Here is a 72,089-nt window from a genome sequence, read left to right as displayed (position 1 = left end):
TTCAGACGCTAGTCCAACCCACCAAGAGGAATGGCATTATCTGATTGGACAATATCGACTGCCATCATGTGCATCCCAATTAATGCATGGATATAAATTCGGATTAATTCGTTATCTGAATCTGTATTATCATATTATGAAAAATGTCATTTATTTATTGGGTCCAAAATACTATCGCATCATGCAATGTCATCTGAATCAAATGAATTAAACAAATACATTAGTTAATTTTGTTATAACTTTTTCAGATTCATTGACATTTGTTACTATGTTCATTAAGAGATTCATAAACATCTGAATCTCCGAAAATTAAATTTTCCTCCAAAAAACGTATTGAAATTAAAAACACATGTTTGTGTCTTTCCATTACAATGGTCCACCACCATAAAACAACCCAAAATAAATACTCCTACCCTGACATGCGTGACGATACCACATATTTTTATTTAGAGTTGAACTCAGAACGGCACAGTGCCATCTAGCAGAGGAGACCTGACATTTATCTCCTGAAGTTTCACTTTCACTTACAGGTCCCCACAAGGTGACTGGGCAGTGAAAAGAGAAGCAGCATACAGATGAGCTCATCTTCCTATCACTCTGCTCTCTTCTCCTATCACCTTTCTGCTTGCAATGTGGTACAACTGATTGGCTACTTGTGTTGCTCCTCCTTCCTCATCTCTGAAGTTCTGCACAAAGTTTAGAAGAGGCTGATAGAATGTTACATTTCATTATTTACATTATTTGCATTTAAAAATACATTTAATAATATATAATTGATTACAAAGCTGCATTCATTTATGTCTTTTGTATTTTATTGCAGTCTAGCTTGAAGAAACGTAAATAACTACAAGTAGGTTTTTAAAGAACAATGACGCTCTAACCTATTTCACCACTCCTTCCTGCTGTCTTATCACCTAATATAATTGTTAAAGCTATGTAATTCTTATCTGTTAGGAGGACGTAAGCAGACTCGCTCCAACTAGAACACAGACAGTAAACATGTGTAATCTTTTTAATGTAAAAAATGGAACATAATCATGACTTCTTGCCCACTGCATTTACCAATCAGCCAAGTTATGTTGAGAAGATAGTGGTTGGTCCCAACAATGCACCAAGGCATTTTATAGTGTGAAGATAACATACATTTTATTTTCAGCTTTTCTATGGCAATCCTTTTATTGAAATTTTGGTACAGTACATTCACTGTGTTAGAGTTTCAGCGCAGTCCATTCAAAGTGGTCATTGTGATTGGCTCTCACAGTGATCCACAAATTGGAAGCCTGTTACTCTGCAGTCACAGTGCTGAGGGCATGCGTGCCACGTCACTGTTTTGTGTTGCCATCTTGTGCCAACTCCTGGCCTGAGGCCTGCTCTTGTCATCCCTGGCTGTTGGCTTTAACCGCTTCCCCACCGCTCTATAGTACAACTACTGCTACAGGGTGGCAGGGCTGCACAAAATCACGTATATATACGTGATTTGCGTTTCCAGGTAGGGGGCATGCATGCGCGCCACCTGCCCGTGCCGCCATTGGCGGTTATGGATGTCAATCACCGGGTCTTGGCTGGAGATTCCCCGGCGATCGCCGTGTAGAACTGACAGGGGAGAGACCTGTATGTAGAGACCTGTACAGAGAAATACACAGCAGCATATCCTTGCTGGCAGGAAAGAGACCTGTGTTGTTTACACACAGGTCTCTCCCCTGTAAGTTCTACACGGCGATCGCCGGATGCCGGCAGTGAATCTCCACTCGGAACCAGGTGATTAACATCCTTAGCCGCCAATGGCAGTGCGGGTAGGGCGGTGTGTGCGCCCCCTACCCAGAAATGCAGATCACGTATATATACGTGTTTTTGCGCATGTATATATACGTGTTTAGCATTACATCTGCTATAGGGCAGCAGGCAAGTGGTTAAACAAGCGACTTCTGTCAAGTTGGGACTGCCACACAATGATCAGAATTTGGCATGTCCCTGCTGAACCTTCTAAATTTCAATCAGTGTATGGCCACCTTTAAAGTAGATTTCCCCTCCCTTTACAGAGAGTTCCTTATATGTTTGGTTCTATTTCTTGGACAGGAAGTAAAGGCAAATCTCCCCAAGTGGCTATAGAGAAAGAAAACAGTTTTCCTACTCTATGCAAAACATTAAACAAATGTCTTTACAAATACTTAAGGCACTTGACATATTCAAAGAGAAATGTTCAAAGTTTGCTTCCAGAAAAGAGAACTTGTCTACAATTTTGTTTGCAAAGAAATTCTAATCCTCATTTAAATGGCGCGTTTTACCATAAGCTTGGTTGTTGATCCTTTGCTGCAGATGTATGCTATCCTATGGTCTACTGAAACAGAATGTGATGTGTATACACAAGTGTGAAATACACACACACATACTGTACATGGCTAAGGACTATACACAAGGAAATAAAAAAAAATGTAGATGCAAATCCCTATGGTCATGAGTGTTCTTTTGCCCTCCCTGGAAGCATGAAGTCAGATCTAAGGGTCTGCATGGTAACAATCAAAATTTGAATATTTCTGTCTGAGCCCATGGATGTTTCAAGATCAGGCAGAAACGGTCAAAAGAGATTTTTTGTCCTGAAAAAGAATGTGAAGATTGACAGAGATTTAATTGGCGTTTAAATGTTTTTTTTAACTATTGTTCAGAAGTTTTAGCAGTTGCAGGAGAGTTAACCATCTAACAATTTCTTTTACCTCTTGGGGACTCTGTTGGTGAGATCCCTATGCTTGAATCTCTGGGTCTACAAACCTGCTGTGGTGATCATAAGAGGTCCCTGCTGAAATTATTTATATCATGGAGAATGCAATAGAAAGTGCCAGAACACACAAAGGGGAGTAGGAACACCCAAAACTATCAAGAAGACAGGAACAACAGCCAGGAATTATTGCATTTAAATCTTGGGAAGGTCAAATACATACAAGAAGTCAAATGGTTAGCTCAACCCACCAGATTCCACCTATTTTAGGTAGACTGGCCCTTCAAATAATAAGTGATATAGGTGGACTGGCCCTTCACATCAATCAGTCATATAGGTGGACTGGCCCTTCACATCAATAAGTCATATAGGTGGACTGGCCCTTCAAATAATAAGTCATATAGGTGGACTGGCCCTTCAAATAATAAGTCATATAGGTGGACTGGCCCTTCACATCAATAAGTCATATAGGTAGACTGGCCCTTCACATCAATAAGTCATATGGGTGGACTGGCCCTTCACATCAATAAGTCATATAGGTAGACTGGCCCTTCAAATAATAAGTCATATAGGTGGACTGGCCCTTCACATCAATAAGTCATATAGGTGGAGTGGCCATTCACATCAATAAGTCATATAGGTGGAGTGGCCCTTCACATCAATCAGTCATATAAGTAGACTGGCTCTTCACATCAATAAGTCATATAGGTGGACTGGCCCTTCACATCAATAAGTCATATAGGTAGACTGGCCCTTCAAATAATAAGTCATATAGGTGGACTGGCCCTTCACATCAATAAGTCATATAGGTAGACTGGCCCTTCACATCAATAAGTCATATAGGTAGACTGGCCCTTCACATTATTAAGTCGTATAGGTAGACTGGCCCTTCAAATAATAAGTCATATAGGTGGACTGGCCCTTCAAATCAATAAGTCATATAGGTAGACTGGCCCTTCACATCAATAAGTCATATAGGTGGACTGGCCCTTCAAATAATAAGTCATATAGGTGGACTGGCCCTTCAAATAATAAGTCATATAGGTGGACTGGCCCTTCACATCAATAAGTCATATAGGTGGACTGGCCCTTCACATCAATAAGTCATATAGGTGGACTGCCCTTCAAATAATAAGTCATATAGGTGGACTGGCCCTTCACATCAATAAGTCATATAGGTAGACTGGCCCTTCACTTCAATAAGTCATATAGGTGGACTGGCCCTTCACATCAATAAGTCATATAGATGGACTGGCCCTTCACATCAATAAGTCATATAGATGGACTGGCCCTTCACATCAATAAGTCATATAGATGGACTGGCCCTTCACATCAATAAGTAATATAGGTAGACTGACCCTTCAAATCAATACATCATGTACAGTATTTACTAGTACATTGATTTTCACTTTCTGCTTAATGACAGACAGTAAATTCAACCCAGAAGGAAGCATGAAATCACTGTAATACAAATGCACATAACTGCTAATTGACCAATCAATGCTTTAAACAAAAAATACATCTTACCTGTACCCTTGCAGAAGTAGATTGGATTCCTTCTAGTCAGCCAGCCATAAAGCTAGTGTCCTCATGATCTCACAGTCTGTGGTTTAAGATGTTGAAAAACAATTTTCTGCTGCCATCCCCATTAGAATGATCTGCTGTTTCCGTTCAGACATTTAGCTGATCCCTGGTTAATGGACTAACTCAATATTGTCATTATTGCCTAATGTCCTATTGTTTAGTTAGTACTGGAAGCAAGTCTACTCATATAAAAGAAATAAACAAATATAAGACTAAGGGGGAAATGATGTAAAATGGCTACAAATAATATTCCCCAGAACATGTACAAAATCGTTCAAATCTGTCCACAAAATGCAGAAAATGAGAAGAAATGAACCCATTTGGTATTGCAGAGCATCCTTTTATTGTTCTAGAGTAGTAAGCATTTTGGGCTAACAAAAAGTACATGAATAGCAATGGTCTGTATCTTTCTATGACATTAGATAGGAAAAGATAGGAAAGAAATTGTTCTTTAGAGCGCGTAAATGCTTGGCTCTCTTACCTGATTATATAGTTACATAGTTAGTCTGGCTGAAAAAAGACAAAAGTCCATCCAGTTCAAACCATAGAACCATGATTACTTATGAATGTTACAAGCTTTTTTCTGCTGACAGTGTAACTAAAATTTTGTGGAGAAATATAAAGAACAGCAATGTCTTCAGAAATTCTATACCAAAGAAAATACATAGTGGTCTTCACATCCTTCATTATGGGAAGCATAAAGTATATGTATACATCAGTCACATGAGGGATAGTGTATTTAAGAAATACACAAAAGTTTAAAAAAAAAACAATAAAAAACAAAATAATAATTTAAACTGAGAAAGCTCAAAAGAAGTGGATGAATGGGACCATTAAACAGCTGCAACACACAAATCAGGGATGATTTACTAAAGGAGTAGAAAGTGTACACTTTGCAAAATGAATAGATAGGGAGAAGCAGTGTTTACGAGAATCAAACAATCTATCATGCGACAAAAAAAAAATCCCAACTGTATTCACCAGGCTATCAATCCCACTCCATTCTTGCCTTCGCTGCAGCTAGCACTGGAATGTTTTGTCTGTGTTAGAGGGTAGAGGGAGCAGAGATGTCAACCCATCCGTCATGTGACAGTTCACAGGCATTGCAATTGGTTGCTAAACCCATGCGCTGTCAATGGGAGAAGGTCACATGCTCCCCATAACTGTAGCACCAGATTTTCTATCCAGCAGCCACAAAGGCAGCATCACATCGTTGGTAATGTGAAAATACCTAGGACAGGGTCCTTTAGAAACGTACAATTACCTTGCCTTTGATGGTCAAAATGACAGTGACTCATAGTTAATCTTTGTCCAGGTTTTGAACACATAAGTATTTAGATATATTTAACACATAAATGAGCTTTAAAACAAGCATTCACTGGCCTATGTAGCTGCAGGCACGGCGGAGCAATTCATTTTCAAATTTCAGAGATCTTACAGCATTGAGTCATAAGTCAACAAGGGTATCCACTGTATATGGTGAAAGAGACATTAAATTGTTGTAGCAGTGTTCCAATGGAAATTCGCATCCACAGTCCATGTACTGTAAGAGTCCAGTTGTTTTGACAGTAAAATGAAAGCTAAGTGGGCTTGAACTTGGATCCAGCTACTGAGAGATCCCAGAGGTAGCTTGATTTCTATCATTTTCATTGGAAGCAGTTTTATCTATGAGATTTCCCTTTTTTTCACTGAATTAGAGATGAGTACACATGAAATGTAAACCATAACTTAGAAACTGAACCCGACTCTCACTACAAAAAGTGGTAATAAAAATACCTCCAAAAGCAGATTTTTTTATACTCACCTATCTAGTCAACCCAAATCTTCACTTTTTGCAGAGTATAGCTTCCAACAGAACTTTCACATCTGACATTCCTCCTCATGCTATGCTGCTATCCATGAACCCCTATGTCACTGCAAGACACAGTAGTGATGTAGCTACCAGTGGTGGGATCATCAGCTCTCAACAGGGAATGCAGGCATCCAACATTCCCAGAAGTGTCATATCTGATGATTCTGCCAAAGGTCGTAGCTTTGCAAAAGGACAAAGATCTGAGGAACAGGTGAGGGGAAGGTGGATATAAACACTCCTTTTGGCAGGTAGGGGTGGAGCAAGCAGGGGTATTTGTGGGATCTTGATGCATTTTATTTTCAAAGTGTGGAAGGGATGGTCAGAGAGTGGGATTCAGGAGGCAGATTTTTACTTCAGGTGGAGAGGGAAGGCGCATAAGAGGGAAAAAAGAAAAACAAAAGGGGAGATCCATGAAATGAATAGGTTGGTGAACAAAGACAGCTTTTGAAACTAGTTAAATGTTCTAAATTTTGGCATTGGTTTTCTTCATTCTTTTGGGGTGAATTGGATGCAGTAACGCCGGGTCTACTGAATTGTGTTTTAAGGAGAATGCCAGGTGCTTCAAATGTTTGACCTCTTTGATTATGGTTACCCACATGTGCACTGAAAATGGAATTGTGTTCCTACACATAGAGGGGATGAAAGCTTTGGTTTCTTTAAATAGGATCAGTATTGATTTTTGCTATGCCCTTACTGGTATATAATTGATATTATGGAGGAAACGGAGAGCTTCATTTGGAATAACTGTCTCATATATTTCCAGAATATTTTCAGTTTAGGACAAGACTGAAATTATTTCTCAAATCTCCAGAAGTTGTTAGACATCTTGCAGGAAACTGAATGTAAAACTTCTGGACTACTGTACCACGTCATCAGTAATGGAATTTGTTGCTTATTGAGGATTTTAGAGTTAGGTGAATGATCTTCTGTTTTTTTTGCTTGGCGCAAGAGTTGTCCATAGGTCTACCAATTTATTTAGAAAAGGAAAAAAGTAGTCACTCTCGAGAAAAAATAGAAGGGAGCATATGAGAGATAAAGAATGTCAGAGTGTACCAATGCTTGTACAGATAATTTCAAAATCGGGGATAAAATGAAATGAGAAAACAATGCGGTGCTTTCCAGAAGCTTGGTTGGTAGGGTCTTTCCTCTAAAGCTAGTTTTTTTTTATTTAGTCTGGGCCTTTTTATTTATCTTGTTTGTGCTGAGGATTGTACTGGACTTTTTTTTTTGTCTATGCTGACTTTGCTATCGATTTATTAAGCCTGACAATGATAATTATGTATTATTGCATTTCAATTAAATTCACCTTAGATGAGGGTAAGATTAACCCAATGCTTCACTTCATGGACTGAGCATGTGTTTGTTCGAACTGGATCCATCTATCCATTTAACAGTAGACTTTTTTTTTTTTGGAATTAACTACCACATATTTTTGATCACTTTTGGTAAAAATATTTGTTTTTGTTCAACTTTGGAGAATTCTGTTCTTAGATGATATATTTGCAATCTATCTGAATAAACTCTTAGAATATTAATTACCTGGATGTTGAAGAGCAGATGGAAATTAAACTTTGAATAGTCTTGTTTCTTTCCACTTGCCACTTCAACTATCACTATTATGTCTATCCCTTGATTACAAGCATCCTTCTTTAACCATTTAAATACCAGGCAATTTTACACCTTCCTGCCCAGGCCATTTTTCACGTTTCAGCGCTCTCACACTTTGAATGACAATTGCGCGGTCATACAACATTGTACCCAAATTAAAATTTTATAATTTTCTTCACACAACTAGAGCTTTCTTTTGGTGGTATTTAATCACCGCTGGGGTTTTTATTTTTTGCTAAATTAACAAAAAAAGACCAAAACTTTTGAAAAAAAAACACGTTTTTCTTTGTTTCTGTTATAAAAGTTTACAAATAAATAATTGTTCTTCATAAATTTAGGCCAAGATGTATTCTGCTACATGTCTTTGGTGAAAATAACCCAAATTAAGATGTATTATTTAGTTTGTAGGAAAGTTATAGAGTTCACAAACTATGGTATAGATCGGAATGTTGATCAATCCTAAGTACTGACAGCCAATCTAATTTCTTGAGGTCCAAGAATGTCAGAACAGTACAGATATCCCCCAAATGACCCCTTTTTGCAGAGTAGTCAGTCCGACGTACTTCATAAGAGGAATGGCGAGTTTTTTGAAGTTGTATTTTTTTTGTCATAATTTTTCGAAAAATTAAAAAAATAATTTTCACTATTTTTTTTTTTACATACTGTCACCAGTGCAGTACAGTGTCATCATATAACTGGCATGGCAGTGAACAGGGACACTGACTGGTGACAGTATGTATATTTATTTTTTTATTATTTTTAATTTTTTATTACATTTTTTTTTATTTCTTTTAAGATTTTGTTTTCATATTTTACTATGACCAAAGTAGTACAATGTTACCATAGTAACATTGTACTACTTTGGGGAAGTGATCAGTATTTTTTTTTTTTTTTTTACACAATTTGCTTATAGCAAAGAAATACTTTGCTATAAGCAAGCATTTACCTGAATGAAATCGATTCATTCAGGTTTTTGTTTTTTTTTGTGCTTAGCTGTGATTTGGCCACAGCTAATCACTTGACATGTGCATGTGATCTGCTGTGACCATTCACAGCTAGGCACTAGTATACAATGGATGGCATGGCATGAATGAAGCCATCCATTGTATACAACTTTCATGTGACCTGCTGTGATTTGTCACAGCAGGTCACATGGTACCGGCAACGGGAGCCGGTACTCAGATCTGTCATCAGCCGTGTCCTAGGTACACGGCCGGTGACAGATTGCGCCGCTGCGCAGCTCTGCATTCGCGCGAACTGCGCATGTGCGGGAGGACACCAAATGGCGTGCACCCGGAAAGCTAAAGCATTTTTGCGGCCACCAAACGGCTATAGGCCGGGCGGCTAATGGTTAAAGTGGTAGTAAACTCTTCTTTAATAATTTTTACCTACAGGTAAGCTACCCAATACTCATACTCAAGTGTGCTACCATCTACTGTATAGCTCATTTCTAAGTATATGCCATACATTGGTACTGCAATCATTAGGGGGACCCGTTTACTCAACACATGATGTTGTTTAACCTAGAAAGTGATACAATATTTGCTACCTCTTGTGGTCCTCTTGAATACCAGCTCATATATACAAGCTCTTTTTGCCCTCCTGAGGATTTACCCCCCATTGCTGACCAGGCATTTTTTTGCTTTACGGCGCTGCGTTATTTTAATTGACAATTGCGCAGTCGTGCAAGGCTGCACCCAAATTAAATTTACATCCTTTTTTTCCCACAAATTGAGCTTTCTTCCAGTGGTATTTGATTGCCTGTGCATTTTAAGTTTTTTGCTTTATTAAAAAAAAAAGGGGGGCGTGGCCGAGCCGCGAGTGGAGATGGCCGCATAGGTGCAGAGCTCCCGCCGGCCGGATCTTACCTTGCTGCCGCTCTGCACGGACGGGTGAGACATCTCCCCTCTGCTATGGGGAAGTCTGACAGGGCACCCTCTGGGGCCAGATCGCGGTCCCCGCGGGGCCCGAACACACAGGGGAGGCATATAAAGGAGCTCTTCCGCTCCCAGCAGAAAGCAGGGCCGCAGCCCTCTCCCTCTCCAGCGTCATCCCCCTCTCCCCCTCCCTCTGCAGTCTCTGACACAGGCTCTGCAAGCACAGCCGAATATGCTGTGCTGGACACAGTGCCACAGCTGGATTCCTCATGTGCTACACATTCCCTATCATTAAGGGACCTCCAGGCTGTGGCAGCTGATATAAAGACCACCTTAACCACCACATTAACCTCTGCCCTAACTGAATTAAGGGATGACATCCGTTCTATGGGCACAAGGGTGGAGCGGGTGGAGCTGGATACTAGGCAGAATCAGGCCGCAATTTCTGATCTACAACAACTATCAGCGCTGCACGTGTCGACCATTCGAGATTTTTCTAGACATATTGAGGACCTAGACAATCGTGGACGCAGACGCAATATTAGGGTTCGGGGCCTTCCTGAATCAGTGGAACCTTGTGATGTCCCTAAAGCGGTAATAGCTATCTTTAATGACCTTCTAGGTCGCCCACCTTCAACCATGATTGCTATTGAACGTGTACACCGGGCGACCCGCCCTAGGGGGGGAGACACAGACCCTCCCAGGGACATAATTTGCTGTCTTGAAAGTTACCCGCTTAAAGAGGATATCCTCAAATGCGCCAGGGGGAGAAGACATCTTGCCTATGAGGGGGCAGAGATACAGCTATATCAGGACCTCTCCAATCTGACCCTGCAACAAAGGCGGGCGCTGCGCCCCCTATTGGATGCTCTCCGCATGCGCAACATCCCCTATAGATGGCGGTTTCCGTTCTGCCTTTCTGCTCAAGTGAATGGCCATAATTTCAACCTACGAGTTCCTGAAGAACTGCCATCTTTTTGCTCTGCTTTGGATATTCCTCCGATTGCCTTACCCGATTGGAACGGGTCTATGAGGTTGCCGCGTGCCCAAGATCTAAGAGCTGAAGATGGTGCAATGGGCGGGCCTAGCCCTGCTCAACGACGGCGCCGGACGGTCCCTTCGACACCTCCAAGACCCCCTGCAGGGGCCTCTATGGACACTTCCAGTCCCACGGCCTCCCCGGCGCACAGGAAGCCTCGGCACGGGACCTAATGATCCGCCACGCCAGCAGGCCTTCAGCCTCCGTTTTTTCAGTTTTCCTGCTGATTTGTGTTTGGCCAGCTACTTGGGCTTTGAGTTGGGCTTTACGGGTTTGCCGCAACGGTTACTGTTGCCTCTTTACAGTCGCTCCCGCAGGCTCTAGTCCTCCATGTTGATATGCCACCTCCCCAGGTTTTGGGGTGATATTTATTAGCATACAGGTCAGGAGACTTGTTCAAGATCGACACCCGGTATACACCCCATTAGATTGCGGATTCTCATTGCTCTAACAAGCCTTCTGCTCTTGCTATGGATCCCTGCGCCTATTGCTTCGTGGAACTATCTCTCAGCAGTATCCTGACTACTGAAGAAGAGCGGTCTTGCTCCTACGGCAGGGGTCTCTATTTCCTTCCGGATGCCCGGTTCACTTCCTGTTTTTAAGTTCCTCTCGTTCAGGTTTGGTGAAAGCTCTCGGGAAGGCCGGCTCCTTCAAGTTTGTTCTGCACTGCAAACCCAGGCCGTGACCCGGCGTCATCTGAGGGATTTTTACAGCCTTTTGGGATTTATTTGACCGGAGGGAGTTGCCTCCGCTCCTGCTTCGGACACGTACTCTATATGATACCCGTGGTTACATCTGATATCCTTTTTGAGTTCTGCACTAGATACGGGATTTTGATAGGGGGCAGTTGTTATATACGGGGAGGGGGGTGGGACGGGGGGGAGGGGGATCTACCTCACAATGTTGCTGCCAGGGGATTGGTGGGAGCTCTGTTACATCCTAAACGATGCCGCGTGAATGACCATCACCTCTGCGCACTTTGAGGCCTCATGGAGCAGGTTGGTGTACCCTCCTGTGACCTGCTCTTATGTAAGCGCTTGCGGCTGTTTTGGGGCTCTATGTATCCCCCCAGTCCTAAGGGTGTGTCCCCCCTCCTTTCAGCATTGGTTATAAGAGAGGTGCTGCTCTTTCTCGTGGGTGTCATAGGGGTTTTGGTAGAATCCGTTCCATATTTTGCAATGCTTAGTTGAGCTCGTCTCCACGGGGTAACAGTTCTGGCACTGAGTCTGGGGATCCTAAGTAGTACGGATGCCTGAAGCTGGGGTATAATGTTCTATAGGGTTTTCTCCTGACCTCAGTTTTTGTATTGAAATTTGTTTTTCCTGTATGGCATTTGTTCGTATGTTCTGTTGTATTATTGCTTCTTTACTTGATAAGCCTGTATTACTCCTTACGGCCTCGCACAGATCCACCATTTAACAGGTCCTGCCTGTTGGTTCTGCTCTTATACGGATAGAATTTGCCCTGTCCTCAAGCGGGAGTGGTTAGCCCCGAGATATCTTCTCAATACGTATATTGGAATATCTGTGGCCTATTATCCCATCACGGTTGCCCCTTTTTGCCAGCGTGCCCGCCGCGGGCACCCGCATACACCTCCTGGATTGTCACCTCTTGGGGTTGTCCAAAGTTTTTTCCCTTTTAGCTTGGCCTTTATAGTACATAGTATTACATGCCTCGCTTGAGCCCCCCCTTTTCAACACTCACCCTCCTTTGGTTTTGTCTTTTTGGTTATGCTCCTTACAAGGCGACCGGCCGGCGGTTGCTTCACTCTTGGCTCAACGCTTACTTCGTTCCCCACACAGTGAGCTCTGTGAGCTTTCACTGACCTCATACATTAGGCTACTATTATTAGTTTCCTCTCCTCTACTTTTTCTTTTCTCTCGTTTTCCTTCCTTCCCCCCCCCCCTTTTTTTTTTTTTTTTTGGCTCTAATCTCTTTCTTATTCTAACTTTCCTCCCTCCTTCTGTACTCTCTCTTTCATACGTGGACTAGCTGGTCTTCTCCCCGAGCCGTGTAGTACTTTCCCCCCTTTTCTTCCCCCCTTTTTTTTTTTTTTCTTATCTCTTGGGAGTTCTCTTACTCCTTCTCTCTTTTCTCGCTCTCTACCCCCTTACTTCTCTCCCTTTTCTCCGACTCCTCCCCTCCCCCCCCCCTTTTTTTTTTTTTCTCTTCTCTCTCTGCACATTTGCAGTTGTGTCATCAGGCTTCCGCGATCAAGCTCTGCAGTCATGCCTTCTCCCGCCTCTAATGCGGGACTGCTGTCCTTAAAAATTCTTTCACTCAATGTTCAGGGTCTGAACACTCCCGAAAAGAGATCTATGTTACTTTCTTACGCGCATAAGCAAAAGGCGGATATACTCCTCCTCCAGGAGACGCATTTTCGCCGGGACTCCATACCCAAACTTTTTAACTTCAGATACCCTACTGTTCTTCATGCCACCAATCCACTGGCTAAATCGAAAGGAGTGGCTATCCTGTTTGCCAGACATCTCCCATTCGTGCTACAGGATTCCCTTGCCGACCCGGAGGGCAGATATCTGTTTGTAAAGGGCTCTTTTTCCAACAGACCCATCACACTTGCCAATATTTATGCTCCCAATACCAAACAGGTCACGTTTATGCGTATGACTGCTGCTACTTTGGCTGAGTTTCACTCGGGTATGCTGATACTGGGGGGGGACTTGAATGTCCCATTAAACCCATTGCTAGACTCCTCCTCGGGCAGTTCGTTTTTGCCTTTTAAGGCTCTTAGGCAGATACATTTGCAGTTGCAACACTTGCAATTACATGACTCCTGGCGCACACTCCACCCCACTGTTAAGGATTACACGTTCTTTTCTCCGCCGCACAATAAGTATTCTAGGATTGATTACCTTTTTCTGTCACAGTCGGACCTCCCTTTTCTACATGCTGCCTCTATAGAGCCGATGGTTCTCTCCGATCACCACCCCATAACCGTAACCTTGCGGCTCCCGGAGAAACTTGCTCGCTCGAAGCTATGGCGCTTAGACGCCTCGCTTCTAGCAGACTGTGCTATTGAACAAGACATTCGCTCTCATCTGCGTGAATATTTCTCTTTAAATGGCTCTTCGGATACCTCCCCCCTTACGCAGTGGGAGGCTCATAAATGTGTTATCCGGGGTTGCCTTATAGCGGCAGCTACGAGACGTAAGAAAGACAGACAGCAACGTTTGAAGCTACTTACAGATAGGATACGCTCTCTGGAGAGGGCACATAAACAGACTCTGGCTGCGTCGACTCTTTTGGAACTCACAAGTGCTCGCTTGCGACTTCTCACTGAGCTGGGCAAAGTGGTCAAGAAAAGATTCATTCTCTCCCAAAAGCTTTATTATGAGTTTGCCAATAAAAGTGGAAGGTTTCTTGCTCGGGCTCTTCGGGAAAAACGATCCCATATGACTATACATAAAATAAGAAGCCCTGAGGGTGTGATGGCCACGTCCAATCCTGATATTGCCTCTCAGTTCGAACATTTTTATAAGTCCCTTTATAATCTTCCACCACAACGTCCCCCGATGCACATTGACAGGCCTAGAGCGTCCCTAATCTCTGAATTTCTTCGTCTTCATGGTCCAAACGCTCTCTCTGAGGAGACGGTTTTATCGCTGGACCAAGATCTGACTTTAAGCGAATTGCAGTGCGCAGTACGGCAGTTGAAGGCGGGCAAAAGTCCGGGCCCTGACGGCTTTTCGGCGGCTTATTATAAATCCTTTCTGGACATTCTGAGTACTCCATTTCTTTCTGCTTTCAATACTCTTTCTCAGTCTCATAGACCACACCATAGGCTGTTGGAAGCACACATTACCGTCATCCCCAAAAGTGGTAAAGATACCTCCCAGGTATCTAATTACAGACCCATCTCCCTGCTAAATGTGGATATTAAGTTGTTTGCAAAGATGCTTGCTAACCGACTTCTCCCTTTGCTCCCTTCCCTCATTAACTTGGATCAGGTGGGATTCATCCCTGGTAGAGAAGCTAGGGATAACACTATCAAGGCCCTTAATCTCCAACATTGGCTTTCCAAATCTAACTCTCCGGCCTTCTTCCTCTCATTGGATGCTGAGAAGGCCTTTGACAGGATTGCTTGGGATTATTTGCAGGGATCACTGATGGCTTTGGGCCTGGGCGAGAAAATGCTGAACTTTATTATGACCCTATACTCGGGCCCTACAGCTCAAGTTCGGGTTAATGGACACTTATCAAACCCTTTCCGCCTGGGTAATGGCACTCGTCAGGGTTGCCCCCTATCCCCGCTTCTGTTCGTCATTTCCCTTGAACCTCTTTTGAGACAAATTCGCGCTAACCCAGATATTAAGGGGATCAGGATAGCAGACAAAGAATACAAACTTGCTGCTTATGCGGATGATATCCTCCTTTTTTTGGCTGACCCTCGCACCACCCTACCGAGTTTGCTGAAAGACTTTGCTTTTTTCCGCTTTTTGTCGAACCTGAAAATTAATTTTTCAAAGTCATACGCCCTCAACATAACCCTTCCCACTGATCTCGTCTCCTTCTGTGAGTCTCATTTTCCATTTCAGTGGGTGAGGGATGCCCTTCCATATCTTGGTATACAACTTACTCGTAACCTGGACGACCTTTATGCCAAAAATTTCCTACAGGTTTTCAAAGTCATAGAGGAAGACCTAAACAAGTGGCATCGCCCCTGCTTCTCTTGGTTTGGTAGGGCTGCAATTATTAAAATGAATATACTTCCGCGTCTCCTCTATCTCTTCCAAACTTTGCCAATTCAACTTCCAATGACATTCTTTGCTTCTTGTAAGAAACTATGTTCCTTATTTTTATGGAATCATAAGCGTCCGCGGGTCTCGTTCTCTCAGCTAACTCGTCCCAAACCCAGCGGGGGCATTGGGCTCCCTGACCTACACCGCTATTACTGGGCGTGTCATCTTTCCCGCATAGTCGACTGGCACATTCATTCTGCTTCCAAAGACTGGGTCCTTTTGGAGAAGGCCTTTTCGCCCACTCCCCTTCCATCGATCCCTTGGCTATTGCCGAAACACACACCTCAGGTTCTCCTCTCCCATCCTTTGATAGGTCCCACGTTAGAAGTTTTCCGCAAGGCTTGTAAAACGTCGTCCATTTCGGACTCTCCTAGTCCCTTGACGTCGATACGCCTGAATCCAGATTTTCCCCCAGGGTTGCACAAGGATTTTTTATCAAATTATTGGCCACACGATCAGATTCAAGTAAAACATTTTATTCACTCAGGCAAGGTGAAATCATCACAGGAGCTGAAGGTTAGCTTGAATATCCGCGAATTCCCTCTCTGGGCCTTTCTTCAGATTAGACACTTCCTGCTTTTCCATAAATCCCGCCATAATTGGACTCGCCCTGTTACTCCATTTGAATCCTTATGCTCTAAATCCGAACCGCGGACGCATTTGATCTCTGAGATTTATCCTCTCCTAGGGGACAGCAGGACTTGCACTTCTTTCCCCTCTTGCCGTGCGTGGAACAGAGACCTAAAGACGGATTTATCTGAGTCGGATTGGGACCGCATATTTAGGTACTCCCACACCTGCTCGAGTAATGTTTCGACGCAGGAAAATGGCTACAAATTGGCCACTAGATGGTATCGTACTCCCTCCAGACTTCATCGGTTTAACTCATCTGTCCCTGACGTGTGCTGGAGATGTGGGACACCTGATGGCTCTTTCTTACATATTTGGTGGTCCTGTCCACTTATTCATCCATTCTGGCAGGAGGTTCACCGGTTGGTGACTTCAGTGACCACTCTGCCCATAGTTTTCTCTCCTGCTCAGCTATTGCTTCATCATACCCCCATTCCTAGGAGTCAATATTTCAAGTCCCTAGCTATGCATATGATCAACGCAGCCAGACTCTGTCTTCCTGTGCTGTGGGGCTCCACTCACCCCCCAACTATACGCGATTGGCTCAATCGAGTAGGCAGAGTGGCGGAAATGGAGGAACTGATTGCGACTGCACTTGACATGCCAACTAAATACTCACATGTTTGGGCCTGCTGGACCCACTTTGTAACTACCCCTGAATTCAGATCTCTCATGGGTCGGGATACCTGATTGAGCTCAGCCATACCTCTGGTTATGCCCTTGGTTCGTTCATAATCTGCGTGGTTATGACCTCCTTTCCGATAATTTATATTTGCCTGCTTAGCTTTGGTGAGTGTTTAAGTTCTTGACACTCTCATTTATGATTTCCAATAGCTATATTGACACAAACTTCGCAGCCCAGACCTTTCGCTTCCCTTGCTTCGCCCCCCCCCCCCCTTTTTTTTTTTTTTTGTTGTTCTTGCCTCTTATCCCCCCTTCTCCCTCTCCCCCCCCCCTTTCCCCCCTTCCCCCCCCCCTCTTTTTTTTTTTTTTTTCTTTTTCTCTTTCTTCCTCTTTCTCTCCTCTCTCTCTACTATGACTCCCATTCTTTTCCTTTTCTTGTCCTTTTCTTTCTATTCTTTTTTTTCTTTCTTTCTTTCTCGACAAGCTCTCAGTCTTCGATCAGGCTTTGTCTTCGTTTCATTCAGGAATACTTGGTATATGGTTAGCTTATCTCCTCTAGGGTAGTCAATGGTACTCACGACATCTTCTCTTATACTGCGATGCTCAATTAGCCTTATGATAGCGTACTGCTTTTGGTTTAGACTCCGAAGGTTCATTTCCTCCATGCATAGGCCAGTACGCCAATACTCAATTGTTGGAAGTAAGCTGTGATTACCTTCTATATTGTACATTTGTGTAACTTGAGTACTACAGGCCTATCTCTGCCGTACCTTGACATGCTTATGTTTTTCACAGTGTCGCACTCTACCATGTTGTTTCGTCTTGTATTTTGGTTTAAGCTGTGTCTATGGCCTGATTGATGCTGTGTGTGCATTTCTTTATATTTTCCTGTAACATGTTGTCACTTCTAAATAAACTTTTATGGAATAAAAAAAAAAAAAAAAAAAGACCGACAATTTTCAGAAAAAAACAATATTTTTGAATTTTTGCTATAAAACATCCAGTAAAAAATTTAAAAAATCTAATTTTCGTCATAAATTTAGGTCAAAATATATTCTGCTACGTCTTTGTTAAAAAAAAATCCCAATACATGTAAACTAATTGGTTTATGTGAAAGTTATAGCGTTTACAAATGGCAGTATAGATACTGGAATTTTCTTTTATCTTTTTACTAGTAATGGTGGCGATCAGCAAATTATAGCAGGGCTGCGGCGGGCATTCTGACACTGGGGAGAACAGACTTGGTATCACTGACATCCAAAGTGACACCAATACAGTTCTCAATGCTAAAAAAAAGCATTGACACTGTACTAATGGCACTGGGCAGGAAGGGGTTAACATGAGGTGATCAAAGGGTTAACTGTGTGCTGTGTTTTACTTGTATCTGTATGTGCTTCACTGTAATCACACTGCTTTGGATGGCTGTGCTGTGCACAGCCATCCAAAGCACTGTGCACAAGCTGACAGGGAGGAGGACTGTATTGTTTACATACAGCTCTCCTCCCCGTCAGAGATGCTCGTCAATCATCGGGCGGAACCCTGTGATTGACAGCCCTGGTCGCGAATGGCAGAGCGGGTAGGGCGGCGTGCCTCCTACCCAGAAATGCGAAATCACGTATATATATGTGATTTTGTGCACCCGTGCCGCCCTGTGGCAGTATATCTGCTATAGGGAGGCCGGGAAGCGGTTAATACAAAAACGTCTTGGGTGCTTTTTTTCTTCGTATTTCTTTTTCTTCTCCTCATTATATCTGCATGAAGGTCAAACTGTTTCCCCGTACACACTGTGGAAAAATCAAAGAAAAGCATACGTTCCTTGAGATTTGGGGAGAAATGTACACAGTTCTTTATTTTTAAAATTTACTACGAGATTTGAAGAAGTGAAACCAGATGTTATATTCCGTGGTTATCCATGGGCTTAGCAAACATCAAACTTCTAGAAATGAAGCCATGGTCACAACATATTTTGCTTTTTGGCAGAAGAATTTCCACAACATAATTGGTACTGTTCCTGATCCTGTACATCGAGTACTTGAGCTATGGATATAGATTAATAGCTGGACAATGTTGCTTGCAAGGAGCAACTATGGCAGGTCATGTGACTGCTGTGGGGCCCAGAGCTAGATGGGGGTCCAGTGTCTCTGGGTTCATAAGGAAACATCTAAGTATCAACTGCAGTTAAAGTATATGTAAACCCAACAGTTCCTATTCCTGATATGTGCCTGCTGTACTGTGTACTTGTATCCTGTTCTCCTTGTATTGCTGCCTCTGTGTGAAATCCCTGGTGTTCTTGCCAGTCCCTCCGCTTTCCTATTAAAGTGTTATTAAACCCCCAACAGTAATATCAGTCTGTATATGCAGTAAAGCATGCTTGTTATACTCACTGTGGAACCTAAGGGGTTAATCCTCTGCATTGTATAAAAAGGCTGTTTGATCCTGACTTCTCTGATCCTCCCCTTCTTCTACTGTCCCCAATCCGTCTGCTGATAGTACAGAGCTCTAGCAGTCACTCTGCACATGATCAGTTTGGTGTGTATTGCTGTTTTTTTTTTTCCTTAGAAGAGTGCATGTGATCAGCACAGGGCCAATCAGCACTGTACAGACAGAGGGTCAAGGGTTATGCAGCCTCATAGGACAAGCAGAACATAATGAATACTCCTCCTACAAGCTTTAACCAGTGCTCAGCTGGACACTGATAGAAGTCACAGGACTGCTATATACTGCTGATGAGAAAAGGTATTTAGCAGTTTATATTTACTAAACTAATTGCATTGCTGTGTTGTGTGCACTGTAGGAGAGCAGATATAGTGAATGTAGGATAATGGGATTAGTAACACTTTGAAGACTGACCACACTAGGCATGAGAATACAGGGTGGTGGGTACTCAACCTACTCTCCTCCAATTATCCAACGTTTGCTGGCCCCCCACAGCCATTCACTGGGAAGTTCTGTGTACTGCTGTTTATCCTCCTCTAGCTCTTATGCTCTGAGAACAGAGGATAGGTGATCACTTATAAAAAAAAGGGTATTTATAATGTTTTTTTTATATCTATACACAAATGTTTTACCTTTCATTCCTATTTTAAACTGAATGGGCTGTTTTACAAGGTGAGGGTTTACAAACACTTTAGAGCCCATGACCACCTAAAATGCTCCAAAAAGTATTTTGAATTCAACATCTGCATGCTTTTCGATAAACGACTTGTCTGAAAGGTTTGGGTAGTTCTTGTTTGCACCGCTCTAAGAGCTTGTTTACACCTGCTTTGCTGTTCTGCATTTGGATCACTCTTCAGAGATCAATAGACAGGTGGTGAGGAGGCAGGTTATCACCTCCTCACCGCCTGTTTTAACCCCCTCAATTCTGGTCAACCATGTTGCTTCTGCGCGGCAGTTGCTGCAGGTCCAAATCACTTAAATAGGTTGTGTGTGGTGGGCGACAGGGTGTATAATTCCTGCGTTGGCATTTATATACCATTGCCCACTGCCTCGGCAGCAAAAGGGAGAACAGTTAATGGGCAGCAAAAAAAATGGCTCAAATTACAGGGTTTTAGGCTTCGTTTGATGTTTTCTCCAGTGCTTTTTGCAGTTTGTTTTGTGTTTTTGCCAAGTTTTGTTTAGCTATATTTTTTTTTGTTAACGTGGAATTTTTTTTTTCCTGGCCAGAATAAAAATGCAGAACGCAAAATGAAGCAAAAAATCACAGCCATGCATTTCAGCAGCTTCTCCATTGAACTCTATTGTAGCAAAAATGTTGATGTTTGCTTTTAAAAAAGCTCCTGACTCTTTCAAAAAAAAGCATAGATGTGAACTCGTTCCATAGGAAACCATGTTAAATGGACTGTAGTGTGTTTCTGCAAAAAAGTACTAAAAAAAAAAAAAAAACAACACATGTGAACCAGGACTTCCCAATCACAAGTGTAAACCAGCTTTAAACAAAAATACTTTTGGTTACATAACTTTTAATATTCTTTTGACCACCAATAAATGTAACAAATAAATCAGACCAGTGGTAGGGTTATCCAGAAGACCGAAAGACCACTCATTTTACCTTCTGTATTTTAAAGTCACGTTTATTTTTAGATTTGAGAGAGGTAAAAACTATAGTTGCGAACATTTGGAAATAATTAGGAGGGGCACATTGAAGGAAGTATAATGGGGGTGTGGACAAAAAATGTGTCATCACAGCATAAGACTTTAAAATGTTGCACCCTTACCCCTATGCCTACACTTCCTGTTGTATCTACAGGACAAGAAGGGAATTCTCCCACATGGAAATGTGTGGCAACAATGCTGGGCCGGAGGTTCAGCCATTCCTTACACTATTCAACCTGCAACAAAAAAGAAAATGTTTTCATATACTTTATCTATGAACACTCTCTAATTGTCCTAGTTATCAGTATAACGATGAACGCTATCAATTATTTACTACAAATGTAGAATATGAATAATAATACTACAAATGGTAATATTTAAACTGTTTTAATTAATATTTTATTACTACTACTACTATTATTACCAGCGACTATGTGCCCATTTATGAATGGGTTTATTTACGCTGAATGGTTTTTGGTCGGCACGTTTTATTTACTAAAATCTGACATTCTTATAGTTCTAAAAATAATCCACAGGAATGTGGGCGTCTGCATAAAAACCCACTCACAGTCCAGTCCCTGCATATCCCCCACAATCCAACCATCGCACACCGTCCACAGTCCAGCCCCTGCATCTCCCCCACAGTCCAACCATCACACGCCCTCCACAGTCCAGTCCCTGCATCTCCCCCACAGTCCAACCATCACATGCCCTCCACAGTCCAGTCCCCTGCATCTCCCCCACAGTCCAACCATCGCACGCCCTCCACAGTCCAGACCCTGCATCTCCCCCACAGTCCAACCATCGCACGCCCTCCACAGTCCAGACCCTGCATTTCCCCCACAGTCCAACCATTGCATGCCTCTACAGTCCAGCCCCTGCATCTCCCCCACAGTCCAACCATTGCATGCCTCTACAGTCCAGCCCCTGCATCTCCCCCACAATCCAACCATTGCATGCCTCTACAGTCCAGCCCCTGCATCTCCCCCACAGTCCAACCATTGCACGCCCTCCACGGTCCAGCCCCTGCATCTCCCCCACAGTCCAACCATTGCGTGCCCTCCACGGTCCAGCCCCTGCATCTCCCCCACAGTCCAACCATTGCACGCCCTCCACGGTCCAGCCCCTGCATCTCCCCCACAGTCCAACCATCGCACTCCCTCCACAGTCCAGTCCCTGCATCTCCCCCACAGTCCAACCATTGCGTGCCCTCCACGGTCCAGCCCCTGCATCTCCCCCACAGTCCAACCATTGCGTGCCCTCCACGGTCCAGCCCCTGCATCTCCCCCACAGTCCAACCATTGCACGCCCTCCACGGTCTAGTCCCTGCATGTCCCCCACAGTCCAACCATTGCACGCCCTCCATGGTCTAGTCCCTGCATCTCCCCCACAGTCCAACCATCACACGCCCTCCACAGTCCAGTCCCTGCATTTCCCCCACAGTCCATCCATCGCACGCCCTCCACAGTCCAGCCTCTGCATTTCCCCCACAGTCCAACCATCGCACGCCCTTTACCGGTCCAGCCCCTGCATCTTCTCCACAGTGCCACCATCGCACGCCCTCCACAGTGCAGCCCCTGCATCTCCTCCACATTCCAACCATCACATGCCCTCCACAGTGCAGCCCCTGCATCTCCCCCACAGTCCAACCATCGCACACCCTCCACAGTCTAGGCCCCTGCCATGTGCCCCCCCAAGTCTGACCTATGTACCCACACAGTTCAGTCCCTGCATTCCCACAACAGTCCAGTCTTTAAGACTGCTCCATAGTCTGGCCCCTGCATGCCATGTGCCCCCCACAGTCTGACCCCTATGTACCCCCACAGTCCAGTCTGTGGATTCTCACAACAGTCCAGTCTCTAAGACTCGTCCACAGTCTGGCCTGTGTGCCCCCCAGTCTGGCCCTTGTATACCTACCTTAGGCTCTTTCACACGGGCGTTCTGTATGTCCGTTTTTCATCTGTTTACGGCTAAAAAACGGACACCAATGTATTTCTATGGACTGGCGGATGTAAACTGATGAACATCTGTTTACATCCGTTAATGTCCGCATCTATTAACATCCTTTTTTTGAACAGAAGAAAACCCTATTCTTCTTCCGTAAAAAAAAAAACGAATGGATGAAAAACGGATGTAAGTGGACATACGGTCCGTTTTTGCATTGGTAAAGGATGTAAAAAAACAGATTTAAACCAATGAAAAATGATCCATTTTTTCATCAGAAAAAACGTGACTGAACTGATGAAAAAAAACAGAGCACCTATGTGAAAGGACGCTGAGGATCAGTTCACATCCATTTTTCTTCAGTTTACATCTGTTTTTTTACATCCTTTACCAATGCAAAAATGGACCATGTAGCAATCGTACCCACAGAGATGGACACGGCTCAACCATTTTGCTCCAACCTTCGCCTTGGCAAAGGATCATCCATCTTGTACAAACATATCTTTCCTCATCTTCCCCCCCTCTGAGATCCACAGTAACATGTGGTCGGTGTGTGTTGGAAGTGTCACAGGCCGGCCAGAGCACAGCAGCAAGCTCCGAGCTATAAAACCTCTCTGAGCGGGTTGCCGGGCGGTCTAAGAAACTGTACAATCTAGCACCTCGTAAAAGGATAACCCAAGCCTTCCTGAGTTCAAAGACATTCCAGGGGAGTCATAAACTCGATACCACTTTTAAAATCCATTTTCCCTCTGTTTCATATCTTGGAATTTGATAGACTTACATAAAAAACAGACATATCGTCAGATTGCTCACGAGAAGACAAACCGTTTGATATGTCATACTCCTTGGCTGGAATGTATAGGAAAGCAGAAAATTACATCTCTTGAACCATTCAAAGTATGTATTTCATAGCTAACCGTTCTGCAGATGCGTCTGCATATTAATCTACCTGCGGGTGGAATGCTACTTGTGCCTTAGAAAAGTTATGAGTCAAAATATAAGCTAGGAGAGATTTTGGTTCTAGCTTGGGTCTCCGCCTAGACACCCCTCCCCAAATGAGGCATTGGTCCTTGGCTTCAGAGACACCCCCTGCTGGAGGACTACAAAATAGGCTGTCAGGCTTAAAGTGGAAGTTGAAGAATTCTCCCTTCACATCAGAAACAACTTAGGAGACGGTGCCCTTTTGCTCTGAAACTTGATCTGCTTAACCCAGGACTTTTGGCAAGTACTCTACCTCTCTAAACTTCTGTTACCTCTTTGCTGTGTTATTGCTCTCTGTATTTACATATATATATATTGGTTACTTCTTTTTTTCTGTAAATATTTTTATTGCACCCTTTTGACCTTTTAGTTATAAATCTGTCTGAAAGTGTTGAACTGTTTCTATAGCTCTTTAATGCAACTTTCGAATTCCTGCCGCTGAAGAGCAATACTACATGTGTTTAACCCTCTGTATAACCTGTCTATGGTGATAGTGGTATACAGACGATTATCCAATCATCCTAGTATTATTCCTGATATTGCCCAGTTTCCTCCTTTCTCTGTACAAAAAGAAAGTGGTGGCAGTGTGACGAGTTAATTGCGCAATTAACCTGACCCAGTAACAATCGCACTCAGGCTGCCGGTACATCGATTTGTGGTCCATTAGCTGGAAAATCATTGTGCAGGGTGCAGCTGGGCGTGGCATTGTTACGCATGTGACATTGCGGTTTTAGATTGGCTAGTCCTTCGCTCACGAGTTTGGTGAGAAGGTCTGGGGTCTGAAGTCGCGATCGTCACAGACCATATGTCCACTTACATCCGTTTTTCGTCTGTTCCGTTTTTTTGTTTTAAACAGAAGCAAAATAGGGTTTTCTTCCGTTCAAAAAAAATGGATGTTAAGGGATGTGGGCATTAATGGATGTAAACAGATGATCATCCATTTACATCCACTAGTCCATTGAAATACATACAGAACGCCCGTATGAAAGGGGCCTGACTCCAATCCCTGTGTGCCCCCCACAGTCCAGTCCGTGTGCCCCCCAGTCTGACCCTTGCATGCCTACCGCAGTCCAGTCTGTGTGCCCCCCACAGTCCGACCCTTGCATGCCTACCGCAGTCCAGTCCGTGTGCCCCCCACAGTCCGACCCTTGCATGCCTACCGCAGTCCAGTCCGTGTGCCCCCCAGTCTGACCCTTGCATGCCTACCGCAGTCCAGTCCGACCCTTGCATGCCTACCGCAGTCCAGTCCGTGTGCCCCCCACAGTCCGACCCTTGCATGCCTACCGCAGTCCAGTCCCTGTGCCCCCCACAGTCCGAGTGCCCCCCACAGTCCGACCCTTGCATGCCTACTGCAGTCCAGTCCGTGTGCCCCCCCACAGTCCGACCCTTGCATGCCCCTGCAGTCCTGTGAGAATTCGCCACAGCCCGGCCTCTGCCTGCCCTCTATGTCCCCGGCACTCAGGCCTCCGCCTGGCCCCAGCACTCTGCCCTCTATGTCCCCGGCACTCAGGCCTCCGCCTGGCCCCAGCACTCTGCCCTCTATGTCCCCGGCACTCAGGCCTCCGCCTGGCCCCAGCACTCTGCCCTCTATGTCCCCGGCACTCTAGCCCCCGCGTCCTCCACAGTGCAGCTCCCTTGCGTTTCCCACATTCTGGCTCTCGTAGAGCCCATGTGTGATTCTTCCTGTCCCCAGGAGGTGGCGGTGTTCCTGCCATGCAGTTCTCTGCCCTCCTTTCCTTACATTGCCTGTCTCTATGACCCCGGGATGTGTGTCCCGAGCCGTCCTGCGCTCCTATGGCCGGTGTGCTGTGCCTGCCCGCGCTCCGAGTATATTGAATACTATAAGTAGATGAGGACATGACACCACACAGCTCAGGCCGCTTACTATACACATAGCGGCCATTTTGCGGCTTGGCATTTCCCCCTAGGAGGGCGGGGCCAGGTTTGAGTCGCCTTCGTCTGACGTAATTCCGGGCAGACCAGAGAGCGGCGGACATGGTGAGTGAGCATCTTTCTCCTGTACAAGCCGGGCTATAGTGACACAGCGGGGCCCACACTCCGCCTGGGGACCCCAGCTTGGGTAAAGAACACTGGGACATGTCCGGGGCCCTCCAGCTGCAGTGCTGGGCTGTTGGTGTTGCTGGTGGCTGTGTTCTCAGTGGTGGTCGTCGCTGGCTGGACATGCTGGGAGTTGTAGTTTCCCCCGGATAGGATGTGACTGCAGTGTGCTCTTCCTATACAGTCTGGTGGTAATAAATAGGCCCTGTGGCCCCTCCCCCTTGTACTGGGACTAGTGTCATAGGCACTATGGGGGCCCCTCTGGTGATTGTAATAAGACCCAGGAATCTGACACCCCTGCACCATTCTAGTGGGGCCATCAAAGCAGAAATCTGTTTAGGATCTCGGTTGCAGCGTAATGTTTATACTGGTAATAAAAAGTCGCAGGGATCGCCTTCTGAATGCCTGGAAGCTGCCGCTCCACCACCCTCTGAATAGCGATCCACCATGGAACATGTTTCAGAGTGCCGCCCATGTAAAGAAATCCTAAGGCCCCATTTCTAACACACGTCACATAAACACGCATTTTTCCCACACGTCTTTTCCGTTGAATGGTTTTCCCTTGAATGGGCTGCACTGTGTGTGACCACAGCGCCAAACATGTTTCTGCACTTTGTTTACGTTCTGACGTATTTGTCATGCTCAAAAACATCTGGATGCGTTTAGGGTGCCATTAGGAAATGCGCAGATCTGAACAGAGCCTTAGGCTCCATTCAGGTGGAATTGCTGCCATTCTGCTTGTGATTTGAAAACGCTGTGAAAACGCACACTCGCGAGTTCCACATGCGCTCCAGAAAGCTGCCATGGACTCTGCTTCTCCCTGAGGCTCTGGATGAGGAGCCCGAGGGGACCCCGCAACCCGAGAGGAAGATGTCCCTGTGCAGTTGTGAGACCTGTGGAAGTGTAGAGGCAAAGTAGACATGTCCCGGATGTATGAAGTACTCCTTTACCCTGTATAAGGCTAGGTTCACACCTCTGCAGGTTGTGTTTGAGCCGTTTCTGCATTGCGTTTTGCGTTGCATTTTGAGTTTTTGCACTTGCATTTTTACTGCATTTTTTAATGCATTTTGCAGGGGGTTTTTTTTTTGTAATTTTTTTAATCACTTGCCTACAGGGCACTTATACCCCTTCCTTACCAGGCCAATTTTCAGCTTTCAGCACTGTCGCGCTTTGAATGACAATTGCGCGGTCATGCAACACTGTACCCATAAGAAATTTTTATAATTTTTTTTTTTTTTTTTTTTTAGACAGAGCTTTCTTTTGGTGGTATTTAATCACCACTGGGTTTTTCGCTAAACAAACCAAAAACTGAAAATTTTGAAAAAAAAAGTTTTTTCTTAGTTTTTGTTATACAATTTTGTAAATAAGTGATTTTTCTCCTTCACTGATATGCAACAATGAGGCTGCAGTGATAGGCACTAATACGTGGCAGTGATGGGCACTGCTGAGGAGGCATTGACAGACATCGCTGAGGAGGCATTGACAGGCAGCACTGATGGGCACTGAAAGGCAGCACTCATTTATGGCACTGATAGGCGGCACTGTCTGGCACTGATAGGTGACACTGAAAGGCAGCTCAGATGGGGACATATGTGGCATTGATGTGCACTGGTAGGCACTGATATGTGGCATTGATGTGGCACTGGCAGGTGGCATTGATGAGCACTAACAGCTGACATTGATGGACACTGACAGGTGGCACTGCTGGGGCTACACTGATCATCATGGCACACTAATCATCAGTGCTCTGATGATCAGTGTACATGTCCCCTCTGAGGAATGCCAATTACTGGCTCTCCTCTCCTCTGTCAGCGTGACAGCTGGTGAGGAGAGAAATGCCGATAACCGGCATTTCCCTATTTACATGTGATCAGCTGTGATTGGACACAGCTGATCACATGACCGAGCTGACATCTTCGGCTCTTTCCATTGATCGGTGATCCGCTGCATCCGAGGGACACAGTGCACCACTGATCGCCACGCTGCGCGCCCCCCGCGGTTAGAGTGGGAAGATGTCATGTGATATCCTCCCAGATAGAGAGAACCGCCTTGCGCCTGCCATTTCCTTATATGGCGAGTGGGAGGCGGTTAAAAAATGTTTCTGCGCAAGACACAATCCAAAAGTGGCAAAACACAGAAAAAACACAATACATGCTTTTCTGCAGAATTTCCATTGAAGTTTATATAACCAAAAATGCAACTTTTTGCGTTAACAGTCCCTGTCCTTTTCCAAAACACGCAGTGGATGAAAACGCAGAGATGTGAATGTGTCCCATAGGAAATCATGTTAAATGGACTGTAGTGTGTTTCTGCAAACCACTGCAGAAAACGCTTAGGTGTGAACCTGGGGTAAAGAAGCAAAAAGTGGACTCTGCTTGCAGCGGAGTCGGAGACAAGGCGGCTTTTGTGCCCCTAAATAAATTCTGCGACATAGACCTGCTGAGTGATTATGCCCGAAGGGTTTCGGATCGCTCCTCAAGAGATTCAACTTTACCTCGAAACACGACTAATAAATATTTGAACTTCTTAAAGAATAGAGCTCAGAAACATGACATAGATCTGAAAATTTTTCCTATTGGATCTTCAAAAAGAGCAAATTCTACATTTCATAACAAAAAAGAGCAAAAATTCTTTTGGCACTTGAAGCTTGTGTCTTGATGACAGGACACTGTGAAATTCTAAAACATTACATTGATCCAATTATCTGACAAAGGTTAAAAGAGTTTGTGGGATCTTCGTGTGATGTAAAGGTATTTATGTAGGCAGAAAAGAGAGAGCCTGGTCCAAAGAGGTACTATGAGCTGGACACCAGTGAAAGAAAGTGAGAGAAAATCTGAAAATGAAAACCATAATTGAGTTCCCAACTGTGTGTGTGACATTGAAAGGCTTCAGCGAAGACATAGTGCTGATAGATCAAGGAAATAAACCCTCACCATCTGTTTTATGAAGGGTGAAAATGTAGTCCATCTCATTGTGTAAATAAAAGGAGGACTCTGTCCCCCACAGTTATTACCTTTTGTACCACCAGCGCCTCCCTCTTAGATTGTAAGCTCCCAGGATCAGGCCCTTCTAACCCTCTTGTATTGAACTGTACTGTTGCTGTATTGTCTCCCTTTATAGTGTGTATATATATTTACTGAGCAAACGTGGCGCTATATAAATCCTGTATAATAATAATAATAATTCATTTCAATGGCATTTTTGCCATGATCGCAGCACGTTGTGCAGCGCAACAAACGTCCCGCGATCGCGCAAACAAAGTTGTGGGATGCGTGACACCCAAAAACAGGTTACGGAACCTTTTTATGGAGCGTCACAAGTCCTGAGATTTTGCTTGCTCGATCGTGGTGCGTTTTGTCATGTGCAAAAAACGCCCCGTGTGTTCAGGTGCCATTGAAATGAATGGCACCTGAACACACAAATGTGCATTTTCACAGCGTGTTTTCAAATCGCAAGCAGAATCGTGCCGATTCTGCCTGCAAAATGAAACGCCCAGTCGTGAATGGAGCCTTTAAGTGTATCTAAACCGAAATGTTTACTTTAGATTTCTGTGGAGTGGGGACGTTAGACCCCTTGGCAGGTTTTTATTGTCTCATTTCCCCATTGTGGAGATCCACCTCCTTCTTTTTTTTTTTTTTTTACCTGGTGACCATTGTCACTGGCACAGGAAGAGACGGAAAGTCCAAATATTTTAAGTTGCCACAGAACACAAATAGAGGGGAAATCTTCCATTGGGGAGACTTGTTTTCTGTGATACCTTAAGAGGGGATTTTCCTTACTTTTGTAGAGATTTCCTATTATTTCCTGTGTCATCTGTAGGACAGGAAGTGAAGCACAATCTCCCTGAAAGGACACAGGCAGCTAAAAGCAAACAAACCGGTTTTAAACCTTTTCCTGCTCGATACAAAACTAAGCATTGTTTTGGCTTTACAATCAACGGAATCACTAAAGGGACCCATTCTTTAAATGAAAGAGGAGCAGAGAAACATCACTAGCATGAGCCATGGGGAAGGTGGGTGGGGGGGGGGGGGTAAGTGTAGCTATAATTAGTGCTCTATTGTGGTGGATGATCACATTATAGAAGGACCCATAAAAGGTGTGTGCGTGTGTTGGGGGGGGGGGGGGGCACTACATTTTTTAAAAGAACACTTGCCAGAAGTTAGTAAGGTTTCTTAAAGCCCTTGGGGGCGGGGGAGGGGGGATGGTCAGTGCATGTAGCATTTGTTCCTGTTAAACTTTGCACTGTGGTTTAGAAACACAATGTTATTTTTTAGAACGTCTATTATGATATATATATTAATATTCTATAAATAATATATTATTTCTGTCAGTGCTGGCTATAGCTTCACCCCAGGCAAAATATGGGTGTACCTATGGGGTGGGGGGGTACAGCCAGCATTGAAGCCACCTTTCCATTCTGCAGCTATCCTTCCTTTGCAGCCTGTGCCTCCTCTGCTCCCTTTGTCCTGTGAAAAGCCTGAACTCTCACAGCTGCCAGTTTTGGGGCAGATTACTGCTAGTAGTAGCTGAAGGCTTGTAGTGTGAGAGATGGTGACTTTGGTAGAGCGCTGTCATTCACAAAAATGCAAGTCGACAGCTACTACACTAAACTGTCTCGGACAAATGTAGTAGCTGCTGGCTTGCGCTGCTCTCTGTTTGTGTATTTGTGAATGATAATGCCCCTCTCCAGCTACCCACATTCACAATACAAGCTACCAGCAGATTTAGGGTGGTGTATGTTTGCATAGTGTCATGTACTTCATAATAAAGTTATTTTTTTGTTTTTTTTCATGTGCATTTTTTGGTTTCTATTTTGGTTCCTCTGCCTGCATACTTGATGGTGCTGGTTTGTGTTTTTGAGACAAAATCTTTCAGTATGTCACTAAATTGATTGAATGATGAATGGAGGGTATGTGGTTTTCCAATTTTTTTTATTTTTATTTGAAGACCAGTTTAGTCCTATTTAATTAAAATATAACGAATTGCAAAAGCTTTTGTTAGGTTTGGATAGAGCAGTGAGGGGTAACAAGCCCTGTCAGGTTTTTATTGCTGTCTGTGACCCTCTTTAGGGAGATTCACCCTCTCTAGTTCAGTGATCGGTTGTGTGTGCAGTGCATTTTTCAAAGTCCTGCTTAAAAAAGCCCCCCCAATTGAAATCATTGGACCATATTGAAAACGTACCTACGTTGCGTTTTTGATGTGGTTTGTGAGTCACATGTCCTTTAAAAAAAAACAAAAAAAAAAAACGGCACCAATAACAAAGCATATGTGTTTTTGCTGTGTATCGGTGTGAAAGTAGCCTAAATCAAGCCAACAGTGTGTAGTGTTATGATATGCCGGCAAACCAAATTTAATTTGGCTCTTCTGTTCTGATATCAGAGGGCTTGGCAGCCAGGATGCTACCCCCTTAGCCTGGTATGTACTTATTTTTTATGGGACCCATTCATGGATACAAATGTGCCAAAGCAGAAAAAATCCAGGCTTCACCCCCAATGTACAGGGGTTTTCCTAGCCTTGTATATGTTATATCTTACCTATGACTGTAAGAAGCATCCGTTATGTTATTGAACTGTCAGATATTTATGTTTAGATAAAATTATTATTATTGGGGGGACCAAATCCCTGAAAAGAAAGCACTGCAAGGTTTTCATAGTCCGGATTACTGTTGTTGTTCCTAAAAGTAAACTCATTGGTGATAACACTGTTGGTCTTTTTTCCTTCAGGGTCAAAGTCAGAGTGGTGGTCACGGCCCTGGAGGAGGCAAGAAAGATGACAAGGTAATAATCACTGTGGCATTTCACTGAGAGTACATTTTATTCGAACTGTAACTGTGTGTTTTACTCAACAGAACCTGTGAAACCAAAGAGCAGGATTAAAATGCTTTCTAAAAAGTTAAAAAACAATTTCAGTTTTTTAAGGCCTCGTTCACATTGGCATACGTAAGCATACGCATGTGATGAGGCCCTGTTTGCCCACACCGTGTTCCATGCATCCCTGTGCAGCTAGTCCCATTCATGATAATCGTGATGCAGTGTTGTACGGACACAGAGGCTGCTCCTATTTTGTCAGTCGTGTGGGTGTGTCCGTGAACACAAACTGTCTGCATCCAGGATCCTGAACCCACAAGCAATGGTTGTGTCTGTGCAGCCGCTGCATCCCAATTGATATGAATGGGACTCTGTAAGGAATGCACAGAACACCTTTGCATCCCCATGTGGGCAAGGACGGCCCTCACACAGGAGTTTGTTTAGGTACACCCGTGTGAATGAAAATATTTTTTTTCCTAGTAATGCGGAATAGCAAAGTCAGAAGCCACAGGCTTATTTATCAAGTGTCATAAAAATGATCAGACAGCTTTACAGCTGCCCAGATCTCTTTTACAGAAAAGTTGGCATCTGGCAAGTAAAAACAGAAAAACAAGCTCATGGCTGCTATTGCTGCCATGAGCTTGTTTTAACTTCTTCAAGCACTGGAAATACTGAACACATTAAAGGTGCTGAAGAGGTAAATTGCTTATTAAACTCTAGTGCACCTCATAGCATAAGCCACATACTCTTTTACTGTGCAGTAGGATGGTTTATCTGAGGGAGTTTAACCTCAAATATGTTTAGCTGTGTTGAATCATCTCTTACATGATAACATGTATAATTTTATAAACCATTCTTCTATAAAAATGCAAGTTGTAAACCTGGGCTTGTTAAACCTTTGAGCTCGTTGTGTGTGGTGCTTGGGCCTAGATCTAAAGGAGAGGCAGATGCCAGGATAACATTCGTTTCTATGTGTGTTCCTTAAGGATAAGAAGAAGAAGTATGAACCGCCAGTACCTACTCGAGTTGGGAAAAAGAAAAAGAAGACGAAAGGGCCCGATGCCGCTAGTAAACTTCCTCTTGGTGAGTACTCACTTAGAGCCCAATTGAACATTCAGTTTAAATCTGCTGAATTCATTCCAGGTATATCAAAAGGTGTTCAATGTCTAGCAGTTTCTTTCTAAAGCAGTTACAGCCAGAGTGGAAAAGCCTGTTTGCTGTCAGTGGTTGCAGAGTGGGACCTTTGCGTTTTGTGGAGAAGGAGAGGTCTTATTGTAGAGGTTCTGTGTTATTGTAGAGGTCCAACACGCCCCTTTCTGAGTCTGAGCTACAGCTCTGCAATCTACAAAGATCATGCTCCCTGCCGATTGAAGAGTTCTGTCTCTGAATAGCACGATAGGTGCTGTACTTCTGCAGAGAGAGAGATTAGTGTCTACTCAGTGAGAGCAAGGGTCCCACTCTGGAACATGCTGGCGCATGGTACATGCTTTTCTACTCAAGCCGTGGCTGATTTAAAAACAAAAAAGCACTGTAAGACTATGTTTTTTTTTTTGCATTTGGAATGTATTTTGCTAATTTAAACCGGAAGTTATTGGATTTAGTAATCAATAGCTGATCGCAGGTGCAATGCAGGGCTCCTGCAGACTGTCAGTGTAAGCTGTCTGCTCGTACCTCGTACGAGCAGGCAGTTAATGACAGGAAGACTCAGTGAACTACCTAGAGCGCTCAGCAGCAGCTTAGTAGTTCATTGAGAACCATAGGCCATCAGCCGGAAAGTACGTTCATTCACAGAACTCTGTGATAAATGATGCAGCTGTGTGGGCGGAGCCTGGCGCATCGCTCTTTCCAAATTCTCTCTGTGGGTGCAGGGGGAAGATCCCCAGCCCTCTGTAACAGGGAGGGGGGATGGGGGAGCGGCTGCAGAAGCAGGAGCATGTTACATGTTCCAACCTACAAATGTGTGGAAACGTGTAGATTGTAAGCTCAAAAGAGCAGGGCCATTTATCACATTGTATTGTTTTTGTACTGTCGCATGTTCTGTCTCCCATTGTAATGTACAGCGCTGAGCGAACTGTTGGCGCTTTATAAATACTGTATAATAATAATAATTTTTCCAAAGGTGAACTTATCCTTTAAGCTGGTGGTACTCAGAATTAATGGGCAAGTTAATGACATGGATCACCCATGGGTTTGATCTGATGGTCTCTATGGCTATTCATTTTTCTTCTCCCTGGGTGGCAAAAGTGGCTAGTTGCTAATTGGGGGTTGTCTTTATTGCTGGCCATACATGAATCGAAATTCGATCCATGTATGGGCTAGCTGGTTGTACAGAAGAAAATATGTCGATCGACTTGTGTACAGCCAGTCTGCTGGGTTTTTCTTAAATGATCAGTACCCCCTGTCTGTAGCCGACAACACTGATCATTGTATTGTCCTGGGGGATGGGGGGAGGCATCCCACTGGAAGAGTACAATAGTAAAGCGGGAATTATTCCCCCATCCACCTCGAATGTGTGGTTGTGAGGAATCCCTTCATTTTATTTTTTTTTAATCATTCAATGTGCTGGTTGAATTTAAAAAAAAAAAATTAACCTTGTAGGACCAGCCTATATGTACCCAACCTGATGAAATTAGAGCTGAATGTTAATCGGAATGCATATTTACTCTTACAAGGCTATTTCTGGTAGTCCATAACAGGTGATGAGAGCAAGTCTTTGTTGGTAGCATTTAACTGGTGCTTCTTGTTTGTTTTGCAGTAACACCACACACACAATGTAGGCTGAAGCTCCTGAAAATGGAGAGAATTAAAGATTATCTCCTCATGGAGGAAGAGTTTATTAGAAATCAGGAGCAGATGAAGCCCCTGGAGGAGAAACAGGAGGTGAGGAAACTCGTGATATATATCGGTGGCATTTGAGTCCTACACTGGGTCAGGTCCTCAACATATTCTTTCAAGCAGAACAACCTAAATAAATTGGGTTGGGGAAGTGGGCTTCTTTTGTACGGTATAATAGTACAGTCTTTTTCAACCAGGCAGCCCAGAGGTTTCTTCAGGGGTAAACACAAATACAACACCTCCTGCGCTCAGGGACCCAGACCACTGGAGGGCTGATGGATCAATAGTATAAACATGATAAAGATGTATGGAAGTTCTCTCCCAAACCGATCAAAGGCTGTGCAGCTCCAACACAAAGCTGGGGAAGCTTGATACAAACAGCAGTAAAGAACAAAAACAGAGCGCACAAACTTTGCGCATTACCTCAGTAAACAGTAAATTTATTGATTTAGGACAGTGGTGGGCAACCTTTTTTTTCAACTGAGCCAAATCTCGCCAAAACCACGATTGAAATTTATTTTGAGAGCCACATTTTTAAAACTGAAAATACATAGGATGGTACACTGTTTTTAGTTTCAATAAGTTTTTATAGTAATTCATCCCCCATATAGTAATTCATCCCCCATATAGTAATTCATCCCCCATATAGTAATTCATCCCCCATATAGTAATTCATCCCCCATATAGTAATTCATCCCCCATATAGTAATTCATCCCCCATATAGTAATTCCTCCCCCATATAGTAATTCCTCCCCCATATAGTAATTCCTCCCCCATATAGTAATTCATCCCCCATAGTAATTCATCCCCCATATTAATTCATCCCTCATATAGTAGTAGTAAGTAAGTAGCAAGTAGTAAGTCAAGTCCCTCCTGTGTCAATTCACTTACCTTTGCTCCGCGCGTTCCTCTCGCCGTGCTCCCCGCGCCGTTCCGGTCTTCAGGGCGGACTGTGAGAGGAGCCTAGCTCCCCTCACGTTCGTCACGCTGCCCCGCCTACACACATCCTGACAGCCAATCACTAGCTATCAGGATGTGAGTGGCAGCGAGACTGGCCAATCATTGCTGGGCTAGCTGCAGAGTCCTCGGCCACCCGAGAGGAGGGAGGGGAGGGGAGCGGCCGCCGGAGGGGAGGGAAGGGAGGGGAGGGGAGCGAGCGCCCGGCACACAGAAGAGCCGCATTAAAATGTGTAAAGAGCCGCATGTGGCTCGCGAGCCGCGGCTTGCCGACCACTGATTTAGGAGATATGCTCACAAGAGTAGTATATCTCCTAAATCAATAAATTTACTGTTTACTGAGGTAATGCGCAAGGTTTGTGCGCTCTGTTTTTGTTCTTCACTACAGTTTCTTCAGGAGTGCCTTGACAAAATGTCTAAAAATTGCCCAAAAATTGTATACAAGCCAGCAGGTGGAACAAGTCTGCCTTTTTAGTTACACAAAGCCATCAGCTGATATGGAGGATGTTGATCACCTGCATGGCACCCTTTTTTGACCCTCCCCTCTCTGTCAGTAATGGGGTCAGATTAGCTGAGTGATAGAGAAACTGCAGAGAAACATTGAAATACTATTCGGTATCAGTAAAAGTGTATTTGCTTTGGAAAAATAAATCCCCTTTAACATTGGGTGCCCTACAAGTATGGGTGTTGCATTTGGTAAAACTTAGAATGTGGGTTTTTTTTTTTTTTTTACATTTTCGAATGGGGTGCCTTGAGACTGTCCATAATTTTAAAGGGTGCCTCAAGATTGTTCAGAACTTTAAAGGGTGCCTTGACTGAAATATTGTTAAACACTGTAATAGAAGTACAGAGAAAGTTTGGGCTCCAGCATAGTGTGCAGTTCTGATCTCTCTCTTGTACTTGACCCAGTGACTTTTAATATTACATGACCAAATCACAATGGCCAATTCGTGCACACAAGGGCTGGCAGCAAACCGCCTTCTCTGCTCACTGTGTATTATTGTAAATAATGTGCACCCCCCCTATAACATAGACGTCTCTTTCCTATGGCAGTCCTACTGCCTTTTTAGGCTTGTTTTATGTGGCAGGTGTGTCCAGGAGCATTGTAACCATCCAAATACGTTTGTTACAATTGCAGGACCATATTCTAACTAGGTTGGGATATGGGTTCTAATTTAAAGCCCTGCTGCAAACTGCTTCTAAATTTACCCATCCAAACTCCCCCCACCCCCAGTTGGGCTTGCATTGTACATGATGACTTCAGAAAGCTGTGAACCATCAGGCAGCAACGAGGAGCTGCTTCAGGGGCTTGGCCATACAGTGAGGAGGAAGCCTGTGAAAGTGAAGAATAAGGAAAGTATTTCATGTCATTATTTCCAAACAAGTGTTCAAACCATGCAGTGCAGAGGGGCCCACTGCATGGGTAAATTTAATAGCAGTAGCCCACAGTGGGGCTTCAAATTTTAAAGTTGGGTCCTGGGTGCAGTTCAGGTGTGGATTTACAGAACCAGAGACATTCAAATTTGAGCCATTACTGTTTGACTTAAATAACTCAACTTACATTGCTGTGTCTTTTTAGGAAGAGAGGTCCAAGGTGGATGACCTGCGAGGAACCCCCATGTCTGTGGGCACATTAGAGGAGATTATTGATGACAACCATGCCATTGTTTCTACATCTGTCGGGTCTGAGCACTATGTCAGCATCCTGTCATTTGTAGATAAAGACCTGTTGGAACCGGGCTGCTCTGTTCTGTTGAACCACAAAGTGAGTCGTTGGATTGTATGTCATTAAACAATAGTTATGAGGGATAACTGAACATGTGATTAACCACTTTATATCCGAGTGCAATTATGCTACCTGCACTGAGGAGTGAAAACATGACTAACTACTTGAAGACCGGGCTTTTTCTGTCACTTTTTGTTTTACATGTAACAATCCTAACCCAATTTTTTTATTAAAATATAAAAGATAATGTTACGCCGAGTAAATAGATCCCAGACCAGACATATCACACTTTAAAATTACGCACACCCGGGTGGGCCAACTGAGTATTGATATCAATACAAAGGGGGGGCCAACTCAATATTGAACCATGCGAACTAACAGTTGGATGCCATTAAAAGTCATGTACGTGTAAAGGCAGGCGTCCCAACACTTTTGACAATATAGTGTATGTGGTCTTTAGCTATTGACTCCGCAGACAGTTGGCGACTTCTGCGCACTGTGTACTTTAGAATGCGCTGATCCCGCTCTGTCATTTTTACGTGGTCTACCACTTCATGCCTGAGTTGCTATTGTTCTAAAAAATGATATCACCCCGGTACAACCACATGAAGTCTAATAACGTACCAGTTTGCAAATTCAAGGAAAGGTAGCAGGTTGGTTTCTTGTTGTTTTAGGTTTTTACAGGGTCTGATTATTAGCCATGTAAGTTCAACTACTATTAAGAGATCAAAAACAACAACATAAAGGTTCCGGTTTGAGGTCCATATAAACATCCACTTTTAATAATTTCAATAACTAGTAACAATTGAGTACTGTCCATGATACTTTTTTTTTATTTGCACTAACATACAATTTTGAGACAAGCTTTCGGGGTATGTCCCCTTCTTCAAAGTCCAAGCAGTACTATTACAAATCACAAAGTTTAAGCAGAATGTTAGAAGGGATTGAGAAAAAAAAAAAAAAGGCTACAGATGAGATACATCAAGAGCGAGGAGGGAGGGGGGGGGGATACTACACTCACACAGAGGGGGTCAAACTTCAGATAATCATAAAATCTATTAGCTGAAGCTTGACCCCCTCTGTGTGAGTGTAGTATTCCCCCCCTCGCTCTTGATGTATCTTATCTGTAGTCTTTTTTTTTTTTTCTTCTCAATCCCTTCTAACATTCTGCTTAAACTTTGTGATTTGTAATAGTACTGTTTGGACTTTGAAGAAGGGGACATACCCCTGAAAGCTTGTCCTCAAAATTGTATGTTAGTGCAAATAAAAAAAGTATCACGGACAGTACTCAATTGTTTCTGTCGCAAGTGCACTAATACGGCTACAATCACCTCAAGCAATAACTAGTAACTAAGGATTGAATCTTAGTTGGGAAATGTACTTTTATGACTTTTATTGATCTTATATAAAATGGGGCATTTTGGGTGTCTGAGGATGTCTGATTATGACTGAAATGCAGCTAAACCTGTGTTTGTTTTTTTTTTTTTTTTTTTTTTTTTTTTCCAATCTAGAAATGCATTTTCTGACAGCCATTAGTAAAATTCTCCTTTAACCGCTTCCCGTCCAGCCATAGTCTATAGACAGTGGACCGGAAGTTGTGCAGATGTGGGCTAACCGCGCTTGCGCCCGGGAGTCCAGCAATTGGTATTTTGCCCGGACACAGCAAATCACATTACTGCTGTGTCCGGGCGATCACATGGTGTTTTACCATGTTACTGCTGTGTCCAGTCACACAGTAAACACTAGAAACTGAAACTAAAGTTCGGTTCTCTCTGCTCTTACTGTTAGAGCTGCCAGCCCCAGTACTCCTGATCACTGCCCCAGTGTAGGAACAATAAAGTGTGCACCTAGCCCCTGTCACCTGTCCCAGTGCTAACAATAGCACTGCCATACCCCATACTAATGTCATGATCACCACTATACCAGTGTCCTAATCACTGTCATACCCCATACCAGCACCCTAATGACTGCCATATCCCATACCAGCAACCTGATCACCCCTACTCCATACCCCTTAACACCCAACTTGATCATCACCATACCCCATACCAACATTCTGATCACCGCCATACCCGATACCAGCATCCTGATCATCGCCATACCAGCACCCTATTGACTGCCATATCCCATACCATCCTGATCACTCCTACGCCATACCCCTTAACACCATCTTGATCATCGCCATACTCCATACCAGCATCTTGATCATCACCATACCCCATACCAACATTCTGATCACCGCCATACCCGATACCGGCATCCTGATCATCGCCATACCAGCATCCTGATCACCCCATATACAAATACCAGTGTCCTGATCACTGCCATACCCCATACCAGCGCCATGATTATTATTACTACGAGTTTATATAGCGCCAAAGGGTTTGCTCAGCGCTGTACAATAGGGGGGACAATACATGGCACAGTACAACAACAACAAACAACGTACGAGGGGTAAGAGGGCCCTACTCTTTCGAGCTTACAATCTAGGAGGGAGATTGGTAAAGGTACAGTAGGAAGTGGCTGAGGGGGATGAATTGGTGGGAGGAATGAGGGAGGATGGCCGTTAGGTGAGGGTGGGGTAGGCTTCCCTGAAGAGATGGGTTTTGAGGGAGCGCCTGAATGTGGATAGGGAAGGCGACAGTCTGATGGATTGGGGCAGTGAGTTCCAGAGGATGGGGGAGGACCTGGAGAAGTCCTGCAGTCGTGCATGTGAGGAGGAGACCAGGGAGCAGGATAGAAGGAGGTCCTGTGAGGAGCGAAGGGTACGGGTAGGGTGGTACTTGGTGATCAGGTTGGTGAGGTAGTCAGGGGCAGTGTTGTGAACGGCTTTGTATAGGTCAGGGTTAGGAGTTTAAATTTGATGCGTTGGGCAATCGGGAGCCAGTGGAGGGAGAGGCAGAGGGGGGTGGCAGAGGTGGAGCGGGTGGTGAGATGATCACTGCCATATGCCATACCAGTGCCATGATCACCGCCATACCAGCATCCTGATCACTGCCATACCGCATACCAGCGTCCTGATCATCCTCATACACCATATCAGCACTCTGATCATCTCCATACCCCATACCAGGTTTCTGATCACTACCATACCCCATACCAGCGTCCTGATCACAGCCATACCTCAAGCCAACATCCTGATCACCGCCTTACCCCATGATCACTTGCATACGTCATACCAGTGTCTGGCATTTTATCAGTTTTGATATATATATCCCATAGTTTTTAGACTCTATATCTTTTGCACAGACTAAGTAATATACACTGTTTTGGGTTATTTTTACCCCAAGAATGTAGCAGAATACATTTTGGCGTAAATTTGTGAAGAAAAATTATTTATTTGCAAAATTTTAAAACAAAAACTAAGCAAAAAAAAAGTGTTTTTTCTGTTTTTCTTCATTTAGATAGCAAAAAGAAAAAAAAAACAGTGCTAATTAAATACCACCTAATTAAAGCTCTACCTGTCTCAAAATAAAAGCTACAAATTTCATATGGGTAAAGTGTTGCATGTCTGAGTAATTGTCACTAAAAGTGTGACAGTACTGAAAGCTGAAAATTGGCCTAAACTGGAAGGGGGTGAAAGTGTCTGGACTTAAAATGATTAAACATGCTGTTTGTCTACCATTCAGGTGCATGCAGTGATTGGTGTTCTCATGGATGACACCGATCCCTTGGTAACCGTTATGAAAGTGGAGAAAGCCCCTCAGGAGACGTACGCAGATATAGGTGGACTGGACAACCAGATTCAGGAAATTAAGGTCTGTTGTGTGTGAGTGTATTATTTTTATTTTTAGGTTTTGTTTATTGTGCTTTAGCAAAGGGGTGTTTAATCTGTCTGTAACTGCTTTCATTTTTAAATATTCCTTTTGTTTTTTTAAAGGATAAGTTCACCTTTTAATACATGTTACACCTTTATCCATGGTGTCACATGTTGCTGTATATGCAGCCCCCACACCCACCCAAGCCCCTGTTGTGACAGCAGGTCGGGAATCTTCTGACACCTGCTGTCACAATTTTTAAAAAAAAGCTTCCGGAGTTCTGTGCATGAGAGAACTGCAACTACCGTCAGGCATTGCGGCAGATGGCTTGTAGTTCTCAATGAACTACCGGGACGCTTGTGAGTGCTCTCGTAGTTCATTGATTCTTCCTGACGTTCTATTCAAGGTATGGGCAAACCGCTACACTGACAGTCTGCAGGAGCCTGGCATTGCACCCATGATCTGCTGATAGAGGGTGCAATGCTTTACAGGCTCCTAATATAAATAATGAATGCACATTTTTTTTAATCTGCAAAGAGATGTGCATTTTGTTGTTTTTTTTTTTTTCCCCTAAGGTGAACTTATCCTTTATTAAAGAATGTAGTTTACATAAAATCCTAAAACCAAAACATTCTGTGTATATGTGTATGCTAAGGAAAGATTCTACCCAGATGATTTTGGTGAAAGCAGCCAGAGAATATAACACTGACCTCTGTCTTGTGTTTCCTTTACATGCTGGTACTTTTATATCTGCACTTAGAGCCTCTTTATACTTATACAATAAAAATGCATTTAAATTGTGTTTTTATGCTTTGTGGTGCATTTATGTAAAGTATAACTGTACTTTCCTACAATTATCTTTTAAATGGAACCCCATGCTCCAGGTCTTATACTCACCTGTCCATAATTATGGTCTAACCACACTGTGACCTACAGGAAACTGAACAGGCTGATGGAAATTCCTGGCCAGGCCAGAAGTCTTCCATGCATGTGCAGACAAAGTAACTTATGGAATACACTGGATATGGAATAACCTATGGGAATACACTGGATTTTGCCACTTATGGAAAAGAATACTTGGGGACTGGCTGGGATAGTCTCCAATAATCATAACATAAACTGCTTGTAGGCAAACCTGAAGACAAGTGTAGATGGACTCTACTACACTAAGAAAAGTGCTATAAGGGCTCGTAGGTGACTTCTGTAGAGTTCACACCCCCTATTGACCCCCAATTGGTTTTCTCTACTTGCTCAAAATGCCTTTAAGAATGTTTCTTCTTGGTGCTCTGGTTTCTTGGCATAAGCAAGTGTCCATTGTTGCATAAAGAAAACCCAAAAGTCTCTATATACAGTCTTCTATGATCTGCACAGATTAATATTTTTGTGACCTCTGCATTTTAGGAGTCTGTAGAGCTTCCACTCACCCACCCAGAGTACTACGAAGAGATGGGCATCAAACCACCTAAAGGAGTCATATTGTATGGTCCTCCTGGCACAGGTACTGTGGTTTCAGAATCTGCAGGTTGTTTGTTTGTCCATTCACATATTGTCAAGCTCACCAGAATCTCCTCATAGGTAAAACCCTTCTGGCCAAGGCTGTAGCCAACCAGACATCGGCTACTTTCCTGAGGGTGGTAGGCTCGGAGCTGATCCAAAAATACCTGGGAGATGGACCCAAGTTGGTGCGGGAGCTTTTCAGAGTGGCTGAAGAACATGCTCCGTCTATTGTATTTATTGATGAAATAGATGCCATTGGGACAAAGAGGTATGGTTCATTTTCCTTTATCAAATGTGACTCATTTATATATTATTCAGTTAATGAAAAGCAATAAGAGGCGAATAGGAAAAAAACTTAGTTTTGTATGGAGTAGTTTCTGGTATCCTAGTTGCCCATTGATTTTACAGTGTACTTCCTACCACCTTTTCCAAAATCACAGAAGTAGTACTTACCTGTGTGATTGTTAACTGTAGTGAAAGTAGCTGATGAAGCTTTGCTTCCTTAGCTTTTCTCTTCAAAATTAAAGAAGCAGCACACTGATTAGGTAAGCTATCTGCAATCCCCTCTGCGAGTCTGACAGTACTGAGCAGGTGGAGGCCACTGACATTTTTTTTCCCTACTCATCTTTTCTGACTGTTTGTCACTAGTTTTGCATTTGGCTAGGGTCAGTGTTACTACTGGTAGCATTAGGCAATACCTAGACCCTACAAAGGTTGCACAGGCAGTAAATGCCTTCAGGGTAGCACATCAATACGTGTCATTGCCAGAAGGTTTGCACTCCTCAAAGCACGGTCCCAACAGCATTTCAGATTCCAGGAGACAGGCAGTTACTCTAGGAGAGCTGGATAGGGTCGTAGAAGGTCCTTAACCCATCAGCAGGACCAGTATCTGCTCCTTTTGTGCAAGGAGGAACAGGATGAGCACTCTCAGAGCCATACAAAATGACCTCCAGCAGGCCACTGGTGTGAATGTCTCTGACCAAACAATCAGAAACAGACTTCATGAGGGTAGCCTGAGGGCCCGGCGTCCTCTAGCAGGTCCTGTGCTCACTGCCTGGCACCATAGAGCTCGATTGGCATTTGCCATTGAACATCAGAAATGGCAGGTCCACCACTGGTGCCCTGTGCTTTTCGCAGATGAGAGCAGGTTCATCCTGAGCACATGTGACAGATATGAAAGGGTCTGGAGAAGCCATGAATGTTATGCTGCCAGTAACATCGTTCAGCATGACCGTTTTGGTGGTGGGTCAGTGATGGTCTGGGGAGGCATATCCATGGAGGGACACACAGACCTCTACAGGCTAGACCAGGGGTGGGCAAACTTTTTGACTTGAGGGCCGCAATGGGTTCATATATTGGACCCGGGGGCCGGACCAAGAGTAGATGAATGATGTGTATGTGTCATCCATAGTAAGTATAGTAATATTCCCCCATAGTAAGTATAGTAATATTCCCCCATAGTAAGCATAGTAATTCATCCCCCATATAGTAATTCATCCCCCATATAGTAATTCATCCCCCCTATAGTAATTCATTCCCCATATTAAGTCCCCCCCTGTGTCAATTCACTTACCTTTGCTCCGCGCGTTCCTCTCGCCGTTCTGGTGTAGCATGAAAATCTGTCTCCTATGAGGATCTGTCCCCCTCGACGTATCTGCGCATGTGCCAGTTTCAGGCATTAGCAGCCGATCGACGATCTCCGGCACATGCGCAGATACGTTGAGGGGGACAGATCCTCATAGGAGACAGATTTTCATGCTACACCAGTCTTCAGGGCGGACTGTGAGAGGAGCCTAGCGGGAGCCTAGCTCCACGGGCTGGATTAAAAGGTCCGCCGGGCCGTAGTTTGCCCATTGCTGCGCTAGACAATGGCACCCTGACTGCCATTAGGTATGGGGATGAAATCCTTGAACCCATTGTCAGACCCTACACTGGTTCAGTGGGTCCTGGGTTCCGCCTGGTGCACAACAATGCCCGGCCTCATGTGGCGAGAATATGCAGGCAGTTCCTGGAGGATAAAGGACTTGATACCGTTGAATGGCCCCCACGCTCGCCTGACCTAAATCCAATAGAACACATCTGGGATATCATATTTCGGTCCATCCGACGCCACCAGTTTGCATCTCAGACTGTCTAGGGGCTCATTGATGCCCTTGTCCAGATCTGGGAGGAAATATGCCAGAACACTGTTCGTCGTCTCATTAGGAGCATGCCCCGACTTTGTCAGGCATGCATACAAGCACGTGGGGGCCATACAAACTACTGAGGACCATTTTGAGTTGCTGCAGTGAAATTTCAGCTAAATGGACTAGCCTGCTGCATAATATTTTGACTTTGATTTTGGGGGTATCTTTGAATTCAGTCCTCTGTAGGTTGATAATTTTAATTTCCGTCAAACGATGGGGCATCCTTAATGTTCCTAATACATTGCCCAGTCCATATCAGAATAGATATCCAGCATGATATTTTTTCCCATTGAGATGTGATGTGTTTTCAAAGTGTTCCTTTAATTTTTTTGAGCAGTGTATTTCCCAGATCAATTTCTCCTGTGTTTAAATTTTTTTTAAAAATTGCCGAAGTCCTATGCAAATGAGGGCTATTGGAAGGGGCTCTTACACTGTCAGGCACTGGATTATGCACAAGTGAGAAACTGTGATTAATAAAAGAGCCAATGCCTGGCTTTATATCCATACAAGCAACCCGTACCCTTCAGCCTGGAACTTGAAAGTGAGACAACAGGAGCTAGCCTTGTGGAATGTGCTTTTTTTTTTTTTTTTTTTTTTTTTTTTTTAATTCTGAACTCTTGGGATATTTAAAAGACACTCAATAAAAGAGAAGTATTAGCTTTTGAAAGCCCATACTTCGCCAGCTCTGCACAGACAGCTGAGCGATCAAATGCCGCTGATCACCCCATTATCCTCTGAGCAGAGAGCCATGACCGTTGGTGTCCGGTTCTCTGCTCTGCCTCTCCAGCACCCTTTGGAGCGCTGGGCTGTGGAGGGGGCAGGAGAGGGGCTAGCTCAGACTTTTGATAGATCACTTAGAGGCTGGTCCAGAGTTTTGGGTGGATCCTGACCATATTATCAGGAAACCGGGTCATAGGAGTGCAGAACTAACTGCACTCCTGTAATCCATAGAAGTATAGCCAAAAACCTTTTGCTATTCTCCTTTCATTTAATTCTGTACCATTTTTTTTTTTTTTTTTTTTTTTTTTTTTTTAATGCAAGCAATGTAAATACCCGAATTTGACTTTGCATAAGCCTTATGCAGTTATTTGTACAGAAAAAGTGGCAGAGGAAGATGCAGCAGTATACGAAGCCAATCAGATGTTCTACAGTCCTAACAAGAAGCATGCTAGACAAATAGAGCAGAATAAGAGAGATCTCATCTGTCTGCTGCTTTTCCTTCACTGTTCAACCACAAGCTGAGGGAGGAGCAAAAACTGTAAATGTTACTTATTTTGCAGCAGAAAAAAAATCAGGCCTCCTGCACTGCCAGATAGTAAAAATGGCATTCAAGATTTTTACAAGGGTAATTGTGACTGCATAATCTCCACTAATTTACCCTAAGATGCAAGAGAAACCTATGCTAAGAGTAATATGGGGGCTGTCCGTTCCAATCTGCTTCTGAAAATACTAGTTTTTCTGGCTGCCATGTTGATCACTCTGACTTAAATCTTTCTTGACACAGGTCCACAACATACAATGCAACAAGTTCATTGAACATTTTATCTGCAAACATGTGACTCAAACTTTGAGACTGGGTTCACACACATGCGGTGTGGTATAACGCATGCGTTTCGCACAGAAACCTCACAGCATTCTTGTGCAAATCACATGCGATTTGTGTGTGGTGCAATTGGAGCCATACATTTTGTATGGCTCAAATTGCCCTGCACCAAAAAGGTGCAGGACCCTTTTTTTTGGTCTGCACTAGAATCGGATTGCATGGGTATTCACACCCATGCTTTCCGAGTTTGCACATTGCGTTTTGCTCACCGATTTCAGGGTGTTGTTAACATACACACCTGCAGCGGTTCGCATGAACGGGGTGCAATTCTGCTGCGGTGCAGAATTCGCATAGAAAACGCTGCAAATTCCGCACCGTGTTCTTGTGAACCCAGCCTCAAAGCATGGCAGGCAAGAAGTTCTTGTTCTCAGGAGAGGTCATCAATAGCCGTTTCTCTTTGATCTAAGCCTGGGCTTCCTTTAACCAACACTTTTAATAGTTTGTGCGCTCAGTCATCACTGCATGTTCGGTAATCCGAGAACTAAGAGTACACAAGCTAATTTTTTTTTCCCCTCGTTTTTTCACCTTATAGATACGATTCTAACTCTGGTGGAGAGAGAGAAATTCAGAGAACCATGTTGGAGCTTCTGAACCAGCTGGATGGATTTGATTCTCGAGGGGATGTAAAAGTTATTATGGCCACCAACCGAATAGAAACCCTGGACCCAGCATTAATTAGACCAGGTACAATCTACTACTTCTTCAGACTGTTCCTTCTATTGTGAAAAATTTAGACCCACCTTCATAGATTAGCAGGTGGACAGCAGACCTATCATAGTGGACATGTCCATGTTGAACATTTTTTAAAAAATTCACCTTTTAAGCTAAAAGGAAAAATACAATAAAACACCTCACACCCCACCAGTGTGCCTGGGGCACCTAGACAATGATGATGCCAGAGGCCTTCTGGTAACATGCTGGGAAAGCTTGAGTTGCCAAATCTGGCAAGAGGTGGCTCTATAACAGTGCAGAAGGCTTTGTCATGAGATTTGTGATAACCAGCATACCTAACATTTTGCCAACATGCCAGTAGGCCTGCAACATCATCATTATGGAGCTGCCATGGGCAGAAGCCAGGGTGTAAGGCAAGTATATATTTTCACTTTTCTTCCAAAGTTTAACTTAATTTTTTAAATTTTACTCTGTTTTTACATGTAGGTTTTTTCTGAAAAGGCCTAATACAACATTTTATAGCTAAGAGCTCATTGATTCTGAATGACACTTATGCAATCTCGCCTAGGTCGTATCGACCGTAAAATTGAGTTCCCTCTGCCAGACGAGAAAACAAAGAGGAGAATCTTCCAGATACACACTAGCCGCATGACCCTGTCAGACGACGTCACACTAGATGACTTAATCATGGCGAAAGATGACCTGTCTGGAGCAGATATAAAGGTATGGCCATCTGGGACCCTTTCCAGCTGCTTCATGTGCATGACATGCTTATATTAACCCCTTGGCGCTGACGCCTCCTGGCCTTTTAAGGGTTTCAGAATCCGGGAGGCGGGTGGGGTTTTAGGGTCATGTGACCACTGTGATTCACTGTCACTGTGGTCACATGATTAGGAAAGGTCCCAATCGCAAGAGGAGAGTGGGACCTTTCCGTGAGTACCGAACATGTGTGCTGGTAGTGCGCAGGGCGCACGCTTTCAGCACATAGATTTTTCTTAATTGCACGCAAATGTGCGGCCGCTTGGTATCAAGGCCCAGACGCCGGGAGGCTGCACATTTGCATGCAGCCGGCGCCAAGAGGTTAAAGTGTACTTAAACCCAACAACAGAATATTGTATTTTTGGTCAGGTACTGTATACATTAAAAATAACAAAGTGGAACTATAGGCAATTTTTTTCCCATTTTAGCAAGAATGGGTCTTTTTTTTTTTTTTTTTTTTTTTTCGCCATCTGTGTCCTATTGCTGAGATTTCCCTTCATGTCCCATAGCCAAACAGGAAGTGAGGGGAAAGCCCTACAAATTAAGGGAATTCCTTTGGGATCCACAGGACTAGTGTCCTCATTGGAAGATTTCCCCTCTATTACGTTTCTGGGGACAACCCAAAGTTTGGGGTTTTCTTAAACTTTTCACTTTTGATGATATCGGTAAACAGGACAAATGGAGAGGGTGAATCTCCTTAATGGGGGACACAGCCGTAAAAACTGTCAAGTGTTCTAGGCCCTCTCCACTCTGTCCAAAACTGAAAAAAAAAAAAAAGTTTTGCCTTTCGTTTTACTTTATTATCGCCAAGCTGGCCCAAATTGACTACCATTTCAAAATGATGCGGCTGCTAGGTGTGCTGTAATATACTGTAGTACCATTGACTAGATACAATAAGCAGCTCTGTGTTCCAGCAGCAGTATGGGCGACGTCCTGTCTGGTGCTGGAATTCATTGTAATTTTATCAATGACTGCATGACTTCCGCTGATTAGCAAAGGCAAAGAGATGGGTGGTTGATGGCACAATTTCCACCTCAACCAATCAGAGGAAGCCTTCACTGATAAAAATACAAGGCTTCTCCTGAGTGACAGAGAAGCCCAGCTTTCTTGAAACCCATACACAGATGGGAAATTACCTGTACTGCAGCCAGAACACAGTGCCTGCTATTACAGTATATTACATTGCACGCAGTGGCCGCATTGTTGTATAAAGGAAATAGTTTGTTTTGGCCAGCTTGACCCAAACAAACTAAAGTGATAATAAAGCCGGAATTCTACTGTAACAGTTTTCGGTAATCTACGTAAATGCAGTTGTGCATGCAATGATTGCATAAACAAGCAACTGTGTATATTTTGGCAAAAATATTTAATTCAAAATAGCCCAATAACCTTGACTTTAGCAGCCACATTTTGAAGATCCCAGTCCTGTGGATACAGGGGAGATTTCCTCCTGTGTTTCTGTAAAACAGCAGCTCTAGCACAATGAAGTACACTTCTGATCATAGGGAAAATGTAGCATTGATCAAGGCGGCAGGACCAGCCGATTTGAGGTAGGGAAATCTGCTCCTTCCCCTGGTATATTCCTAGCTGGGGTGTAGCATTAAGGACCAGCACAAGTAATAAATACATAATTCCTACCTAAGAGTTTCTCTTCATTCTCTATTTCATAGCCACAGAGTGAGGAGAGATATCCAAAGCGAGGAGAAAAGCAGTTGTCACCGTAATAGGTGTTCGTATTTCAGGATTTCCCTTCCTTTTCCAGTTCCAAGTACAACAGTACAGTTTTAAATTACCCATCATTTTCCGGCCTAGAGGAATAGTCGTCATAACAAATGGAGAGTAAATCTCCCCGGTGAGGACACGGCAATAAATCTATCCAGAGTTAAAGAAAAACCATGTTCGCTTTAGATTCACTTTAATACCTAAACGAAAAATATCTATACAGCCGTCTTCTAAGCACTATGCTTCTCTGTCTCTACAGGCTATATGTACAGAGGCCGGCCTGATGGCCCTACGTGAGAGGAGGATGAAGGTCACCAATGAAGATTTTAAGAAATCAAAAGAAAATGTCTTGTACAAGAAACAAGAAGGCACTCCGGAGGGCCTCTATCTCTAACCTTCTTTTCTGTATTTTTTTTTTTTTTTCATTGGGTAGGGGAAAATATTAATGTTTGTTTAACTTTGGGCCCTCTAGATGCTGGAATTGGCCTTTGTTCTCCCTTTGGCAAAAGGGTCTATTCATTGCTTGGCAGATGTGTGACAGGACACCTGAAATATACCAGAATGGCATTTGGCACTGGAGGGTGCTAAATAAAACTGTATAAACACAGAACAATGGATTACTGTAATTTGTGTGTTTTACAGACTTTGTGATCTGCATTCTGTGACATTTAGCCCTGGTTCACACTGAATGTGGCTAAAATCACGTTAGTTCACGTGAAGTAGTGCGATTTGTACCTCCGATTTCACTGCGGCTTGCAACTTCATTTAACAGATGTCAATGCAAATCGCAATGAAATTGGAAAAAAAAGTAGTGCAGAAACTATTTTTTAAATTTTTCTACGTCAAATCACACTGATTTAAGACCGTGCCATAGAAATACATTAGATGCAACTTCAGGTGCAATTTGTAGATCGTCTGTCGCACCTGAAGTCTCACCGCTGTGAACCAGGGTGAAGTCTGCTAGTTCAGCACTTCCTGTTTTAGGAAGACAGCACACTGTCCTGGTCTCCCAACTGTGTTTCTGCGGTGTCACATGGTCTTCTGATGGAGAGGAAAAGCGCCCCTTCAACGAAACATTAGGCAAGTATCTCCGTGTCATATGGGTTACGAATGCATGCTACAACACACACATTATGCAGACATTATCTGCTGTTGTCAGGAACCGAAACCTGGCCTGGAAAATACCAAGAAGCAATAGTGGGAAAGCATGTAGACAGGAAGTGGCCGGCAAAAAGGCTACAGGGGATCAGCAGCACTGAGATGCAACAAAGGATAAAAAATTGTCAATTATGTAGAAACTTTGTTTTTTTTTTTGTTTTGTTTTGTTTATAGCACTAAGAGCAAAAGAAAAGATAGTCAAGTGACAACATAGTATACAGAATTTGTGAATGTGTACATTTTTATTTAGAATGACAATTCCCGAAATAAAATTAATACCGATTATAAGAAATTTATACCAGGCAAATTATATCCCACTAATAAATGAGATAAAGGAGGAATTGAGGAAAACTTCTACGGGAAAGCAGCCCTGGATAGGTTGGATAAATATAATTAAGATGATAATAGTATCAAAAGTTTTATCTAAAGTTAATTTGCTCCCAGTATCTCTTCCAGGATCGTTTTTTAGTTGTCTTAAAAAAATTATACTCAGATATGTGTGGGTTAATAGAAAACCAAGAGTTAAATATGAAGTTTTAAGCATAAACAAAAAAATAAAGGGGGATTAAATATGCCAGATTTCAAGAGATACTATAACTGTGTTCTTATCATGAATTGTAGAGTGGATATATAATGCACAGGGGCGACGTTGGGTAAAAAGGGAGCGTTCACTTAGTAAAGCACCATTAGATAAGTATATTTGAATACCACAGGAATTTTGCAGGTGGGATGAGGATACAAGTTCTTTGACACAGAATGTGTTTAAGATTTGAGAACTACATTTTTTTTTTCCGCCCAGGAATAATAATATCTCAGGGAAATGGATTATTAATAGAAATGCACATTTAAAAGATATAGTGAATAAAGAGGTGGTATGTTCTATGTATGATTTGAGAAATAAGAAGGAAATATTTTCTACACTAGATGAGTGGCAGTATGGTCAAATAAGACCTTTTTGTTTCAAAGCTCCCACAACCACTAAGGACCGAGGAAGAGATGTATCCTTTGGAACAACTGTTGAGTACAAATGGAACAGCAAAACACACGATCTCTAGGCTTTATAGAAATAGAGGGATCAGTATCTCAAACATTCTCAAAAAGTGGGAAACGGAGCTTGGAACAAAATTGAATGAGCAACAAAAAAGTAAAATGTTTAGTTTAATACATGAAGCGGTGAATCTGAATATAGTGGAAATTAATTATAAATGTCTGGTAAGATGGTATATTACTCTTAATGTGAACAAAAACTAAGGCCAGAGATCTCATCCCAGTGCTGGAGGGCATGTGGGAGTAAAGGTACAATGGCACATTTCTGGTGGGACTGCCCCAAAATACAGGAGTTTTGGAGGGAGATGGTGTTATGCATACAAGAGATTCTGAGGACTAGTGTACAGATAGATCCGTGGGTCTGCCTATTTCATAAATTAGAGCTGTCGTGAAGCAATATAAAAATATGATATTGTTCCATCTTTTATATTTCAATGGTTTTTATTAATTTTTAAACATTATAAAACAGGCAATAAAACTCGCCCACACAGGGGCTATCAATTGCACAAAAAAAAAAAAGCAAAATAAAAGGAAAACAGTGCTCTAACGCCAACAGGGCAAAAGGTACACCCACGCAGGGGCTATCAATGGCACATAAGGTACAAAACATTAATGCAACTGACTCTAACAACTAAAGGCAGCTGTCCAGTCACACCAAAAACAGAGAGAGAGAGAGAAAGGGGGAAAGAAAAAAAAAAAAGGACAAAAAGCAGGGGTCCAAGAGCGCAAGTATCGAACGCCATTACATCCCCAGGCTAGCCGGGGGGAGTGTGGGAAAAGCATATTGCAAGCACGGCTCCCATATTTTTAAAAATTTACTGTGGGAGTCGTTGCGGATACTCGATATCTGCTCGTTGAGCATCATAGTAGTCATACGATCCCGCACCCCCTGAAGAGGGACAAACAGACTCTTCCAGGCCTGGGCAATTTGTTCTAGTGGCCAACAAAAACAAATAAGAAGCCAACTTCTGCTGGTGAGCCAAGAGGCCCGGTATGGGGCAATGAAGCAAGACATACCGGGCATCCCAGTGTATGGAGAGATGGAACAAGGTGAAAAGGAGGCCAAAAACACGAGACCAAAAACGAAACAGTCTCGGGCATGACCACCAGATGTGCAAGACATCTCCACGATGGCCACAACTCTGAAAACATTGATCACTAAAGGCAGGGTTAGCCCGGGCCAACCAAGCCGGGACCCAATACCACCGAAACAATACCATATAGGCTGCCTCCAGTGTGGTCGTATTAAATGAGCATTTAGCTATGAATGACCCAGCCTTATTCCAGTCCTCTGGATCCACAGCCACTCCCAGATCGCGCTCCCACTAAACAACATATGAAAGAGAAGTATGCGACGAGCGTCTGTTTAGAGCTGCATAAAGAAGGGATATAAGGCCCGGACGCTGTTGGCAAAGCTGGTCAAAGGCAGATTTGTTCCATCTTTTAAATGCAGCAAAAGGCCTCATTCTTAAATATTGGCAAACAGAAGCCCCAAAAATAAAGGATTGGTTGGAAAGAGTTCAGTATAAACATAGGATGGATAAAGTATACCATATAGATGAGGATAAAATGGAAACCTTTTAAAAGATCTGGGAAAGATGGTATGTCTTCAAAAAAATCTATTTGATTTTTAGAAGTGGTTGGAGTGTAGGAGAATAAAGAAAATAAATAAGGAGATGGGTAAAACAGAAAGGGAAAAGATGGGGAGGAGATAAATAAGATTAACAAAAGAAGATCAAGAAGTAAACGGAAGGACATTGGGCAAGGGGAGGGGGGGAATAAAGATGGGATTTTAATTAAGTATAGATTTTTGTATCATAAAATTATTTGTAATGGATTTGTGTGATAAAAAAATTAATAAAGATATAATATTTAAAAAAAAAAAATTCTCAACACTCTAATCCTAGTTTTGAAATGGTACTGTGGGAGCGATATAATACTTGCAAATCTGTATATATCTTGCGAGCCAAATAGTATGTGGCAAATAGCCACCTTGTGGCACAACTCGGGACAAAAATATATGTCCTTGATATTACTGGATCGCAAACACCCAACACATAACTACCACTGTGTACACAAATTATTTCATCATCTTGTGTTGCGCTCCTTATTAAATTATAGTGACAAAGTGAATATTATATTTCATAATGTTACCTGAACATAAATAATCATAAATTCATATATAGAATAATAACTTATAAAAAAGTATAATATTAATCCATATTCGTGATTAAATAAATAATGATTAATTGTGAATCATAATTTAGTGAAAAAATATAAAAATTACCGTGAATAAATACTCATAAAATAAATAAATTAATTTTTAGTGCAAAAGCATAGTCCCATTAATCATAAAAATATATATAAAGTGACTCTGTGTCCTAAAAATCTTGAATCCGTGACTGATTGTGAATCCGTGATAAAAATATTTGTGAATCCTCCAATTAGTGCAGATGTAAGCTCACCTCCTGATATGCCTGCAATTAGGCTATATACACTTTTGGTCCACCTCCTTTGGGACCTGCTTGTTAGAATTTTCTCCTCTTTAAATTACGGAGCAGGAATATCCTTTAGAGCTGATTATCCTCTCTGGGGTTAATCACTCCTCACAGTGATACAGACCCCTATACTCTCCTCTCCATGCGTTTCTCCACATGCAGAAAACAAATGCCAGACATAGTGTTTTATCTTTTTAAAACACTGCTTTATTCCTTCCAAGTAGTACACTCACATATAGTGAAGACGGTATGCGGCAATCCAAAATGTAGCGTGTCCTCCGCCGACCATTGAGTCATGCACCTGCCGTCCGTGTAGTATTCCGGCTCTCTCCGAGTGACGTTGCAGCCCCACCCCTACGCGTTACGCCACTGGTCACGTGGCTTCATCAATACCCCCTGATGAAGCCACGTGACCAGTGGCGTAACGTGTCATTTACAATTGCTGTGAGGAAATTCTTGGTACCGGAGAGAGAATAGAAGGAACCAGGTAATAAAAGACTGCTGGAGAACATGAAGAGAAGAATTAAGAGTACCATTTTTAACGACACTGATTGAGCGGGCAAGTACTACACTGAAAAAATTTGCAAATGTTTAGGGAAATCAAAGTATGTAGACTCTTACATTTCCACAGCTCCCAGACTGTATTGTATTGTTCAAGAGAGTCATGAAGACATGCATTGAGGTTCAATAATTTAACCTCTCTCATTCTGGTGTGGAGCTTTGAGGTATGGGGGCTCGATGCTTTACCATTTGAGAGCTGCCAGGCATCTATCTATGGTTAGTATGTGTGATTGCAGCTTTTAGCATGTTTGGAAAAACCAGTTGGGGTAAGATTTAGGAGAAAAGGGGATCCATGTGTCCAAATACTCAGTGAACTGGAGCAGTGGTCTCCAAACTGCGGCTGGATTACCTCTCGGATACGTGATACTTTACGTTTTTGTGGTTGTATGTGAGATGTGCAAAGAGAGATCACACAAGCACTTGTAGGTATAACATTTAATTTCGTAATGACAGATACAGATAAGGAAAGTAATAATATTAGAAAATATAAATTGGATACTTCACTTAAAATTCTGTTTCCGCCATGGGCGCAGCAGATCAGGAGCAGACGCATGCCTAATGGAAGCTCCGAAGTGAGCTTCGTCAAGTTATCGTCAAGTTTAACTAGAATGTATGCTTAGAGATTCAGCATCTACACTACTTTTCTTTATTGTCAAGCACATTTTATTATTTATTTTTTATGCAGAAAAACACTGCCCTCACGTGTTCACTTTGAGGAAACGCAGCTGTTTTCAGAAAATCAGGTTCACTGCAGTTCAGTTCTCAAATTTTATTCTAAAATCTAATGTATAAACAAGACGTTTCTTGCAACTGACTATTTCTTCAATAAAATTCTGTTATAGTAATATTTCCCATCACACAGTTGATTTTCTGTTCAGTAATTCCATGCAGGAACAATTTTGAGAAAAAAACAATATTTTTGACTTTTTGCTATTAAACATGTCCAGAAAATAAATTTAAAAAATCAAATCCGTCCTAAATTTAGGCCAAAATGTACTCTGCTGTATGTCTTTGCTAAGAAAAAAAAAAATTAATTGGTTTACGTGAAAGTTATAGTGTTTACAAATTGTGGTATAGATACTGGAATTTTTTTATTCATTATTACTAGTAATGGCGGCGATCAGCGACTTATATCAGGACCGTAATAAAAGTCCTCCTGCGCTTGGGTGAACCTGTGACTAAAGCTGTTAACCCTTTGAGGACCGTAAGGTTTTGGAACGCCAAAAGAATCAATTTTTTTGTTTTTAAAGTTCATACACTTCAGTTGCTGTAACTAAGCCATTTCATGAAATAATTGGCAAAAAGCTAGATCCATTTGTTGTTTGTTGATAAGAACTAATATTTTGACTCAAACCAAAAAAAAAGAAGAGTTTTAAGTTCTTAATCAGATGATACACGCAATTAAAAACATGGGACAAATACGTCCCTTGGTCCTCAAAGGGTTTTAACACCTTACCATATACCATATGCTTATATCAGGACTGCAGCGGGCATTCTGACACTGGGGGGAACTGACTTGGTGTCACTGACATCCCTAGTGACACCAATGCAGTGATCAGTGCTAAAAAAAAAAAGCACTGACAGTGTACTAATAGCACTGGTCAGGAAGGGATTAACGTGAGGGGTGATCAAAGGGTTAACTGTGTGCCGTTTTACTTGTGTCTATGTGTGTGCTTTACGCTGTAATCACACTGCTTTGCATGGCTGTGCACAGCCATCCAAAGCAGTGTGCAGGAGCTGACGGAGGAGAACTGTATTGTTTACATACAGTTCTCCTCTCTGTTGGAGATGCTCAGTAATCACCGGCCGGGATCCGGTGATTGACAGCCGTGGCCGTGAATGGCGACCCAGGTAGGGGGCGTGCACCTCGCACATGCACCCTACCCGGAAATGCAAAATCACCTATATATACACATGATTTTGCGCACCCGTGCCGCCCTGTAGCAGTATATCTGCTATAGAGTGGTTGGGAAGCAAATTCCAAACAAAATACTTTGCACCACAACATGATACTTTGCTGTGTATTCCCTTTATGGCGCGTTACTAGGGGTGGGTAAAGGTAAAACCAATGAACTGCGCTCAGAGGTGGGTAGGGGGCGGAGACAAGAAGTGATTCAGTAGGAGGGAGTTCCTACACCTATTTTCTGCACCTAGAAAAAAAGTCCTGCCTATACGTATGATATTAAAAAAAAAATGCCCAGTTGTTAATACTTATTGTGGCCCCTCAAATTTATAGACTATTTTCTAGAGAAGGTGAACATAGAACTTATCTGCAAATAGAGTCTCCTACTCTATTGGAGGCAGGCGGGGTACATCCCGGTTCCCCTTTTCAATGGAGTTCTGGCCACACACAAAAAGGACTAATAACTCTGGCCACTGTTGCTGCATCTACAGGTTGTGTCTAGCAAACTAGCTGCCCATAAGAATGTAGCTTTTCTCTTCCACTGATCCAACAACAGAAAGAGATGCTACCTCAGATTGCTGGATCCTCAAAATGTAACTAACATAAGATCAGCAGAAGAAGGCTGAATGAAGATATTAGAAGATAGTCCTTCTGTAAACAGGCCCCATTATTGCCAGTGCGACTTTTCTCGCAGCGTTTGGACCAGTGAAGTTCTTGGCAGAGCTGTAAAGGACTGAACCTGGACTCTGGCTGGTGGAAAATGTGGGGCTGGCCTGTAATGTTTTGTACTGAATCCTGCTGTGGGCACATGGCATTAGCTCCGGGGTGTAGAACCCTCTCACTGAAGACCCCTGCGGAGGGTGATCTCAAGTGCACCTGCATGAATGTGCACTACTGTGCCTGTGTGGCCACTTCATTCTCAGGGGAGTTATTGTGCCTGCAAGCCCTGCTTACTCCGCTTTGGTGAAAGTTGAGTAACTGGACTAGCAACATCTGGTTCTCTGAGGGCACATAAGAAGTGGCTATTTTCACAATACCTGGGGTGCTGCTGAGATTGTAAGTACCCATCTGGGGACAATCTCACAGACATGGCACATCTGAGGCTCAGGGAAAAGGGGTTAGATGGACTTGGTAGCTCAGGCTCAGCTTTTTGCTCTTTTGGAGTTTTAGTACATCTGACCACTCTGCTACCACACAAGCATCTTCATTTCTCTCCTCAGAGAAGAATTTCCTGCCACAATGTCAGATTTTATGGCCAGAATTACTGGTGTCGCTGATGCCACACCTGTGCTCCTTCAACCTCCTCTCCTTAATTGTTCTTTGATTGCATCCTTGAGTCAGATATAGTGCCTATGGTGGAGGTGACAGTTGAAGAGGATCCGTTACTTTCTGTAGCATCAGATAAGGATGGTACACCTGCTACAAAGATTTTCCCCAAACTATAGGAGGCCATTGCTACACTTATTGAAGCTGTACATGCTTGTTTGGCATTATTAGATCATCCAGAGTCTTCTAACCCTAAGGTATCTATTAGGCGTCTTTCCCAAAACAAGCTAAGACCTTCCCTGGTCCATTTGATGGTGGAGCCTTTCCTGTATGGAGACTGGCCTCACACAGAGAAGAGTTTTTTTTTCTCCAAAACGTTTAGTCTGAAAGTATCCTATTGAGGAAACTTTCCTTAGGAAATGGGTGCTTCCTGTGGTTGATTCTGACATTTTGCCTTGACAAGACACTTGCAGTCCCTGTGTTAACATATCCGATAGATAAGAGGTTAGAGGCCCTTCTTTAAGCTCTCTTTTGCTTTGCTTTGGCAGGCTCTGCCATACAATCTATGGTGGGCTGTCGGACCCTTGCTGTCTGGACAGAAATCCCAGTTCCATCCTTATGGATGCATCTGTCCACAGTCAGTTGAAATCTTTTACCTACTGCCTTGCTCTTCTGCATAAATGGCTTGGTATATACACTTTGCCAAATCTGCAGGATGTGTCTTTTCTCTTTCCAGATGTGTCTGGCTCAAGTGCTGAGCTCAGCTGAATTCCCATGCTAAAATGCTTTGAGTGGTAACCCTTTGAAGACAACCATCTGTTTGGTCCCTTCTTGGATAACAAAAATTAAGGAGATCACAGAAGATTCAGAAACTAGAACCAACATGTTCCATGAAGTAAACCTCTTCTCATCTCAATTAATACAAGTTAGCTGATGTGCTTCCTGTGTTGTATTATTTAAAGGTTGCAGGAGGGGTCCTTTTATAGACCACCTTGGTGATGAAGATGTGAGGAGGTTCACTGCATAGAACATGCTGGTTCTGGATGTGGTGAACACTGTGAGAGACTACCTCTCAGCTACTGCTGCTTTTGGAAAATTGGATCCCCTCTTTGTGCTTTCTGAATGTTCCTGCAAGTGTCTTCCTACCTCTCGCTCCACCTTTGCTAGATGGATCAGACAAGTTATCATTAAATCCTATAGTCTGAAGGATAGGGTTCCTCCCTTTCCTGTTGAAGCACACTACTAGATCTGTTAGTGCTTCTTGGGCTTTTCAGCTTCAAATTTTTTTTTTTTTTTTAAACTATCTTTTCTTATTAATATTTTTAAGAAAAAGAAAAGAGGTACAATAAGCTGCATCAAGGTCTGATCATCAAGCAGGAAAATAAAGAAGTACAACTATCTCAACATTACACGGTATACAACACAACTGTAGCTCAGAAATTCAACAGTGCAAGCATATAAATCACGTATCATTGGTATGAAAAAAAATTACTACAAAATTAAGAAATGATACAAAAGTGTCAAAAGTGTGACTGTTGTGTTAAGACATATATATGGACAGAGTGCGAGAAGTCCTCTGCAACACAAATAAATAATAAAAATATATATAGAAAAATATAAAAGAACAACAATGAAAAAAAGGAAGAGGTAGAAGGAAATAGGAGGGGAGAAGAAAGGTAAAGGAGACAGGGGTAATAAGGATGTGAAACTCATACAAATGAGCGCAGAGAGGCCACCCCAGGTGGAAACGTGAACAGTTAATCATGAGTCACCACTGCTGCCTTGTTAATCATTTGCATGATGAAGAGAACTGAAAAAAATAGGCTGTGGAAAATGCTCTCAGATAAGCACCTTAATGAAGGTGCATCTTTATTGGGTGAGACAAAGTAGCAAATATAATAAAATTTGACCAGCCTTTTCAGTAATAAGGATGTGACAGACCCAACCAGACAATCCCATGCAAAGGAAATATCTCTACCGATGGGATTATGAATCTAAGATGCCAGGGATGCCAAATTTTTTTGAATTTGGATATGGAATTATGAAGTTGAGCCGTCAAATATTCCATAGTGTAGACATCATGGATGCGTTAATAAAGACTGTTTTGGGAGGGTACATAAAGATGGTTATTGGCATTATCCCAGATGTCTTCCCATTCCTCCAACTCTAAAGTGCGTCCCAGGATGCTCTCCTATGTCAGCATATAGCTATAGCATCAAGCTTCTGATTTGAAAGTCTGTGTGAGGGACCGCCGAGCGGCACCACTAGCACTCCACTGGTCAGGCGTGCCCAGAGCGCGTAGTCTAAGCCCCAGGGTACTTGTTCACCAGGGCCCCTGATGGTGGGGATGGACTTGTAGTACCCAGAGACCAGGTTGCCACTACTGAGCACACCTGTCAGTGGTAGGGGTGTTCGCCAGGGGCTCCAACCAGGGAGAGCCAGATGTGAGGAGGTCGGGTGACCCCAATGGGATGGATGGCTGAGCAAGTGCGAAGTCAGACAGGCCGAGTTGGTAACGTAGAGGACGGTAAGGTACAAGGGAGCAGGCAGAGAATCGTCGGGTCACACGCCAGGTCAGCAACAGTAGGTCAGATCTAATGAGGGGCATCCAGGGAGAGAGGTCAGGCAAGGCAAGGGTCTGGGCAGGAGAAATCAGCAGGTCAAGAACAATCCGGGTCAATAAACTTACAAGGCACAGGTTCAGAATCACAGGAAGCAGGTAAGACCAGAAGGCAACGAAATGACAGCTCAGGGACATTTAAATATCCCGCCCTGCGCTGCCATTGGTGCCCAGCGGGCGGCCGCGGCTTCTACTGCGCATGCGCGAACTCGAACGCCGCGGCCGGCCCGGACCTAGTGCCCGTGTACAGGGCGGAGCAGTGCGCCTGCACCGGGACCATCGCGGCAGGGATCGAGGGGATCCCTGACATTGCCCCCCCCTACGGGCAACCTCCGGATGCCCACCCGATCTATCCACCACGGGTGATCACAAAGAAACCTCCGGACAAGTCTAGGTGCATGGACATTATGGGCTGGTTCCCACGAATTGTCCTCAGGGCCGTAGCCCTTCCACTTGATGAGAAATTGGGTCTGGCCCCCCCTTCGTCGGCACTTCAGGATTGCCTCCACCTCGAATTCTTCTTCCTCTTCAACTGTTATGGCCTCCGGGGGCCTGGATTCCCGTTCCGGGAAGGCATCAGGGACTACCGGCTTCAACAGGGACACGTGGAAGACAGGGTGGATCTTGAGTGTCTCAGGGAGAACAAGTTCATAGGCCACTTCATTGACCATCCGTTTGATGCAAAAAGGGCCTATAAATTTAGGTCCCAACTTTTTTGACGGGCAGAGCATCTTCAAGTTCGATGTAGCCAGCCAAACCTTCTCTCCGGGCCGCAACACCAGATCCCCTCTTCGCTTCCTATTAAAAGCCCTCTTGTAGTCTTCTTGGGCTTGACGGATGGCTTCCTGTAGTTTTTTATTGTTTGAAGTGAAAAAGGTTAGTGCATCCTGTGTCGCTGGAATTGGGCATTCCGGGACTAAATCCGGGAGGAAGACAGGATGAAACCCATAGTTGGAGAAAAACGGGGACTGCCCTGTTGCTGAATGGCAAGCGTTGTTGTACGCGAATTCCGCCAAAGGGAGAAGTGGCACCCAGTCGTCCTGAGAGAATGATGTGTAGCACCGCAGGTATTGCTCTAGGGTCTGATTGGTCCTTTCGGTCTGACCATTGGTCTTATGGTGAAATGCCGAGGAAAGGGATAGCTTGATATCCAGGGCTTTGCACAATGCCCTCCAAAATCTCGAGGTAAACTGCACCCCTCGGTCCGAGACGAGGTCTTCGGGAACCCCATGCAGTCTAATGACCTCTCGAATAAAAACTTGCGCCGTCTCGGCTGCTGATGGAGTCTTCCGTAAAGGAATGAAATGGGCCATCTTGGATAAGCGGTCCACGACCACGAGAATTGCTGTGTGGTCCAGTGAAGGTGGAAGCTCGACTATAAAGTCCATAGAGATTTTCTGCCAGGGCCGTTCAGGGATGGGTAATGGACGTAGCAGGCCCCACGCCTTATTTCTTGAAGGCTTGTTCCGCTGGCAGATGGCACAGGAGCCCACGTAACTTTTACAATCCTTGGCCATGTCCGGCCACCAGAAGGAACGTCGGAGAAGTTCCAGGGTCTTGACCGGGCCAAAATGTCCTGCCATTGGGTGGTCATGGCAATGTCCCAAGACTAAGGTTCGGGCATCCTCCGGCACCACAATCCGGTCCTCCCTCCATAGGAGTCCCCCCTTGTTCTGGAGGGGCGCCCCATCGGAGGTAGACATCGCTGTGGACGCAAAGGTTCGTCTGGAGGGCCAAGAAGTTTCCCGCAGGCAGAATAGTGTCAGGTACTGGGATCTCCTTGGCGTCCTCGTACATACGTGACAACGCGTCTGGCTTCGTGTTTTTTGATCCCGGCCTGTATGTGATGTGGAACTGGAACCTCGAGAAAAACAATGCCCATCTTGCTTGTCGTGGGCGCAGACGTTTGGCCGTCCTCAGATATTCCAGGTTCTTGTGGTCCGTGAATATCAGGATGGGATGTGAGGCACCTTCCAGCAGGTACCTCCATTCTTCTAATGCGGTCTTGATAGCCAGTAGTTCTCGATCCCCAATGTCGTAGTTCTTCTCCGCAGGGGTAAGTTTCCGTGAGAAGAATGCTACTGGGTGAAGTAATTCCTTGGCGTCCTTTCGCTGGGAAAGGATGGAGCCAACCACGTTTTCTGACGCATCTACTTCTAAGATGTAGGGCAGGGAGGCGTCGGGATGACCCAGAATGGGTGCCGAGGTAAATAACTTCTTTAGTGCTTGAAAAGCTTCCTGTGCCTCTGGCGTCCATCTGAATCGCGTCCCAAGCTTGGTTAACTGAGTGATGGGGGAGACCAGACCCGAGAAGTTCTTGATGAACTTCCGGTAGAAGTTTGCGAACCCGATAAAACGTTGGACGCTTTTCCTGTCCGTGGGTTCAGGCCAATCTAGGATCGCAGAGACCTTCTGAGGGTCCATTGCGACCCCCGTGGTGGAGATAATCAGACCCAGAAATGTAACGCTAGCCTGTTCAAAGCAACATTTCTCTGCTTTAGCGTACAACCCGTGCTTCCGCAACCGCCCCAACACCTTTGTTACATGTACCCTGTGCTCCCCCAGGGAGGATGAGAAAATCAAAATGTCGTCTAAGTAGACGATGACAAAGATGTCCAGGAAGTCCCTAAAGATGTCGTTTACAAAGTGCTGGAAGGTGGCCGGCGCATTGCACAACCCGAAAGGCATGACCAGGTATTCGAAATGGCCGAAACGGGTGCGGAAGGCCGTTTTCCACTCATCCCCCTCCCTTATGCGAACCAAGTTGTAGGCTCCCCTTAAGTCCAGCTTGGTAAATACTACTGCAGCTTTTAAGCTCTGGAATAATTCTGGTACCAGTGGTAATGGGTAACGATTTTTAATTGTGACCCTATTCAGCTCCCGATAGTCAATACATGGCCTCAAAGTCTTGTCTTTCTTTTCTACAAAGAAGATCCCTGCACCTGCTGGGGAAGTGGAGGGACGGATGAATCCCTTCCGGAGACTGTCCTCAATATAATCCTTCACGGCCCCTAATTCTAGCTCAGAAAGGGGAAAAATTCGCCTGAAGGGAATTTCAGAGCCGGGTAACAGATCAATAGGACAGTCATATGGGCGGTGGGGGGGTAGAGTATCTGCTGAACACATCAAGAAACTTATGATAGGCTGCAGGAATCACTTGTTTTAGGCTGGCATCCCCTTCAGAGCACAGGAGGACCTGGGGGACCTCCGGGCCCGAAGTTCGGCACAGTTCCCGACAGTATGGGGAAGGGAACGAGACAACCCCAGTTTCCCAGTCAATTTGGGGGTTATGGGCCCGCAACCATGGGAGCCCCAGAATGACTGGGAAAAGGGGTGATGCAATAGCATCCAGGCGGAGGAGTTCCCGGTGCTGACCGGCAATGGAAGTCACAATGGAAGGGGTCTCCTGGTTAACCACCCCTGACTTTATCAGGGACCCATCAGCCAAAAAGATGTGAAACCCCTTCTCCTTTGGATGGAGGGGATACCCTGCTGGTGAGCAAAATTGATATCCACAAAACAGCTGCATGCCCCCAAATCAACTATGGCCGTCACCTCCACGGTCCTTTCTGAAAGCTGAAAGGAGAGGGGGACAACTAAGTATTGGGACGGATTCATATTGCCAATAGATAAAGAAGATGAGGTGAACTTACTCAGTTTCTGCGGGCAGGAACGTACCATGTGACCAGCTTCACCGCAGTAGAGACACAGATTCTGGGAGCGTCTGCGCTGGCGTTCCTCTGGCGGTAGTTTAGGCCGTGCCAGGCCTAGCTGCATGGGTTCGGGAGCATCTTCAGACGGCAGGTTCTGGATGTTTGGCCTAGTATGTTGACTGGATCCTTGGAATGACCCCCAGGTATTTCCTCGACCCTGACCAGACCTCTCCAATCTGCGCTCCCGTAGCCTACGGTCAATTTTAATGGTGAGTGCAATCAAGTTCTCTAATGTCTCGGGCACCTCTACCCGGGCGAGCTCGTCTTTCAGAGCCTCAGATAGGCCCATACGGAACTGGTGCAAAAGTGCGAACTCGTTCCAGCGAGTGTCTCCCATCCAGCGCCTAAAGTCAGAGGCGTATTCCTCAGCCGCTCGCCGACCTTGTCGAAGTGCGTATAATGTGGCCTCGGCCGAGGCCACCCGTTGTGGGTCATCGTATAAGATGGCCATAACGTTAAAGAAGTTGTCAACCGTAACCAGATGGGGATCATTATTTCCCCTTAGTCGGTGGGCCCAGTCTTGGGGTTCACCCTGCAACAGGGAGATAACAAACCCCACTTTCACCGATTCTGTCAAAAAGGTCCGTGGTTGCAGTTCAAAGTAGAGCAGACAGGAGTCACGGAATGACCGAAAGCGTGTGCGATCCCCGTGGAAGCGCTCGGGTAAGGGTACTCGGGGTTCCGCCATAGGGAGTGATGCGGAAGGCCCAGGAGCCGGCTCGTGGACTGCTGCGACGGAAGGTGCAGGAGCCGGGGCCTGTGAAACAGGAGCAGATATGGTGCAGGCCTGAAACCGATTCTCAATCTGCAAACATCTGTCCTGCAAAGAGTTTACTGCTTGTGTCAGGGTAGCCAGGTGCCTGCAAACCTCCTCCATCGGGGAGGGTCCTCCTCGAGGCTCAGTCATGGCCTTCTGGTACTGTGAGGGACCGCCGAGCGGCACCACTAGCACTCCACTGGTCAGGCGTGCCCAGAGCGCGGAGTCTAAGCCCCAGGGTACTTGTTCACCAGGGCCCCTGATGGTGGGGATGGACTTGTAGTACCCCGAGACCAGGTCGCCACTACTGAGCACACCTGTCAGTGGTAGGGGTGTTCGCCAGGGGCTCCAACCAGGGAGAGCCAGATGTGAGGAGGTCAGGTGACCCCAATGGGATGGATGGCTGAGCAAGTGCGAAGTCAGACAGGCCGAGTTGGTAACGTAGAGGACGGTAAGGTACAAGGGAGCAGGCAGAGAATCGTCGGGTCACACGCCAGGTCAGCAACAGTAGGTCAGATCTAATGAGGGGCATCCAGGGAGAGAGGTCAGGCAAGGCAAGGTTCTGGGCAGGAGAAATCAGCAGGTCAAGAACAATCCGGGTCAATAAACTTACAAGGCACAGGTTCAGAATCACAGGAAGCAGGTAAGACCAGAAGGCAACGAAATGACAGCTCAGGGACATTTAAATATCCCGCCCTGCGCTGCCATTGGTGCCCAGCGGGTGGCCGCGGCTTCTACTGCGCATGCGCGAACTCGAACGCCGCGGCCGGCCCGGACCTAGTGCCCGTGTACAGGGCGGAGCAGTGCGCCTGCGCCGGGACCATCGCGGCAGGGATCGAGGGGATCCCTGACAGTCTGCCACTTAGGCAGAGTCTTTGTTCTTTACTGTACAACTAGGAAAATAATAATTTTTGGCTTACCAGTAAAATACATTTTGCTGGAGTACAGTAAAGGACATGGGTTCCTCCCTCTGTTCCTATGATCTCTGTATTGAGGCTAGCTGGGATTGGGAGGGGTTATATAAAAATGTCCCTGCAGCTTCCTTTTTTGGCCATTGTCTAGTAACCTGAAGGTAACAGCATATAACCCAGTTGTAAAGATTAAAGAGCCTGTGTCTTGTGCTGTGCTCCAGGAACTGAAATTTACCTGGAAGTCATAAATCCTATTTTTTAAAAAGTTCCCTCACTGATTTGTTTTTCTTCTCTCCTTTTTCCTTACTTCCTTCAGCCTGCATGGTGGTTACAATATTAGGGCCTACATAGTGGTTACAATATTAGGGACCACTCTGACTGATTTTGGATCGTCAGTGGTGACCTCATCTGCTCGTGACATGCAGGACTGAGAGTGAGCAGCCAAAATGTTATATGATTACCCTTAAGAGGGAAGATGTTTATTAACATATACTTGACATGAACATGGCACTGGAAATGTTAATGTAGCACCCTCTAGTGTGCTATTTGAATGGTGTACTGTACTGTAGGTAAAATCATTGTGTATGACTCATGGTAGCTGTGTGAGTCTTTGATTGAGGTTGGGTTATTGCAGGTCAGCTGGATGATTTAACAGGTTGTGGCTCTATCACCTCCTCCTGACTCTGGAGGTCCATAGAACCTTCCAGAAGTCGGTAAGCAGGAAAGGGTGGAGACCTAATCTGCATGGGAGTCTCACCAATCCCAAGTTTGGAGGCCCTGGTAGAGTGGTGGACTGGCCCATAAATATGGGAGAGTCAGGATGACAGGAGAGTTGGATGGAAGATGGAATTCTGAGGAGACTGTTGGTGCCCGGGAGCGGTCCTCTAGCTCTAGGGTGAGGCAGCCTCCAAGTGGGGCTCGGGCTGGCTCAGGAGGATACATTCAGCAGTGAAGCGTGAATGGGATCATGGTCTGGAGCAGCAGGGAGCAAAGAGGACAGTGTGAGTACAGCAACACTCTCTGGCATCTACAAAGTGAAAGACTGCCACAAGTAGCAAGCTTTCTAAGGACAGCTCTGGACTCCTTTTTCCTTGTCCCGGGAGATCTCCTGAGCAGCCAGGAGGGCTGGTGGTGTTTGCGAGCTGTGGAGCTGGGAGCAGCTCTACAGGGGGAGAGAATATTTCTCTGCACGTAGTTACAAGAAACTAAGCTGATTTTTGAGGGGCTGCTAGTTCCTCACCCATAAAGGGCTGTTGCTACTGCTCCGCAAGGACTAATGGCTTTCAAGAAAAGAACAGTCCAGGATCTGCCTTTATACATAGGAAGGAAGTTGTCCCCCGTTCATTGATTCAAGCCAACTGGGCATCCCATAATCCCTATTTTCCTATCCAAGTTATTTCCCCTAATACAGTAACAAAAACAAGCCCATGGACTAGTTACTGTCTCCTGGATGTAAGCCTGTGTGAGAAATACCTGTTGCCTGGCTGTGAAGAGAGAGCTTAGGGGTACCCACAACACAGCAGCCCTCACAAAAGTAGTGCTACATTAATAAAGAGATTGTGGGTGGGAAGGAGTCATAAAAAATAAATAATTTGAAGGTAGATTAACTGCAAAGGCATATTGTGAATAAGACAAAAGTGCAAGATACAAGAAATCTTTGAACCAAAGTCTAGCAATTTATGTTTTGTAACAGAATTGGATGAAGGCAACAATAACTGCAAAAGATATCTAAGACTTGTAAAAGAAGACCTAGGTGTGTGTCGTGTAAAACTAGGGTCTAGCATTGATTTACACATAGCCCAGCTGTGAGCAGGGGGAAAAAGGGTCAAAACTTTGAGTGCCCGGAGAGGACAGAACACTTACAGACGGCAAGTAATGTAGAAAAGTATATTGATGCAAGAGTTCCGAGTCTGTATACGTGACCGCCATGGCCTGGTGACACTTACAGACTTCTATGCAGAGGATACCAGAACACACTGCTGGATACCCAAGAGCATCTAACAGAGGAGGTGGCTGGAAGGCAGCCCGGAAAAAGGCATCTGGATGAGGAAGGGCTTCTGCCTGAAACACCAGCGACAGACCCTTTCCTGTGTCTCCTCCACTGGAACCTCTCCTTACTCTTTGCTCTCTGTCCCTGACCTATTCACGCCACAAAATGTGTGTCAACTGCAGGGGGACAGTGCTATTTATTTGCACTGCAAACACCAAAAATGGACGCAGGGGTCAACCAAGGTAGCAGCGTTCAATCGGACAGCTGCTCTCTTGATGACACCTATGGAGGCCTCAGAAGAACATGGTGTCAAGGTCCTACCTTTTCCCAGAGGTTATGTTACTCCATGTGCTGGCATCCATCTTGGATTTCTGCAGAGCATGGTGGGAATCTCTTATGCCTTCAGGTCTCTGAGGTCCATCCCCCAGAGGGGTGTGGCTGATTACATATAAGCCTGTGGTCCGCACATGTCCTTTGCACTTGTGCCTTGTGTCTTTGTGTTGCTACAGCTCTGTTCTGACTCCCGTGACTCTCCTGGAATCTAACTCGGCTTGTGACTCGACCATTCTTTGTGTTCTCCTTTGATATGACCCTCCATTGCTGAACCTGGCCCGTGACCTATGATTCTCGTCTGCTGTCCTGTACCGTTTTGTCCCGTTGTTGTCGACCCGGCCTGCCCGACTACTCTATTGTCCTTTCCACCAGCTACCATTACCGCAACTGGGGTGTCTTGGGGGCTGCGACCTGGTTCCTGGCTGCGTCAAGTCCATCCCCACCATCAGGGGCCCTGGTGAAGGGCAGCCTGGGACTTAGACTCCGCGCCCTGAGGGACTTCGGTCTGTGGGTGGTGGTTGTTGTCAGCCAGTGCGTTACATTGTTATTAGGCCTGTCTGTTCGTTCCTCAGCTCCTGCCCTGACACATGGGTCCCCTTGCCCTCTGTTCTCTGTGCATAGCAGTTGCCAAACAGTGCCACTTATGCAGGGAGGCCAAACTACACCTGCCTAGAAAGGCAAGCACACATATTTATGCCTACTTAAAAAAAGGAGAAACAAACTTCTCCCATCAATCACTTACTGGGCAATTGCAACAGTTTACCGAACTAAAACCATCAAAAATGGTCAGAATGGTCGACTGTCATCTTGAGTCTATGGCCAGTTTTAATAACAAGCCTTGTTCTAAATATATTAGCTTGTCAAATCCAAATTAAATTATGCTGACAAAAATCCCTGTGGGATGGAGTAGGGGGCATGTCTTCATCTACAGCACTGAGCTTGCATATATTTTGATTGCATCGACCATCCAATAATTCATGAACACTGTCCAAATGCAACATATTTTACAGTCCTCTTTCCTCTATGAAAAACATGTCAGCTCTCATCTGCTTCAAATCAATGAGCCAGGCAGCCTGCCATTGTTTTGGTATTTTATAAAAATGCCATCGATACACATGCTCTGGAAATTCACCACTTAAGTCCTAAGTGGGGTATTTCTGCGAGATGGATCGCTGGTTAAAATGACAGCATCTGTTTGCTTGTATACATTTACTTATAATTCTTCCCCTGGTAATTAGGCAGGGAGCTGGGTGAGTAATAACCAGCTGTTTGAATTAGCGAGCAGTAAACACAGCTATTTGATCTGTGAAGGAGCCGCCGCTGCCAGGGTCGGCAGCGGAAAATATAAAGACAGCTGTTGTAAATGTAAAATCGCAAAACAAAAGACATAAATTGCAGACACAGTCACAGGCGACAAACCGCTGTACTACGTTTTCAGACGTGTCAGGATGACTATTTATGGATGGTTACAATGGCGGAGGTTTGATGACAGTTGGATAATTGACCCGACCTGCAGAATGATATTTGAATAAACAGGTCACACCAGCGTGGCAGAATTATATGTACCAGAGCCTTGACAAGGGCTCACCAAATGCCCAGTTAAAGGGCTACATTCTGACAGATTTTGTACAAACTGTTTAATATAAAAATTAACTAAACAATAAAAATTGGGACTTTAAATAGGTACTAAACTTAAACAAACAACAAGTTCTTACTCTGTCCCTCCCCTCTCTCTTATACAAATGCTAGAATTTTTTTTTTTTTTTTGTACATTGTTTCCTTCTTTTTATGCTGCATGGCAGCACTCCCAGTTTTACGCCCCTCAGCCAGACCCTGCTGTCTCCTGGGATTGCACAGCTATCGCAGGAGGCAGTGGGTTACTAAGTAGTGCATCTGCACAAATGCCGCTGGGCACTATATTGCACACCCACCAGAAGCTTGCAGCAATTATGCGTGTGCGCAGATGTGCCGCTGGTCTCGTCTAGTTTCCAAATGCCTGAAAAAAAACAGGTGCATCTGCACATGCGCCTTTTTAAAAAAAGAGGGTAATATGGAAAAGGGGTGGGGGTGGGTTACAGAGGTTGGACGAAAATATGGAAACACTACACGATTTTCACATATACAGTTGTGTTCAAAATAATAGCAGTCAGACATCACTAACCTGATCAATCACTGTTTTTGGTAGAAATTATATTTCTACATGGCAAATAATTTACTAGCAGGTGTAGCAGAGTAATAGAAATCCAACGGACCCAACACTCATGACATGCATGCTGCTGATTCTGTGTAATTGAATCACTAATTGAAAGGGGCATGTTCAAAATAATAGCAGTGTGGAGTTCTATTAGTGAGGTCATTCATTCTTTGAAAAACAGGTGGCAATTATTGCCCTTATTTAAGGAAGGAAGGCAGCAAATGTTGTACATGCTGGTTACAGTGCATTTCTCTCTGAAATTCTGAGGAAAATGGGTTGTTCCAGACATTGTTCAGAAGAACAGCGTACCTTGATTAAAAAGTTGATTGGAGAGGGGAAAACATATAAAGAAGTGCCGAAAATGATAGGCTGCTCAGCTAAAATGATTGCAAATGCTTTAAAATGGCAACCAAAACCTGAAAGACGTGGAAGAAAGCGAAAAACTACCATTCGAATGGATAGAAGAATAGCCAAAATCGCAAGGACTCAGCCAACAATCAGCTCCAGGAAGATCAAAGAAGGTCTAAAGTTACCTGTGAGTACTGTTACAATTAGAAGACGCCTATGTGAAGCCAAGCTATCTGCAAGAAGCCCCCACAAAGTCCCACTGTTGAAAAAAAAGACGAGGTTACGATTTACCAAAGAACACATTGACTGGCCTAAAGAGAAATGGCGCAACATTTTGTGGACTGATGAAAGTAAGATTGTTCTTTTTGGGTCTAGTGGCCGGAGACAGTTTGTCAGACGACCCCCAAACACTGGATTCAAGCCACAGTACACTGTGAAGACAGTGAAGCATGGTTGCGCAAGCATCATGATATGGGGATGTTTCTCATACTACGGTGTTGGGCCTATTTATTGCATACCAGGGATCATGGGTCAGTTTGAATACATCAGAATACTTGAAGAGGTCATGCTGCCTTATGCTGAAGAGGAAATGCCCTTGAAATGGGTGTTCCAACAAGACAACGACTCCAAACACACTAGTAAAGGTGCAACATCTTGGTTCCAGACCAACAAGATTGACGTTATGGAGTGGCCAGCCCAATCCCCGGATCTTAATCCAATAGAAAACTTGTGGGGTGACATAAAAAAATGCAGTTTCTGAGGCAAAACCAAGAAATAGAGAAGAACTGTGGAATGTAGTCCAATCATCCTGGGCTGGAATACCTGTTCACAGGTGCCAGAAGTTGGTTGACTCCATGCAACACAGATGTACAGCAGTTCTCAGAAACAGTGCTTATACAACTAAATATTCATTAAGTGATTCAAAGGAAAGCAAAATCTTCAAACATTTTTCAGGTTATATAGTGAATGTTTGAGTTTGTAAAGAAGAATACAAACACTGCTATTTTTTTGCACAGTCTAATATTCACTTTTCTTCACTTTTTTTAGAGGAACAACACAAATTTGATATATTTTTCTTCATGTTTTGATTTGGAATAGAATGTGTAGTGTTCCCAATGCATTTGTGTGTATGGAAATAAAAGCTATTAGAAGGATTTTGAGCTTTATCAACACACTGCTATTATTTTGAACACAACTGTATATATTTACCGCTGCTCAAGGTAGAGAAACTCCCAATCTCCAAGCACAACAACTCCTGTAGGTGCTAGTCCAGTTTGTGTGCTGCATAGATGAGAACAAAAGACATCCGATCGACTGCACTTCAAAGAATCCACTTTATTATTATAAAACCAATACAGACATTGAAAATACAGTGGGGGACTGGCAGGTAAATGCTCTTTATGCTAAAGGCAGTGCTTATTAATTACCCCACAACATGGTTTTCAGTTGTGATGACATATTTTGCGATGAAAGCGGAAATGATGTCAAAAACTTTTGCTTCCGCT

At 44.1% G+C, this 72,089-nt stretch overlaps 1 protein-coding gene and 1 pseudogene across 1 annotated transcript; both read left to right on the top strand.

Moving 5' to 3' along the window:
• The first annotated feature begins 25,552 nt into the window (after positions 1–25,552).
• PSMC1 (proteasome 26S subunit, ATPase 1) lies at positions 25,553–49,898 on the top strand. The gene is made up of 11 exons (XM_089682829.1): positions 25,553–25,702; positions 31,486–31,539; positions 32,556–32,652; positions 34,325–34,449; positions 36,942–37,127; positions 40,718–40,846; positions 42,248–42,344; positions 42,422–42,611; positions 46,665–46,816; positions 47,373–47,527; positions 49,545–49,898. Exons 1-11 carry the CDS (start codon positions 25,700–25,702, stop codon positions 49,677–49,679), a joined length of 1,323 nt encoding a protein of 440 aa, XP_089538955.1. The 5' UTR covers positions 25,553–25,699; the 3' UTR covers positions 49,680–49,898.
• On the top strand, positions 26,546–28,709 carry LOC149473153 (box C/D snoRNA protein 1-like; annotated as a pseudogene).
• Positions 49,899–72,089: the final 22,191 nt, after the last annotated feature.

The sequence above is a fragment of the Staurois parvus genome, unplaced genomic scaffold (assembly GCF_062004578.1).
Source record: "Staurois parvus isolate SC_StPar_1 unplaced genomic scaffold, SC_StPar_1.0 ptg000018l, whole genome shotgun sequence".
Taxonomy (NCBI): Eukaryota; Metazoa; Chordata; class Amphibia; order Anura; family Ranidae; genus Staurois; species Staurois parvus.
The sequence above is the reverse complement of the archived record's forward strand: the minus strand, read 5'-3'. Positions and strand labels throughout refer to the sequence as shown.

What these genes read in the sequence shown, in the direction of transcription:
- PSMC1 (XM_089682829.1), top strand. An exon ending in ACCAGATTCAGGAAATTAAG is followed by an intron (nt 40,847 to 42,247) that starts GTCTGTTGTGTG and finishes TCTGCATTTTAG; the next exon opens with GAGTCTGTAGAGCTTCCACT. An exon ending in GTATGGTCCTCCTGGCACAG is followed by an intron (nt 42,345 to 42,421) that starts GTACTGTGGTTT and finishes ATCTCCTCATAG; the next exon opens with GTAAAACCCTTCTGGCCAAG.